The following is a 72089-nucleotide window of genomic DNA, read 5'->3' as shown; positions in this document are numbered from 1 at the left end:
GATTGGTCAGCTATTTGAGCCAGTAAAAGGGGATTTATTATTCTTGTGTAGAAGAATGACTTGTGCTACACTTTCTTGTAGGCTTAAATTGAAGATATGGCAAATAGGAGTGGAAATATTGTCCTCTATTATCCTCAGTAATTTTCCATCCAAGTTGTCAGACCATGGTGGCTTGTCATTGTTGATAGACAACAATCATTTTTTCACCTATTCCACACTCACTTTTCGGAATTAAAAACTACAACGCTTGTCTTTCATAATTTGGTCAGTTATACTTGGTTGTGTTGTGTTGGTGTTTGTTGCTGGCAGGTCATGCCTAAGTTTGTTAATCTTGCTGATGAAAAAATCTTTACAGTTGGCAATATCAGTGGGTTTTGTGATGAATGAGCCATCTGACTGAATGAATGATGGAGCTGAGTTTGATATTGTGCCCCTAATGTCAGTTAAGGTGCTCCAAAGCTTTTTGCTATCATTCTTTACATAATTTATCTTTGTTTCATAGTAGAGCTTCTTTTTCATTTTCTTCAGTTTAGTCACATGATTTGCAGTATGTTTGCCAATTGGTTGTGCTGTTACAACTTCTAACAATGGTGAGTGGAGGAGTCAAGCGCAGAGAGCAGGTAATTCAGTTCATGGATATTTTATTCCATAGACTGTGGAGCCATGACATGCAAAACACCAGGGTGCATGAAACAACCCGTCCCAAAATACAAAAATACTGATTACACTCATACACCAGATAACAGGAAACAAGCCCGTACAAATACCCAGCGGGCCTAGTGCCCTTAAATAGCCTACAAACAAACACAAACTCAAAACAGGTGTACCCAATTACCCAATAAACAGAAACAAATGGAAAGGGAATCAATGGCAGCTAATAGGCCTGCGACGATGACCGCCGAGCGCCGCCCGAACAGGAAGAGGCACCATTTTCGGCGAGATTCGTGACATGTGCAGCCAGTCTTATTTGCCATTCATTTCAACCATACAATTTTTTTATTCCTCATCATACCACAGTGATTTAACAGTTTTTACAGTCATTTTCTTAATGAGTGTGTGCTTATTAGTTATTTAAATAAGTCATTTCATAAATGTGTTAAGTGCAGCATCTGGTTGCTCTTCATTAAACACCACAGACCAGCAAATATTCTTTACATCATCAACATAGGAATCACTACAAAACTTATTGTATACACTATATTAGGCCCAGCCTTTGGAACTTTGGTTTTCTTAGATAAGGCTACCAGATTATGTTCACTACATCCAATGGATTTGGATACTGCTTTAAAGCAGATTTCTGCAGCATTAATAAAGATCTGATTAATACATGTTGATGATTTCATTCCTGTGCTGTTTGTAAATACCCTGGTAGATTGACTGATAACGTGAACCAGGTTGCAGGCTCAGGTTACAGTTTGAATATTTTTCTTGAGTGGGTAGCTTGATGAAAGCCAGTCAATATTGTAGCAACCCACATAGACAGCTGTGTGTTATGTGTTAGGCTATTAGGTGGTTGTGTTGTACTTACTAGTACACAGTGTTCCCGGGGTCCGTTGTGACAATCACGGCAATGCCTGGAATGTTCTTATGCCGGGCATCCTGGTGGTTTGCGGAGTGGCGTGGAGGGGGTTGGGCAGGGGTATGGAGCATTGGAAGTTAAGACCAGGTTTAGCCATTGTTCTTCCTCTTACATCTGGGCTTCACAAGAGAAGGTCACGGTTGGTTTGTAGAGTATCTTTCATTTATTTGGTGTGGGCTATGGCCAAACAGTAACCTGTGTAAAGTTGGGTTAATAAACCGTCAATTCGTTAACTCAATCCTCTGTCTGGACAATTGTTCCTTTATGATCTAGTCTGGTCATTACAATATTAAGGTCACCCAGAAAATGTACCTCTCTGTTGATATCACATTGATTATCAAGCAATTCACACATATTATCCAGATACTGTCTGTTGGCACTTGGAGACCTATAGCAGCTTCGCACAAGAATGGGCTTTAGGTGAGGCAGGTGAACCTGTAGCCATGTTACTTCAACATTATTTAACATGAGATCCTCTCTTAGCTTTACAGGAATGTGGCTTTGAATAAAGACCGCAACACTGCCCCCATTGGCATTTCTGGCTTTTCTGTAGATGTTATAAATGTATTGCTACCACTGTATCATAAAATGTATTATATGAGTGAGTTTCATAGTTCATTCCAGAATAGGAATGTCATCTGTTACTATCAAGTTATTGATATCCTGAACCTTGTTCCTTAGGCTACATATCTTAATGTGGGCTATTTTTAGCACTTTTCTGGGAAGCTATTCAGAAGTAGACATGACAATGTTATTTACGTTTGAGCTGATAGTGCAGGGTGAGCTGCACACAGTGGACTTCCTACTAGGGCACACTGCCTCAGTGCTATCAGTATAACGTTGGTTCAGAGAAACATAATTACTGTATATAATAGCCGTAGGATCGACAGAGGCATTCAGGGGAGTTAGAGGGACATGAATTAGGTTACTCACATTGTGACTGCCAACACCCTAGGAAAAATGTACATTTGCTGCAGCTCTACGATAACTCAGTAACACAATGGTAAGGATTATCTGATCTGGGCTTGGGCCATTGATAATTCATTGTCTCAAAGCAGTATTCAGGGGTCCAGGATCCAAGATGATTCCTCTAGAACATCTTCTGGTTCCAGAAGGTGTCAAAGTTATCTATAAAAGTTATATTCTAGCCAGCGTTCTAATGACAGTACTGGACCTGAAATAATTGGCCACTTTTTGGAATCTTTCAGAGCGAGAATCAATTCTTTAAAATACATTTTTAGCACTTCTGCGTTATCCCTCCTAATGTTGTTCGACCCCACATGGACTACAATAGCGTCAGCTCCCGGCAGCTGTCGTAGAACGGTCGGAAACAGCCTTGTAATATCCCGTCAGCTCCCAGCAGCTGTCGTAGAATGGTTGTAAGCAGCCTTGTAATGTCCAGGATAGCACAGGGTTCCAGCTCTGGGAATCGAGATGTTTCATACCATAGAGCTGCCGATAACGACAGCAGGTGAAATGGCTGAGGAGGTCCGGCCGATCTTCCACCTCGAGTGGTTTCGCAAACCCCTTGAGGACCGAAGGGCGGTGGGGCCTGATGGATCCGAGCCATCTGTAATATCCATTGTGGATGATGAACGGGCCGTAGTCTTAGACAGCCTCACGGTCTGATGAGGGGGAGCTCTGAGGATCTGAACCCAAGGTAGAAACCACCAGAGAGGGAAACAGAACAGAGGACAAAGGCGCAGTAACCTCCGGATCCGATCTTGAATCGGAAGCCCACAGGGAAGAAGAAGCAGGAACCTCTGGATCCAGGGCGGCAAAGCTGTTTTTAGTCTGTGTCTGGTCCGGGCAGAGTTTGCAGTTTTCGATTTCTGACATTTCTCGAAGACTGGTTGGTAGGATCGAGAACAGGAACATCCTACAAGTCAAACATGAGCATCCTACTAGCTCCATTCTACCAGGGATGTGGTTTACCACTTCGGAGAGTGATCCCTGCAGTGTACCGGCCAGTCGGCTGTGGAGAGCCCACACGTCGCCAGAGCGATGTCCGGCTACTAGGTGGAAGAGAAAGAAAAGTAGGCGGGTGTGGATTCCGCAGTAGCTTGTGTAAGTTCGCTACTTGTTTGCTAAGAGTAGCCACTTCGCCCCTGTAGTCCTCTGCAAGCAAACAGTTGCTCTGTTGAAAGTCCGGGTGGTTCAACATTTTCCCAAAATAAAACAAAATAAACACAGCTCCTTCAGCATTGAAAATGTTTGTTAGCATCCTCCATTTGAGGCTATAAGCTAGCTAGGCCAGCTAAGCTAGCTGGGCTTCTATGTATCTCTTCTTGACAGGGACTTGTTCAAGCGAGATTTACATAGGTATCAAAAATGTCAGGCCATGGAAAACCTGTACCAAACACGCAATTAATTTGATTTTTTATAAAATTCACAATGTGAGAAATTTATTGTAACTCAGGCTAGTAAATCACTTTTATTACACAACACACTCACATTGAGGGGCGTGTCTCTGGTGATGGCATTGTAAAATCCCAACCAATGTGATCCATATTGATTCGGAGAAGAATGTAAAATGACGTAAAATTGCATGAAATGCTGATAAAAGTATTTTTTTTTCTCAGACCTACAAATACTATGATATATTTATGCAATGTTTTCACTATAAAATACATCTTTGAACCCCTACTCTTGTCCACGGTGGTCCGCAAACCCACAACCTTCTGACCCACAGCCCTGTATACTATCAAATGTCTTGCATTGCCATATAATGCCTACAAGACGAAGAACAGTTTTTAAAACTGCATATCAAAGGCTCTGGTCTGTCCAAGTGAGGGTAAACGAAGACATGTTCTCTGCTATCCACTACATTTTGTAGAAGGGAAGGCCATTAATTTTCATTTCAGAGAAGTCGGATTTTCTCAACGTAACCCTTATTATAAATAACGTTCACTCCCGTACTGAAATAGACATGGTGGTGTAACAGGAATACCGGGTTCTGTGAACAGTGTGGTTGTGAGTTAAAATCCCAGATAAGGACATGTTGAATAATAATGACTGTATAAATAAACATACACAATGTACTCATATATGTCATAGTGTGTTACATATGTAAGTTGAGAACACTGAATATTAGAGGTGCTGTGTGTATCATAATGACACATTTTTGTTTGCAGGGCATCACCTGTGAAATCTCATGAGATATTTTGAATCCATATGTGAAAGGTTATGTGATCACATGAAAATCCACATGTGAAACTTCATGTGAAATATTATCACATGTGAAGTGATCCAAAAACAAATGTTTTCACATGATTTCACATGTGAAATTGTGTTGTTTTTCCATAATGGAGAACATTACATTATTCAAAGTGGTGGATGTATTAAGTCCACTGTCTAAACCAAAACATTTTCAATTACACATTGCACATCAAGTAATGTGGAGATTTCCTTGAGTGTTTGCGTTCGAATGATATCACGAAGAACCATTTCAAAGTCTGAAGTGTTTTGAAATGTTAGCCTCCAGGTAAGATAGCTAGCTTGTGTTGTTTTTAGAACTGTGACTGTACTTGTTTTATTTTAGCCTGTGCTCTTTCAGAGTGAAGCACTGACCCTCAAGGGGACTTTTGAATAGATGCTCTGATTGGTTGTTTTTCAGGGCAGGAAGATTTTCTTCTAAAAGTCTCCTCATTCCCTCCACAGAGCAAGTCATACAAATAATAATTTGACCTTTCTGTGACTCTTGAACTATGGATTCTGAGTAGTTGAGGCTCTAAACTGCAATATATTTGGGTTCTAGCTTTTAGAAATGTCTTCTATGTGTTCCCTCAAGACACCTAGACTATTTTAAAAAGGTGCTAAATAGAACCGTGCACGGTTCTTTGGTTTGTCCCCATAGGGGAACCCTTTTTGGTGCTGGGTAGAACCCTCTATGAAGGGTTCTACAAATAACCATTTTATCATCTAAAGATTCTTCCTAGAACCGTCTGTGAAGGGTTCTACCGAGAACCTGTGAGAGCAAAATTGCAAGATTATGTTATAATACTTTTATTGCATCATATGGTTGTTTTATGCAACAGAATAGAGGGTTCTTATACCTCTATTGTGTCTGTGTGAACTGAAAGTGGGCCTCTGAGAGATTTAACACTGACAGGAAAAGTTTGATGTCTTTGGGTGCTACCGCATTCAAGAGCACTGTCTGCTGTGAATTATAAGTATCGTTCATACAAATCTTAACTTTGTGACCCGTTCCATACATCTGTTGTGTGTCATGTAGACTGAAGGAGGATGGACTTTGCTATAAAATGCTGTGGCTCAAACCAGCTCATTGAGTTCTCAGTGATCACCTCCAGGAGTGATTACCGACCAGCTCCATTACTGCAGTAATTAAAGGTTTGAACGTTTTGAAGAAATGTAAAAGTCTCTCCTTTTGATTACACTAATTCCACCACAAACCCTTTTATCTTTGGAGGGTTCCTCCTCTATGAACAGTTCCACCAGCTTTATTAGCCTTTAAAATGTAATCATTTATGACAATACATTACATATTTCAGAAGTCTTGTGATGTTAGAAATCTCCTGGTTTTACAGGCCACATCAGGACTGCAAATTACATTATGCTGGCTTGCAAAGTAATTGGTAATGCCTATTGGAATCAAACCAGAGTTAGGCTAGCCAAGAAGTGGAATTGTTAATCACCTACAACCTGCATTCAGAATGATTTCCAAGACAAGGAAGATTGAATCTATCACAACCATCTCAGTAACAGGTGCAATAAATCCAATTACTAACAAATTGGATAAGTTTAGAAAGCTGTACATATATATATATATATATTGTTTTATGTAGCATAAAATGTATCAACCAAGCGGTGTACAGCCAAAACACAGATATAACAGTAAAACAAACAATTCTGAAAAGTTCCCTGCAATAGGGAATGCTAGGAAATATTATATATGGTTTTATGTAGAACCCTTCTTGCCTTCCAAATAATCATCAAAGAGCCCTTTCTCCAAAAACGGTTCTTATGATGTTAAAGGTTCTAGGTAGAACCCTTGGCTTTACAAAGAACCCTTGTCTTCCAAATATTATTCATCTGATCTAAACAGTTCTTGGTAGAACCCTATCCCTCTGCAAAGAACCCCTTTGGAACCATTTTTCTAAGAGTTTAATGGTCCAATGTGGCTCAGTTGGTAGAGCATGGCGCTGGCAACACCAGGGTTGTGCATTTGTTAATTAGTATATAATTTATTAATCATTACTCCCACATTTGAACATGTTAGTAAGTTAGTTATTCAACTTTTAAAGTATATAATAAGGATTCAGAAATTATTTATAAGAGGTTAAATATAGGTCCTTATAAACCATTTACTAATCATTAGTCAAATATTTTTGCGTGGCCTTATATAACTTGAGTGTTTGTACTTTATAAATACTTAATAAATGTGTTGTGTGACCAGTGTAATATTTCACATAAAAAAATGGACATGCCATTGGTAGACATTACAGCAGTACCGGATGCTCCTTAAGGTTTAACAATGTCCCCTAGAACAGATCAATGGTTAAACAATGAACACACAACACAGAGGATGTTTAAAACCTCTTAAAGCTAGGGGGCAGAATTTTCACTTTTGGATAAATAGCGCGCCCAATTTCAACTTCCTGCAACTCATGCCACACATATAAGATATGCATATTATTCATAGATTTGTATAGAGAACATTTTGAAGTTTCTAAAACTGTTTGAATCATGTCTGTGAGTATAACAGAACTTATGGAGCAGGCATAACCCGAGGACAAACTGTTCAGATTTTTTTCCCCCTCTCTGTTCACTATTTTGTCTTTGCCATTGGATATTTAATAGGAACCTATTTTCAGTTCCTACCGCTTCCACACGATGTCGACAGTCTTTGGAATACGGTTGAGGTTATTCCTTTGTGCTATGAAGTAGTAGGCCAACTCGGAACTGGGGACACTTTTGTGAGTTGCGCAAGACGTGAACAGCAGTGCTGGTTTGTTTTAGTTCCTGTATTGAAAACAGATTGCCCCGTCTACAATTTGATCGATTATTAACGTTTAAAAATACATAAAGTGGTATTACAAAAGCAGTTTAAAATATTTTTACAAAGTTTATAGGCAACTTTTGAAATATTTTGTAGTGACGTTGCGTTTTTGTAAGCTGTCTTTTCTGGATCAAACGCGCTTTATAAATGGCCATTTTCGATATATAAGGACGGAATTAATCGAACAAAAGGACCAATTATGATGTTTATGGGACATATTGGAGTGCCAACAAAAGAAGCTCTGTCACGCCCTGGTCGTAGTATATTGTGTTTGTCTTTATTTATTTGGTCAGGCCGGTGTGACATGGGTTTATTGTGGTGTGTTTTGTCTTGGGGTGTTGTTAGGTGTTAGGTGTGTGGCTTAGTGGGGGTATCTAGTATAGTCTATGGCTGTCTGGAGTGGTTCTCAATCAGAGGCAGGTGTTTATCGTTGTCTCTGATCGGGAACCATATTTAGGCAGCCATATTCTTTGAGTATTTCGTGGGTGATTGTTCCTGTCTCTGTTTTTGTTGTCACCAGATAGGCTGTATAGGTTTTCACGTTCCGTTTGTTGTTTTTTGGAGCAGCCGGAGCTGCCAGTCTGCATGGAGCAGCCAGAGATGCCAGTCTGCATGGAGCAGCCAGAGCTGTCAGTCTTCATGGAACAGCCAGAGCTGTCAGTCAGCATGGAGCAGCCAGAGCCGCCAGTCAGCAAGGAACAGCCAGAGCTGCCAGTCAGCATGGAGCAGCCAGAGCCGTCAGTCTGCCAGGATCCGCCAGTCAGCCAGACTTCCAGATCCGCCAGTCAGCCAGACTCTTCCAGATCCGCCAGTCAGCCAGACTCTTCCAGATCTGCCAGTCAGCCAGACTCTTCCAGATCTGCCAGTCAGCCAGACTCTTCCAGATCCGCCAGTCAGCCAGACTCATCCAGATCTGCCAGTCAGCCAGACTCTTCCAGATCCGCCAGTCAACCAGACTCTTCCAGATCCGCCAGTCAGCCAGACTCTTCCAGATCCGCCAGTCAGCCAGACTCTTCCAGATCCGCCAGTCAGCCAGGATCTGCCAGAACCGCCAGCCAGCCAGGATCTGCTGGATCCAACTACCGGCCTGAGCTTCCTCTCAGTGCTGGGCTTCCCCTCAGTGCTGGGCTTCCCCTCAGTGCCGAGCTTCCCCTCAGTCCCGAGCTTCCCTTCAGTCCCGAGCTTCCCCTCAGTCCCGAACTTCCCCTCAGTCCCGAGCTGCCTCAGTCCCGAGCTGCCCCTCAGTCCCGAGCTGCCCCTCAGTCCAGTGGGGTTCTGGGTGAGGACTACTAGGCCATGGTCGGCGGCGAGGGTGGACTATCCAAGGACGCGAGGAGGAGGGACTAAGACATTGATAGAGTGGGGTCCACGTCCTGCGCCGGAGCCGCCACCATGGACAGACGCCCACCCAGACCCTCCCCTATGGTTTTGGTGTGCGTCCGGGAGTCCGCACCTTAGGGGGGGGGTTCTGTCACGCCCTGGTCGTAGTATATTGTGTTTGTCTTTATTTATTTGGTCAGGCCGGGGTGTGAAATGGGTTTATTGTGGTGTGTTTTGTCTTGGGGTGTTGTTAGGTGTTAGGTGTGTGGCTTAGTGGGGGTATCTAGTATAGTCTATGGCTGTCTGGAGTGGTTCTCAATCAGAGGCAGGTGTTTATCGTTGTCTCTGATTGGGAACCATATTTAGGCAGCCATATTCTTTGAGTATTTCGTGGGTGATTGTTCCTGTCTCTGTGTTTGTTGTCACCAGATAGGCTGTATAGGTTTTCACGTTCCGTTTGTTGTTTTTGGAGCAGCCGGAGCTGCCAGTCTGCATGGAGCAGCCAGAGATGCCAGTCTGCATGGAGCATCCAGAGCTGTCAGTCTTCATGGAACAGCCAGAGCTGTCAGTCAGCATGGAGCAGCCAGAGCTGTCAGTCTGCATGGAGCAGCCAGAGCTGTCAGTCTGCATGGAGCAGCCAGAGCTGTCAGTCTGCATGGAGCAGCCAGAGCTGCCAGTCTGCATGGAGCAGCCAGAGCTACCAGTCTGCATGGAGCAGCCAGAGCTGCCAGTCTGCATGGAGCAGCCAGAGCTGCCAGTCTGCATGGAGCAGCCAGAGCTGCCAGTCTGCATGGAGCAGCCAGAGCCGCCAGTCTGCATGGAGCAGCCAGAGCCGCCAGTCTGCATGGAGCAGCCAGAGCCGCCAGTCAGCATGGAGCAGCCAGAGCTGCCAGTCAGCATGGAGCAGCCAGAGCCGTCAGTCTGCCAGGATCCGCCAGTCAGCCAGACTCTTCCAGATCCGCCAGTCAGCCAGACTCTTCCAGATCCGCCAGTCAGCCAGACTCTTCCAGATCCGCCAGTCAGCCAGACTCTTCCAGATCCGCCAGTCAGCCAGACTCTTCCAGATCCGCCAGTCAGCCAGACTCATCCAGATCTGCCAGTCAGCCAGGATCCGCCTGTCAGCCAGACTTTTCCAGATCCGCCAGTCAGCCAGACTCTTCCAGATCCGCCAGTCAACCAGACTCTTCCAGATCCGCCAGTCAGCCAGACTCTTCCAGATCCGCCAGTCAGCCAGACTCTTCCAGATCCGCCAGTCAGCCAGGATCTTCCAGATCCGCCAGTCAGCCAGGATCTGCCAGAACCGCCAGCCAGCCAGGATCTGCTCGATCCAACTACCTGCCTGAGCTTCCTCTCAGTGCTGGGCTTCCTCTCAGTGCTGAGCTTCCCCTCAGTCCCGAGCTTCCCCTCAGTCCCGAGCTGCCTCAGTCCCGAGCTGCTCCTCAGTCCCGAGCTGCCCCTCAGTCCAGTGGGGTTGTGGGTGAGGACTACTAGGCCATGGTCGGCGGCGAGGGTGGACTATCCAAGGACGCGAGGAGGAGGGACTAAGACATTGATAGAGTGGGGTCCACGTCCTGCGCCGGAGCCGCCACCATGGACAGACGCCCACCCAGGCCCTCCCCTATGGTTTTGGTGTGCATCCGGGAGTCCGCACCTTAGGGGGGGGGGGTTCTGTCACGCCCTGGTCGTAGTATATTGTGTTTGTCTTTATTTATTTGGTCAGGCCGGGGTGTGACATGGGTTTATTGTGGTGTGTTTTGTCTTGGGGTGTTGTTAGGTGTGTGGCTTAGTGGGGGTATCTAGTATAGTCTATGGCTGTCTGGAGTGGTTCTTAATCAGAGGCAGGTGTTTATCGTTGTCTCTGATTGGGAACCATATTTAGGCAGCCATATTCTTTGAGTATTTCGTGGGTGATTGTTCCTGTCTCTGTGTTTGTTGTCACCAGATAGGCTGTATAGGTTTTCACGGTCCATTTGTTGTTTTTGTATTGTTCGTTTTTTTTCATCGTCATTAAACATGTCTCAAAAATACCACGCTGCATTTTGGTTCGCTTCTCCTTCACCAGACGAGAACCGTTACAAGCTCGTCAAAGGTAATGCATATTTTATTTCAACATTTTGTGTAGCGCCTGCTATGCTAGCTCCTTTGTTTACTGCTGGTGCAGATGGGTGCAGGCTATCGGATAATAGCTTCTTATGCTTTCACCGAAAAGCATTTTTAAAATCTGACATGTTGGCTGGATTCACAACGAGTGTAGCTTTAATTGAGTATCTTACATTTGTGATTTAATGAAAGTTAGAATTCGCGCTCTGCATTTCCCCTGGCAATTGGCCAGTCAAGACGCTAGCGTCTCCCCTATCCATAAGAGGTTTTAAGAAAATATATTAAATATATAATAAACAGTCTCACTGCAATAGTGTGATGTGTAACTTCTGACACACTCTATGCCAGGGGTCCCCAACAGGTCGATTGCAAGCTACCAGTAGCTTACAGACCACCTATGAGTATCTCTCAAAACAATTCTGAAATTACATGCAATTTTCACGTGTTCCACCACAAACTGTCATAAACAAATCTCACAAGTATCGAACACTGCAAGCTCCCAGCTACTATCTAACCAATGCAATATTGACATTATCCCACCCCTGGTTAGCCACAATTGGCTTCAAAAGCCAAACCTAACACAATATCTGCCAACTAAATTCCAGCAATATTGCCCCTTTCTGTCTGTGTGGTGCGAGCGTTTGTCTATTACTCCGTGTGTAGCCAGTAGTGATGGGTCATTCGCGAACGAACGGCTCTTTTTGAACGGTTCATATGACTCCCTGATTTGCATACGTTTACTATTGTTTTTGGAGCTCCAGACATCAATTATCTGCAGATAAATTACAAACATATTCTCTGAGGTTGGTAATTCCCCAGTGCAGGAACAATATACTGAGGAGAGATTCAGTCTTCGTTTTATTTTGCAGGCCATCTAATAATTTGGTCAGATAAAGATACATTTGAACACACATTTAACAATCTGACATAATGTTTCACGATCTGACAACATTTTAGGCCTTAAATTAGAGATTGGAGATCAATATCCAAGCATTACTGAGCTAAGGGGCGTTTGGGAACCGAAGAACGGCTATTTTTGGTGAACAGAGCCAAATAATCCGGCTCACAGAAAAGACTTGGAATGCCCATCACTAGTTGCGAGTTGATGTGATAACCGTCTTGTGGGTTGACAGAAATAGTTTCCCCGAAACCCCAGTTAAATGATAACTGCAAAGTAGGCTTACTTGGCAGAAGTATATTATGAGGAAGTATATCATTTCAATCGAGTATTTGTTATTTTATTAACGATTATTTTACCGGTTATATAGACAAAACACAAAGTCCACTACTTTCTGTTTTATACAAATGACCCGGGGAAGAGTTGCAGAGGAGAGGAGAAGAGAAGAATGTACCTATTTGAAAGCTAGATTTTTTTTAAAGTAGCTCTCATGCTAGAAAAGGTTGGATACCTATGCTCTATGCTGAGTAAAGTAATGTTTTTAATCCGATACTGCTATCAGTCAATTTTCTACCAAAGCCAAAGTGTGGATTGTAGTCACTCCTTAGAGTGAGGCAACACATTCTGAACACATAATTTGTCTGAAATATCCCATTATGTTTAAAGAGCTACTACCTTAAAAGTGGCAATCTGCAGATGAAATAATAACAAAGTGTTTTCCCCGCCACTGTTTAAGTAAAAAGCTGAGCGATTGGGCTGGAGAAATGTAACCACTCTCAAATGCATAGACAGCTATGGATGCAAGGCCTGACCATTCATGACATCAAAATTATAGTTAAAACTTCTTATGGCTTGGGGGCAGTATTGAGTTGCTTGAATGAATAACGTGCTACTCAAGCCAAGTTGCTAATATATGCATATTAGTAGTAGATTTGGATAGAAAACACTCTGAAGTTTCTAAAACTGTTTGAATGATGTCTGTGAGCTTCACAGAACTCAAATGGCAGGCAAAAACCTGAGAAAAAAATCCAACCAGGAAGTTGGAAATCTGAGGATTGTAGTTTTTCAACTCTTTGCCTATCGAATATAAAGTGAAAATATGGTCCGATTGCACTTCCTAAGGCGTCCACTAGATGTCAACAGCCTTTAGAAACTTGTTTGGGGCTTCTACTGTGAAGGAGGAGGAATTTATTTGCAAATTATGGTGGAAAATAAGTATTTGGTCAATAACAAAAGTTTATCTCAATACTTTGTTATATACCCTTTGTTGGCAATGACAGAGGTCAAACGTTTTCTGTAAGTCTTCACAAGGTTTTCACACACTGTTGCTGGTATTTTGGCCCATTCCTCCATGCATATCTCCTCTAGAGCAGTGATGTTTTGGGGCTGTTGCTGGGCAACACGGACTTTCAACTCCCTCCATTTTCTATGGGGTTGAGATCTGGAGACTGGCTAGGCCACTCCAGGACCTTGAAATGCTTCTTACAAAGCCACTCCTTCATTGCCCGGGCGGTGTGTTTGGGATCATTGTCATGCTGAAACACCCAGCCACGTTTCATCTTCAATGCCCTTGCTGATGGAAGAAGGTTTTCACTCAAAATCTCATGATACATGGCCCCATTCATTCTTTCCTTTACACGGATCACTCGTCCTGGTCCCTTTGCAGAAAAACAGCCCCAAAGCATGATGTTTCCACCCCCATGCTTCACAGTAGGTATGGTGTTCTTTGGATGCAACTCAGCATTCTTTGTCCTCCAAACATGACGAGTTGAGTTTTGACCAAAAAGTCCTATTTTGGTTTCATCTGACCATATGACATTCTCCCAATCTTCTTCTGGATCATCCAAATGCTCTCTAGCAAACTTCAGACGGGCCTGGACATGTACTGGCTTAAGCAGGGGGACACGTCTGGCACTGCAGGATTTGAGACCCTGGCGGCGTAGTGTGTTTCTGATGGTAGGCTTTGTTGCTTTGATCCCAGCTCTCTGCAGGTCATCACTAGGTCATCACTAGGTCCCCCCGTGTTGTTCTGGGATTTTTGCTCACCGTTGACCCCACGGGGTGAGATCTTGCGTGGAGCCCCAGATCGAGGGAGATTATCAGTGGTCTTGTATTTCTTCCATTTCCTAATAATTGCTCCCCACAGTTGATTTCTTCAAACCACGGCACTGTAGAAACTATTACACTCAACTGAACGACTCGATTAGTGTAGTGTTAGCTAGCTACATAGTTGTCTTTGCTGTCTTCGTATCCAAGATAATTGTGTAGTTTAGAGTGTGTAGACTTAGAGTGATTATCTTAATTTACCGAGGTTAGCTAGCCAGCTATTTGTCGTCCTTAACGTAGGAGATACTGCTAGCTAGCTAGCCAACAGCTAGCCAACGTCTACCGAATAGAACTTCAACAACCCGGTCAACATTCCGCTTCGCTCCACAGGTAGTATCACATTTTCATTTCACTTCATTACAGTACAACGGTCTGATTTGTTTGATCGTAGCTAGCTAGCTACATAGCCGTCTTTGTATCTAAGACAATTGTGTAGTCTAGAGCGATTTTCTATGTTAGCTAGCCAGCTATTATCGTTCTTTTAACGTAACGTAATCAACACTGCTAGCTAGCCAGCTAGCCCCCGAATAGCAGCACTGTAGAAACTATTACACTCGACGGAACGACTTGATTAGTGTAGTGTCAACAACGCAGCCACTGCCAGCTAGCCTACAAAGTCAACAACGCAGCCACTGCCAGCTAGCCTACTCCAGCAGTACTGTATCATTTCAATCATTTTAGTCAATAAGATTCTTGCTACGTAAGCTTAACTTTCTGAACATTCGAGACGTGTAGTCCACTTGTCATTCCAATCTCCTTTGCATTAGCGTAGCCTCTTCTGTAGCCTGTCAACTATGTGTCTATCTATCCCTGTTCTCTCCTCTCTGCACAGACCATACAAACGCTCCACACCGCGTGGCCGCGGCCACCCTAATCTGGTGGTCCCAGGAGCACACGACCCACGTGGAGTTCCAGGTCTCCGGTAGCCTCTGGAACTGCCGATCTGCGGCCAACAAGGCAGAGTTCATCTCAGCCTATGCCTCCCTCCAGTCCCTCGACTTCTTGGCACTGACGGAAACATGGATCACCACAGATAACACTGCTACTCCTACTGCTCTCTCTTTGTCCGCCCACGTGTTCTCGCACACCCCGAGAGCTTCTGGTCAGCGGGGTGGTGGCACCGGGATCCTCATCTCTCCCAAGTGGTCATTCTCTCTTTCTCCCCGTACCCATCTGTCTATCGCCTCCTTTGAATTCCATGCTGTCACAGTTACCAGCCCTTTCAAGCTTAACATCCTTATCATTTATCGCCCTCCAGGTTCCTCGGAGAGTTCATCAATGAGCTTGATGCCTTGATAAGCTCCTTTCCTGAGGACGGCTCACCTCTCACAGTCCTGGGCGACTTTAACCTCCCCACGTCTACCTTTGACTCATTCCTCTCTGCCTCCTTCTTTCCACTCCTCTCCTCTTTTGACCTCACCCTCTCACCTTCCCCCCTACTCACAAGGCAGGCAATACACTCGACCTCATCTTTACTAGATGCTGTTCTTCCACTAACCTCATTGCAACTCCCCTCCAAGTCTCCGACCACTACCTTGTATCCTTTTCCCTCTCGCTCTCATCCAACACTTCCCACACTGCCCCTACTCGGATGGTATCGCGCCGTCCCAACCTTCGCTCTCTCTCCCCCGCTGCGGAATGGAGGAAAAACGGACCTGGCATCCTTTCACTCCTCCTCTCTACATTTTCCTCCTCTGTCTCTGCTGCTAAACTACCACTCTCCCCGCTTACTCTCTCCTTCCATCCTATCATCTCTTCCCTCTGCTCAAACCTTCTCCAACCTATCTCCTGATTCTGCCTCCTCAACCCTCCTCTCTTCCCTTTCTGCATCCTTTGACTCTCTATGTCCCCTATCCTCCAGGCCGGCTCGGTCCTCCCCTCCCGCTCCGTGGCTCGACGACTCATTGCGAGCTCACAGAACAGGGCTCCGGGCAGCCGAGCGGAAATGGAGGAAAACTCACCTGCCTGCGGACCTGGCATCCTTTCACTCCCTCCTCTCTACATTTTCCTCCTCTGTCTCTGCTGCTAAAGCCACTTTCTACCACTCTAAATTCCAAGCATCTGCCTCTAACCCTAGGAAGCTCTTTGCCACCTTCTCCTCCCTCCTGAATCCTCCTCCCCCTCCCCCCCCCTTCCTCCCTCTCTGCAGATGACTTCGTCAACCATTTTGAAAAGAAGGTCGACGACATCCGATCCTCGTTTGCTAAGTCAAACGACACCGCTGGTTCTGCTCACACTGCCCTACCCTGTGCTCTGACCTCTTTCTCCCCTCTCTCTCCAGATGAAATCTCGCTTCTTGTGACGGCCGGCCGCCCAACAACCTGCCCGCTTGACCCTATCCCCTCCTCTCTTCTCCAGACCATTTCCGGAGACCTTCTCCCTTACCTCACCTCGCTCATCAACTCATCCCTGACCGCTGGCTACGTCCCTTCCGTCTTCAAGAGAGCGAGAGTTGCACCCCTTCTGAAAAAACCTACACTCGATCCCTCCGATGTCAACAACTACAGACCAGTATCCCTTCTTTCTTTTCTCTCCAAAACTCTTGAACGTGCCGTCCTTGGCCAGCTCTCCCGCTATCTCTCTCAGAATGACCTTCTTGATCCAAATCAGTCAGGTTTCAAGACTAGTCATTCAACTGAGACTGCTCTTCTCTGTATCACGGAGGCGCTCCGCACTGCTAAAGCTAACTCTCTCTCCTCTGCTCTCATCCTTCTAGACCTATCGGCTGCCTTCGATACTGTGAACCATCAGATCCTCCTCTCCACCCTCTCCGAGTTGGGCATCTCCGGCGCGGCCCACGCTTGGATTGCGTCCTACCTGACAGGTCGCTCCTACCAGGTGGCGTGGCGAGAATCTGTCTCCTCGCCACGCGCTCTCACCACTGGTGTCCCCCAGGGCTCTGTTCTAGGCCCTCTCCTATTCTCGCTATACACCAAGTCACTTGGCTCTGTCATAACCTCACATGGTCTCTCCTATCATTGCTATGCAGACGACACACAATTAATCTTCTCCTTTCCCCTTCTGATGACCAGGTGGCGAATCGCATCTCTGCATGTCTGGCAGACATATCAGTGTGGATGACGGATCACCACCTCAAGCTGAACCTCGGCAAGACGGAGCTGCTCTTCCTCCCGGGGAAGGACTGCCCGTTCCATGATCTCGCCATCACGGTTGACAACTCCATTGTGTCCTCCTCCCAGAGCGCTAAGAACCTTGGCGTGATCCTGGACAACACCCTGTCGTTCTCAACTAACATCAAGGCGGTGGCCCGTTCCTGTAGGTTCATGCTCTACAACATCCGCAGAGTACGACCCTGCCTCACACAGGAAGCGGCGCAGGTCCTAATCCAGGCACTTGTCATCTCCCGTCTGGATTACTGCAACTCGCTGTTGGCTGGGCTCCCTGCCTGTGCCATTAAACCCCTACAACTCATCCAGAACACCGCAGCCCGTCTGGTGTTCAACCTTCCCAAGTTCTCTCACGTCACCCCGCTCCTCCGCTCTCTCCACTGGCTTCCAGTTGAAGCTCGCATCCGCTACAAGACCATGGTGCTTGCCTACGGAGCTGTGAGGGGAACGGCACCGCAGTACCTCCAGGCTCTGATCAGGCCCTACACCCAAACAAGGGCACTGCGTTCATCCACCTCTGGCCTGCTCGCCTCCCTACCACTGAGGAAGTACAGTTCCCGCTCAGCCCAGTCAAAACTGTTCGCTGCTCTGGCCCCCCAATGGTGGAACAAACTCCCTCACGACGCCAGGACAGCGGAGTCAATCACCACCTTCCGGAGACACCTGAAACCCCACCTCTTTAAGGAATACCTAGGATAGGATAAAGTAATCCTTCTCACCCCCCCTTAAATGATTTAGATGCACTATTGTAAAGTGGCTGTTCCACTGGATGTCATAAGGTGAATTCACCAATTTGTAAGTCGCTCTGGATAAGAGCGTCTGCCAAATGACTTAAATGTAATGTAAATGTAATCACCTGACTCTGATTAAGAACCGCCTCAGGCAGCCATAGACTAACGCTAGACATCCCACAAAACCCCAAGACAAAAACACACCACAATAACCCATGTCACACCCTGGCCTGACCGAATAAATGAAGAATAAACATAATATATTTCGACCAGGGCGTGACAACTATGTGATTTTCTGGATTTCTTTTTCTCATTTCGTCTGTCATAGTTGAAGTGTACCTATGATGAAAATTACAGGCCTCTCTCATATTTTTAAGTGGGAGAACTTGCACAATTGGTGGATGACTAAATACTTTTTTGCCCCACTGTACATTGACAGCTTAGGATAGAAAACACTATAAAGTTTCCAAAACTTTCAAAATATTGTCTGTGAGTATAACAGAACTAATATTGCAGGCAAAACCCGGAGGAAAATCCAATCAGGAAGTGCCTCTTACTTTGAAACCGTTGTGTTCCTATGCACCCCTATTGGCCATTGAAAGGGATATCAACCAGCCTTTATGTTGAAGAATGAGCGTAAACGACTACATTGCGTAAGTGGCCAGCTGAGGGCCCTCAGAGTGATTCTTGTGTAAAAGACAGAGGTAGTCATTTTTCCTCTCGCTCCTACTGAAGAGCCAATTGTTCCGATTGATATATTATCAAATAGATATTTGAAAAACACCTTGAGGATTGATTATATAAAATGTTGTCATCTTTCTGTCGATATTATGGATATAATTTGGATTTTTTTTTTTGCCGTTGTCGTGACCTCTATTTCCGTAGGATTTCTTAATCTTTATGGAACAAAAGGAACATTTGCTGTCTAACTGGGAGTCTCGTCAGTGAAAACATCCGAAGATCATCAAAGGTAAAAGGTTAATTTGATTGCTTTTCTGATTTTCGTGACCAAGCTTCCTGCTGCTCGCTGGACATAATGCTATGCTAGGCTATCAATAAACTTACACAAACACTTGTCTTGCTTTGGCTGTAAAGCATGATTTCGAAATCTGAGATGACAGGGTGATTAACAAAAGGCTAAGCTGTGTTTCACTATATTTCACTTGTGATTTCATGAATATGAATATTTTCTAGTAATATATTTTGACCGTTGCGCTATGCTAATTAGTGTAGTTGATGACAATTCTCCCGGATCCGGGATGGGTCGTTCCAAGAGTTAACAACATCCTAAAGATTGATTCTTTACATTGTTTGACATGTTTCTACGAACTGTAATGGAATTGTTTTACTTTTCATCTGGCCTGCATGTCGTGAATTTGGATTTGTGAACTAAAGGCGCCAACAAAGTATTTGGACATAAATGGACTTTATTGAGGAACAGTGATTCCTGGGAGTGCATTCTGATGAAGATTATCAAAGGTAAGTGAATATTTATAATACTATTTCTGACTTCTGTTGACTCCACAACATGGCGGATATCTGCATGGATGGTTTTTGTGTCTGAGCGCCGTACTCAGCATTGCATGGTGTGCTTTTTCGGTAAAGCTTTTTTGAAATCTGACACAGCGGTTGCATTAACTTCTTGAAACTCCCCATCCCGGATCCGGGTTTGTGACTAAAGCCTCAGGCTCATTAGCATAACGCAACGTTAACGATTTCTGAAAATCGCAAATAAAATGAAAATAATGCGTCTGCTCTCAAGCTTAGCCTTTTCTTAACAACACTGTCATCTCAGATTTTCAAAATATGCTTTTGAACCATAGAAATTGACTAATTTGTGTAAGAGTATGCAAAGCTAGCATAGCATTTTGAGTAGCATTTAGCACGCAACATTTTCACAAAAACCAGATAACCAAATAAATAAAATCATTTACCTTTGAAGAGCTTCTGATGTTTTCAATGAGGAGACTCTCAGTTACATACCAAATGCGCAGTTTTTCCTGAAAGCGTCTGTGTGTAGGAGAAATCGTTCCGTTTTCTACATTGCGTCTGGCTACCGAAACGAACCGAAAATTCAGTCACCTACAACGTAAAACTTTTTCCGGATTAACTACATAATATCGACCGAAACATGGCAAACGTTGTTTGGAATCAATCCTCAAGGTGTTTTTTCACATATCTCTTCATTGATATGCAGTTCGTGGAAGCTTGCTTTCCTCTCTGTATTGCATGGAAAAATACTGGCAGGTGACTTTTGCGCACCAATTTCGGCGCAGGACACCGGGCGGACACCTGGTAAATGTGGTCTCTTATGGTCAATCTTCCAATGATATGCCCACAAATACGTCACAATGCTGCAGACACCTTGGGGAAACGACAGAAAGGGTTGACTCACTCCTCTCGCATTCACAGCCATATAAGGAGACAATGGAAAACAGAGCCTCAAAAATCCTTGTCATTTCCTGGATGCCATCTCATCTTGGTTTTGCCTGAAGCTCACGTTCTAGGGCACGCACAGAGAATATCTTGGTATTTCTGGACACGTCAGAGTGTTTTCTTTCGAATGGTAGCAATTATATGCATAGTCGAGCATCTTTTTGTGACAAAATATCTTGTTTAAAACGGGAACGTTTTTCATCCAAAAATGAAATAGCGCCCCCATAGATGTAAGAGGTTAAGGAGAAGTTTATCTAAAGTTCCATGCATAACTCTTGTATCTTTTATCAATGTTTATTATGAGTATTTCTGTAAATTGATGTGGCTCTCTGCAAAATCACCGGATGTTTTGGAAGCAAAAGATTACTGAATGTAACGCGCTAATGTAAACTGAGATTTTTTGATATACATATGAACTTTATCGAACTTTGTCCTCTGAGTGTCATCTGATGAAGATCATCAAAGGTTAGTGATTAATTTGATCTATATTTCTGCTTTTTGTGACTCCTCTCTTTGGCTGGAAAAATGGCTGTGTTTTTCTGTGACTAGGTACTGACCTAACATAATCAGATGTTGTGCTTTCGTCGTAAAGCCTTTTTGAAATCGAACACTGTGTATGTTTGATAAATTTTAATTATGAGATTTCTGTTGTTTTGAATTTGGCGCCCTGCATTGTCACTGGCTGTTGTCATATCGATCCCATTAACGGGATCTCAGCCGTAAGACGTTTTAACCATGTTTTGAGGTTAAACATTGCTTGTTTACATTTTCTTTGTATACAAACATTGGAGAAAAACAAGGTTATATTTTGTGTTCTGATGAGGTACCGCAGTTGATTTAAACCTGTGAAGCATTTGTAAGTTATATTCTTCAAGAATCAATATGTTCATATCATTAATTGCAAAAATGGATGTAGCAACTGCAGATTTCCCCTTTAAACGCCCAGTAAAAGGCTCCCCAAGCAAAGCACAGTGTGAAAGTACTCTGCGGTTAAAAGACTGAAGCACTGGAAGCATTTAAAGCTGGATTCCGTATAAGGTGAAACAGAACATCTGTTCGTACCAGTGCCTTTGTTATTGTTTTGTTGATGAAATGGAGGAGAGAACTGTCCGGCTGCATGGTAAAAAAAATACAAAATCATCACATTACATATTCTGGTGTTCTATCGCGCATGTCTGAGGTAGATAAACAGTGTTTGTTATTTGAAGAAACTTCTTTGTTGTAATATCCCGAAAGAATGTGGCCAAGTATTGATTGCAGTTTTAAAAGTAAAAAACATATCAGTACTAATGAAGGAATACAAATCCACAAGAGAACAATTATCCGGTCTGACCAGCTGTTGTGTGTAGGCTACATCTCCCTGTTCTATGATAAGTTATATAGCCAAGATACCACCATTAAAACCAGCTGAGGAATGTGGTGAGATGTAATGTTAAGGGCAATAGGACATATGTAAGAAACAGTGAAAGAAGGGGTGCTGTTGTTGTTTTACAAGGCCAAGATGGATGTTTTATGAAATGAAAAATAACATATTGTACTAAAAGATATTTTCATTTTAAGGAACAGTGTGTTCTGCCCAAGGGCATCTTGGAAAATAAAAAATATACATAAAAGCCTTACAAAATAAACATAACTGAAAAGATTTATACAACACTGTTATATGCATGCTTCTGATCTGTCATAGTCTACCATTGTTATGGAAAAAACATATACATTTCATGTGATTACGTGTGATCTCATGTGAAGTTAATGTGATAACACGTGATAACATGTGGCAACATGTGCTCATGTGAATTCATGTGAAATAAATGTGACAACATGGGGATACAAAATGTCAACAGGTGAGAACATGAAACTACACATGACAACATGTGAGCACATGTAAAAGACGAGATGTTAAATGTAATTTAGAATACTTCACCTTAAAAGGCATCATTTACATTAATTAAATTTAAACAGTCATCGTCCCATACAAGTTTTTTCTCGTTCTCGGTTTGTTCCAGGGACTTTCTCAGAATGCTGCGTCATGGTCCCCTGGTGGTTTTTGTCTAGTTGCTGTGAAAATACAGTAAATCTACAACAAGCTACTGTATTTTTACAGCTAAACTAAGGTATTAATGATAAAGGACAGTATGCTGCTGTATGCTGATTACTTGTGACTCAACCTCACATGAGATTTAAACTCACAGCCTTGTGCTTGTTAGCAACCTGTAGTTCCTGCTGAGCCACCAAGTCTTTGGACAAATGGAGAATGGCTGTATATTTATTACCAAGAATACATTTCTGCACTTTGCCTAAATTTGCAGTAAAAATAAAGTAAATATATAAAACAACTTGAAGGTGTTAATTCTATAGGACAATATGCTGCTGTATTCTGGTTTTAATTACTGTTAAATCTTGTATAATTTTGTACTGTGAACACAATTGGGACTACCAACCTGTAATGCCCTGCTACAGTGTAGCTACACCACCAGATCTGTGAGCATAAAAAATAAAACAATGCATCTTTGCACTTTGCTAAAAGCAGCCCAGAATCAAGTAAATAATTGTACAGTTTTGTCCACCAACGTAAAACTAGCAAAAATCAAGAACAATTGACATAGCATATACCACAATTCTGTGGGGATTTGAACTTGCAACCTACATGTTGGGAGGGCATCAATGGTTCTGCAGTGCCACCAGGTTCATACTTACAATTTGGAGGATATATTAAACAATGGCTTTTTTATGGCCACTCTTCCGTAAAGCCCAGCTCTGTGGAATGTACGGCTTAAAGTGGTGCTATGGAGTGTTGAAGCTCCTTCAGGGTTATCTTTGGTGTCTTTGTTGTCTCTCTGATTAACCTCTCTAGGGGGTGTGGGACGATAACGTTCCACCTGGCCAATATCCAGTGAAGTTGCAGAGCGCCAAATTCAAAAACAGAAATACTCATTATAAAAATTCATAAAACATACAAGTGTAATACATCGGTTTAAAGATTAACATTAAAAATAAATGTAACACAGTGGTTGCATTAAGAAGCAGTGTATCTTTCTAACTATATGTAGAACATGTATATTTAGTCAAAGTTTATGATGTGTATTGCTGTTATCTGGCGTTATCTGGCGGAGCTTTCTATAATTTCTCCGTACATTTCTGTAGCATTTTTTGAACATGGCTCAATGTAAACGGAGATTTATGGATATAAATGACATATTATTGAAAAAAAAACAAATGTACTGTGTAACATGTCCTATTACTGTCATCTGATGAAGTTTTTCAAAAGGTTAGTGAATTATTTTTCTTTTAATCCTGCGTTTGTGATTGTGTCTTTGGCTTGACAAAATGGCTGGATATCGTCTGTGTCTGTGGTGGTTTGACATAAATATGTGCTATGTTTTCGCCGTAAAACATTTTAGAAATCTGACTCTCTGGGTAGATGAACAAGGTGTTTATCTTTCATTTGTGCTATTGGACTTGTTAATGTGTGGAGGTTAAATATTTCGAAGAATATTTTTGCATTCTGTGCGTCATGGTTTGAGTTGAGTGGGGGGCGTGGTTCCCCTTGGGGAACCTGTACCGTTAACAAGATATGAGAACAGCGGCCAGCAGAGGGCCAATCATTACAAACAGTTACCAGCCAAGTAGAGGAGTTACACAAGTCAGAAATAGAGATAAAATGAATCACTTACCTTTGATGATCTTCATATGGTTGCACTCACAAGACTCCCATTCACTCAATAAATGTTTGTTTTGTTCAATAAAGTCCCTCTTTATATCCAAAAACCTCCATTTTGTTTGCGTGTTTTGTTCAGTAATCCACAGGCCCAAAGGCAGTCACAACAGGCAGACGAAAAATCTGAAAAGTATCAGTAAAGTTCGTAGGCTTTTACCAAATAGGGCTATCATCTGTATACCCCTCTACTTTGTCAGAACACAACTGATTGGCTCAAACGCATTAAAAAGAAAAGAAATTCCACAAAATGCATTCCTGGTGACCACTGGTTGAGAGAAGCTGGTTGAGAGAATATCAGGAGTGTGCAATGCTGTCATCAAGGCAAAGGGTGGCTATTTGAAGAACCTAAAATATAAAATATATTTAGATTTGTTTAACACTTTTTTGGTTACTACATGATTCCATATGTGTTATTTCATACTTTTGACCTATTATTCTACAATGTAGAAAATAGTAAAAATAAAGAAATACCCTCCAGCACTCCAGCACTTTGGATTTGAAATTATACAATGACTATGAGGTGAAAGTGCAGACGGTCAGCATAAATATGAGGGTATTTTCATCAACATTGGGTGAACCGTATAGAAATTAGAGCACTTTTTGTAAATTTTTGTAGACCAAAGGTACCGGGACAAATTAACTTATGTGTATTAAGTGAAGTAGTTTGTCTAATATTCATAGCACATAATGCCTTCATCAACCTTGTGACTACCAATTTGTCGGAAGTATTGGTTGTTTGTCTTGGTTGTGACTCAGATTATTTTGTGCCCTGTGAATGGTTAATAATATATTGTCATTTTTTAAAACTTTTATTGTAAATAAGAATAAAAAATGTTTCTAAACACTTATACATTATTGTGGACGTGACCATCATCATGGATAATCCTGAATGATTCGTAAATAATGATGAGTGAACAAGTTACAGACACACAAATATCATACCCTCAAGACATGGTAATCTCTCACTATTACAATAACAGGGGAGGTTAGCATTGGGGGTGTATGATATGTGTGTGTCTGTTACTTTCTCACTCATCATTATTCACGATTCATTCAGGATTATCTGTCATCATGGTAGCGTCCAAATTAATATAGAAGTGTCCCAATACTTTTGGTCCCCTAAAATGGGTGGACTATGTGCAAAAAGTACTGTAATTTCAAAATGGTTCACCGTTATGGAAGAGAATATTTTCTAATTAAAGCTGACAGTCTGCACTTTTAAAAACCTCTTAAATGTAACTAAATGTAATTGAAAATGTAATCTACGTATCTAAGTCACTTTTGAGGACACAAGCTCAAGTACACAGTACAAATATGATAAATATGAAATGTGTTTTCTATTCAACAAACATTTATGAATAAGGCTTGAAAGTACTTATAGTGTAATCAATTCATAAAACGACTAACTGTAAGATTTCACCTTCGTTATAACTCTAAAAAACATATTTGTATATTTAATGTTAGAGAAAATGTACACATTTTCTAAAGGTCTCTCCTGATCAAAACATCAGCCCCATCGCTGTAAACATCTCACAGAGCTCTTCCTGAACTAGTCATGAACTCGCCTTTCATCTTGTATTACATTTGTCCAATTAGTTTTTTTGTTTAAAATCGATTTTAGATTACTGGCTATAAATGTATCGCAATATGCTACAGAGACGAAACCACTCTCTCCTGTTGCATTACGATGTGAGGATTCCAGGCATATGCATTAGTAGCTGTGACATATGGTTCTGCCAGGTGTTGATGGACAGTTGGAAGAGAGAATGAAATGGTAGGAGGAACCTCCCAGCTTCAAGTGGTGTCAAATTTCACATCCTGCTTCACACAGGCAGAATATACATACCCCTGCGCATGTGAGAATCAGGGCTACCACTCAATGCAAGCCATATTGATCTACAGTGTCCAAAGATCGATGTATAAGCAAAAATGACGGGTCAGAACCGGTGCTTTGATTCAGTGAATATCTGAAGGATTATAAGAATTCAAAACATTTGGAGTTTCTTCATCCATGTACCACCTGATGCATTTATTAGAATTGTTTATAAAACATGAAAAAAAAACGAATTTGGTCTGTTGCTAAAAGTAGCCATGACTTGATCATATTTGTCTGTAAATTAACTAGTCACAAGTAGTTGTTGCCCATGTGTAAAAATATCAATCTAGCTAACCAGCTGGTTCACGTAGCCATAGGCTCCGGAGTCTAGCTGCATCTAGCTAGCTATCGTTGTTGAAAACTACCACTTGCATAGGCTAGCTGAGTTGTTTTATCAGAAAATGTCTGAGGTTACGCAAATGTACATAGCTAACTAGAAAGTCCACCTCAGCGACAATGTTATTGGGGTGCAGGATGTTAGATTAGTCTTTTAATTTTAAGTTATCTTTCATTGAAGTTTGTAGTTCCTACTGGCTATGAATCTAAAGTGAAATAAATAGTTTTCTGTTTCGGCCTGGGCTCAGAGTTGGTATATGGAGATTTTGAAAACTGTCACCAAAGAAATACCAGATTTATGAACACGTTTTATAATTAACATTAATATGAATGAAATAAAATACTTATGATGCAATTCCTCTCTCTTGGTTGTTCTCGCTAACAGTTGACTAAACATGTATTCAATTAGACACAGGTTCTCTCTCACACAGCTTGTTTGCAAAGGTGACCTAATTTCAGTTGTTTCATATTCTGTCACTCTGCAGTGAACATATACTTTCCTTCTTGTCCTACGAACGCAGGGTTTGATGTGTTGTGGAAAGGTTTAAACAAAATAATGAATCACTGGTGTCTATGTGTCTCTCTCTCACTTATATCTAGTTAAGTGAAGGTTAAATAAAAAATAATAAATACCTGCACACAAACACGTGCTCACAGAATTCTATGTACCTAAGAAGGCGATAATGAAGGCTGTATAACAAAGGTTTCAGAAAAAAGTTGAGTTCAAGATATGACAAGTAAAACGTTTCACGATAGAGGGATTATTGCAGCATGTTGTTGCGGTTGTTTTTCTAACTTTTGCAATGCCCTATGTGGCAGACCAGGGGGTTTGGTCAAAACGTTTACACAGATCAGACATGGACAGAGTAGGATTAGCTCGGTTTCAAGGATGTTTATTTGAATAACAAACCAAAATAAATTACTAGGTCTCCCCCATGTGTCCCTCTCCGGGATACCGTCTTTTGGCCTCCGGGTCTTGCTGTATCCTGTGGGGAACATAAAACTGAAGTCCCTTCTTTTACCCTTTTACCTCTGGAACCGTCGCCAACTATAACCTTTCTTCCCTCAGTCCCTCTTCCCGTGTGCTGCCCTTCTAGCAGCTTTATGGGACCCGTCCAGCTGGTGAGCAATCAGCCCTTGATTACTCACAAACCACAATCAGCCCCAATTAGTCCTGTCCAGAGAGCCCGTCGAGACCTGGGACGTCCAGCAGAGGGAGCCATCACCTTGTGAGGTATACTCCGCCTGTCACCAGACCTCGACTAGTCTCCCCCTGGTGGCTGACATGCTGTTCACCACATAGCTTTGTCGGGGAGGGGACTGTCATCAGTGCGACGTATGTCTCCCTTCTCGATAGGGCATCCGCGTTTCCATGCTTCACCCCTGACCTGTGCACAACAGAAAAAGAGAAGCGTTGAAGGGACAAGAACCACCTGGTGACCCGATAGTTTGTGTCCCTTCCCCTGGCCATCCAGACCAGGGGAGCATGGTCAGTGACCAGGGTGAAGTGGGTACCTAACAATTAATACTTGAGAGTGTCTATCACCAACTTTACCGCTAGGCACTCTTTCTCAACAATAGAGTACTTTTTCTCTCTGGGTAACAGCTTTCAGTTTATGTACATGATGGGGTGCTCCTCTCCATTGTGTATCTGGGACAAAATGGCCCCTAGCCCCGTGTCACATGCATCCGTCTAGACCAACATCGATACCTGGAAATTGGACGTTACGAGAATCGGATGGGAGCACAGCGCTTCCTTCAGGCGCCTGAACGCCGCTTCTGTTTCGTCCGTCCAGTTCATTGTTTTCGGGATGCGGGCCCTGGATAGATCAGTGAGGGCGGAAGCTATAGTCACAAAGTTGGGAATAAACCGGCTATAGTATCCTGCCAGTCCCAGGAAGGACTTGACCTGTGTCTTGGTGCGTGGAACAGGCCAGTCCCGCGTGAACCTTCCTCTCCTGGTGCTTGACGTTCCCCCATCCGATCAATAACCCCAGGTACTCCATCTCCTTGAACACTAGTTTGCATTTCTTGGGGTTCGCTGTCAACGCGTCCAGCGCCGCCTGGAGGTGCGTCAGGTGCTCTTCCCAACCTTGGCTGTGAATGACGATATCATCCAAATAGGCCGCTGCGTACTGCTGGTAGGGTCGAAGTACTTTGTCCATCAGGTGCTGGAATGTGGGCTGGGCTCTGTGGAGACTGAACTGATATATTCTGTCTGGTGTCGAAAACGCCGTCTTCTCCCGGGTGGAGGATGCCAACGATACCTGCCAATATCCTTTAGTCAGGTCAAGGTTGCTGATGTACCGGGCCTTTCCCAATCGGTCAATGAGCTCGTCCACCCTTGGCATGGGGTAGGTGTCGAACAAGCTGATGTCGTTCACACCCCGGAAATCATTACAAAAGCACAGGCTATCATCTGGTTTGGGCACCAACACGATGGGGCTGCACCATGCACTGTGGGACTCTTCAATGATCCCCATCCTCAGCATAGCCTCCACTTCCTGATTCACGGCCTTCCTTCAGGCCTCAGGTATCCAATATGGCCTCTTTCATACCGTTTCCCTGGGCCGTGAACGAATGTGGTGTTCAATGAGAGTCATGCGGCCCGGCTTCTCGGAGAACACCGCCGTGTTCTGATCGACGAGCTCCTTGTGCTCTTGCTTCTGGACTGGGTCGAGGTCCTCATTGCTCGGGACCACCACTCGTACCGTTGGAGTCCTGGGTCCCGACCATAACACAGCCAAGGCTGTCCTCTAGTGTCACTTCTTCAACAGGTTCACATGGTAAATCGTTTGGAGTTTCCCCAGCTGCCCTATGTGGTGATTGACAGGTCCCAGATTCTCTATCACCTCGTATGGCCCGTGCCATGTTACCAGGAACTTCGGCCGTGGGGGTTAAGACCAATTCTGGTCCGCACAGGCAATGGGTCGTCCTCGCTCACGTCTTCGGCCGGCTCGTACCTTTTTCCTCAGCTCGTGCCTCCACAGGGCTGTGAACAGCGGACAATCTCATCCCACTAGGAGAGGTACCGGCAACTCTAGTACGTCACCCACCATCATCTGGCAGCTCCCTTGTGGTGTCACGATATTGGCCCATACGGTTGGATACCGCTTTGTGTCACCGTGAACATAGGAAATGGACATCTCCCTACCACGTTCGGTCCCCTGGTTCAGCAGGCTCATTGTTACGAGCATAACCATACTTCCGGAGTCTAATAGAGCTTCCGTGTCGTGTTCGTCACCGGGACCATGGAGTTGATTTGTGGTGCGCCCAACAGGAGGTGACGTAGTTCAATGCGTGACCCACCTCGCCTTCGGGGCTTGCTGATGGCATCGACTCCTCTCGAGCCAGGCAATGTGCCCCAGGGCGCCACACTCAAAACACCTCCTTTGGTCTCCATCTACCTGGGGTCATCAGTGATGGGTCGGCCCTACCCCAGCAGTCTCTCCATGGGTTTGCAGTCCTTTGGCCCTGCCAACTGTCGATTCGGGGTACAGAGAGGTGGGGCTGTCCTTCTGTCCCCTCGAACGGGTCGCCGATTCGGCCCAGCTCCCACTCAGCAGGGCCTGAGTATTCTGATGCGTCTCCACTGCTTCCAGGAGGCCCTCCAAGGTCTGGGGCGTGCATAGACTCGCTGCCCTCTTCATGTCGTGGGGTAGTGCCCGTAAGAAGCGATCCAGGACGACTTTGTCAAGGATGTAGAGTGTGAATACGTCAGTTTGGAGCCATGCCCTGGTGACACGCAGTAGGTCGCTCATCTGGGCTCGGGAGGGATGCGTTGGCTACGAACCTCCAGTTGTGGAACAGTTGAGCCCGATGGGCCATGCTGTACCCGTAGCGGCTGAGTATCTCCCGTTTGAGTCCGTAGTAATACTCCTTTTGGGCATTCCCAGAGAGGAACGGGGCCAACAGACTTGCCCACTTTGGCCTTCATTAGAATAAAGAGCCAACATGAAGAAACCAGCTGAAGCAGCACAAGACGTTTCTAATATACAGTAACTCTCAATGTCACATTTAGATGAACAAGCTAGCTAATTAGTTGTGAATACGAAAGGTTAACACTCCCAGAGAATGGATATCAAAACATTTCCAAGGTAACTGTATACCTAAACAAAGAAAGGTCCCTCAAAACAATTACATCAGCATCTAGTCTGAGATCACTTTCTGTTGTTAGGTATATACAGTGCCTTGCGAAAGTATTTGGCCCCCTTGAACTTTGCAACCTTTTGCCACATTTCAGGCTTCAAACATAAAGATATAAAACTGTATTTTTTTGGACTGGCCCCATCACCTTTACCCTCAGCTTCTTTAGCAAGGCAGTGGTCGTCTTGGAGGTGTGTTTGGGGTCGTTATGATGTTGGAATACTGCCCTGCGGCCCAGTCTCCGAAGGGAGGGGATCATGCTCTGCTTCAGTATGTCACAGTACATGTTGGCATTCATGGTTCCCTCAATGAACTGTAGCTCCCCAGTGCCGGCAGCACTCATGCAGCCCCAGACCATGACACTCCCATCACCATTCTTGACTGTAGGCAAGACACACTTGTCTTTGTACTCCTCACCTGGTTGCCGCCACACATGCTTGACACCATCTGAACCAAATAACTTTATCTTGGTCTCATCAGACCACAGGACATGGTTCCAGTAATCCGTGTCCTTAGTCTGCTTGTCTTTAGCAAACTGTTTACGGGCTTTCTTATGCATCATCTTTAGAAGAGGCTTCCTTCTGGGACGACAGCCATGCAGACCAATTTGATGCAGTGTACGGCATATGGTCTGAACACTGACAGGCTGACCCCCCACCGCTTCAACCTCTGCAGCAATGCTGGCAGCACTCATACGCCTATTTCTCAAAGACAACCTCTGGATATGACACTGAGCACGTGCATTCAACTTCTTCGGTCGACCATGGCGAGGCCTTTTCTGAGTGGAACCTGTCCAGTTAAACCGCTGTATGGTCTTGGCCACCGTGCTGCAGCTCAGTTTCAGGGTCTTGGCAATCTTCTTATAGCCCAGGCAATCTTTATGTAGAGCAACGATTATTTGTTTCAGATCCTCAGAGTTCTTTGCCATGAGGCGCCATGTTGAACTTCCAATGACCAGTCAGTATGAGGGAGTGTGAGAGCGATGGCACCAAATTTAACACACCTGCTCCCCATTCACACCTGAGACCTTGTATCACTAACGAGTCACATGACACCGGGGAGGGAAAATGGATAATTAGGCCCAATTTGGACAATTTCACTTAGGGGTGTACTCACTTTTGTTGCCAGCAGTTTAGACATTAATGGCTGTGTGTTGAGTTATTTTGAGGGGACAGCAAATTTACACTGTTATACAAGCTGTACACTCACTACTTTACATTGTAGCAAAGTGTAATTTCTTCAGCGTTTTCACATGAAAAGATATACTCAAATATTTTCAAAAATGTAAGGGGTGTACTCACTTTTGTGATATACTGTACCTCACACACATGCTTATGGTATTAACAAAATAAGAAACCTGTACCTTGTCAGATATAGAGTTGAAATGTATTCTGTTTTGAGTTTGCATCCCAATATTACACTAAATATACAGGACCAGTGAAAAGTTTAGACAAATCTAGTCATTCAAGGGTTTTTATTTTTGCTATTTTCAACATGGTAGAATAATAGTGAAGCCATCAAAACTATGAAATAACACATATGTAGTATCCAAAAAAGTAAAACAAAAATCTAAATATATTTTCTATTTGAGATTCTTCAAAGTAGCCACACTTTGCTTTGATGACAGCCTTTCAATAACTTCTAAAATTTCTTCAAGTGCAGTAGCAAAAAACATCAAGCACTATGATGAAACATCCTATACTGAAAATAATGAATGTTCTTAAATGGTTGTTTCTCAGTTCGTAAGGATCCTTGGAGAATTCTTAACCGATAAAGAACCTTTACTTTAAGCATTGGCTTTTTGAAATGGAATCTACAGTTCTTCAGAATTCTAAAAGGTTATTGAAATGTATGGAAGCCTGTCGCTTTCATAGCACACACCAAATGGACCAGTGTAAAAGCGGCAATATGTTACTTTTTGGGCAGCCCGAACAAATTCACATGGAAATGTGAGTTAGATATCTGTAATTCTAATTGAAAGCAAGTCTGAGAAGTGGTAGAACTGTTCTATAGGCGCTATTTCTATGATCCCCATCTTAAGTTTTATTTTGATGTCTTTTACAGAAACCGAATTTAGGTAAACTACTAGAGTTATAGCAACCAGGAAATGGCGGAGTGATTTCTGCATATTGCACCTTGAGCTAGTGTTGACTTTTCAGTGTAACATTTCTAGTGTTAATTCATGAGTGAAATTTACACTGTGAAGAGTTAAATTAACACTCAGTGGTCTTTAAGAAGCCACTTTTCATCTTTATTAACAGAGTTTAACCAAAACTACGCCCATCATTATCATATTTCCCAGCATGTTATTTTTGTTTCAATATCAATGTTAAATACCATTCTTCAGAATTCCAAAAGGTTCTTGAAATGTATTTAAGCCTGCAGATGTGTCCCTTTCATAGCACACATCAAATTGGCCAGTGTTAATTAACTGGTGGTGATTTTTCAGTGTAACATTTCTAGTTTTGATTAAATAGTTAAATTAACAATGTAAAGACAAAAGTCAGTGGTGCAAAATAGCCACAGTGTTGCAGTTAATAATGAGAGTTGAACCAAAACCACACCCATCATTATCACATTGTCCAGCATGCTCTATTGCAGGCTGATTTTTAGAATTGTTTGTTTTAATATCTGATTTTTAAATTAAATGGTTTTATTATGAGTGATGGATCAATTAATCTTATGCTATTCAAATTTAACTAACATATATTTTCCTAAACTTTTCCAATCAGTTACTTATTGCACCTGTTACTGAAATGGTTGTTCCAGTTTAGGGTAGTCTAACATCTCTGTCTCCCTAACCTTGGCAGTCATTCTGAATGTAGGTTGCAGGTCAATAAAAAATTATTGGATTGATTGGATTCCAATCAAAATTACACATCACTTTGCAAGCCAGCATAATGTGGCCTGTAAACTATGAGTTTCATGCCATTGTATTATAATAAAAGCAGGCCCTCAAAAGACAGCTGTATGAAATATATTTTGTATGTTAATTTTAATTACAACATACTTAATTACAATAACTTAATTTTAATTACAACATTTTCACTAAAGCACTCACCCCTGAACTGAAAATAATTGAATGCAATAACCATCTCTCTGTCACTAGCAAACAGTCATGGGTGGTACTAGAAACTCTTGAATGAGTAGGTGGGTTGTACTATGGGTGGTACTAAGGCCTCCTGGGAAATATGCAAATACGGCTCCAAATCCTAAAGCAGGGCTTTTCAATTTCGGATCCTGTAGGGCCGAATTTTTTTTATTTTGACATTTTTTGTATGTTTCTTCATACTAACCATCCCATCTAAGGTTCTTTAGAGACCCTAAAATGGTTCCCTTATGGCATCGCTCTCAAAAACCTTATTCATTTCCAAATTGTGCCTTTATTTTTAAGAGTGCACGGTACTCTGAATTGTGGAAGATGCTTCGAGAATCAAGCCACAATGAAAATGTACCCTTATTAATAATGATGGATGCCCTGTTAGTGTTTTTCGATGTTAAACTATTTAAGTATTACGTCAAGTCACAGAATTGACTCAGTGGATGCAAACTATTTGGAGGTGGCTAAAACATTGTTGTTGCCACATTATAAAGTTAATATTTAGCGCCTGTGCTTTTTCTGTTTTGGTTGGAATTTCCGGTCATGTAATGTAATGCCAGAGAATTAATGATCTTAACCAAATGCTCATGGGTTATGAAACACTTCGATCCTCATGTGTCACTTTTATGGATCTTTGAAATGTTTATGGTTTTTCGGACTCCCTACAGATATATTACAGTCATCGTCCACTTGCTGTCATATCACTTCACTGTTTGACATCAAGGATGTCTGTCTCTTGTCATTTGAAGTATTAATTTATTCCCTTTTACTCCTTCATTATTTGTCAGCCTCTTGGTTTCCATGGTAACTGATGCAGAGAAGAAGATGAGGACAAATTCAATGATTTGATTTCCTTAAGACTCATAGAAATGCAATTTGTGTTAAGAACAAGTCCTTCGCACTTAAAGGAAATATTCACCCATTTTGAATGTTATATCATATTTGTGCATCTCAGTAATGCTCTATCAATTCCCAGGTCAAATTTAATGTTTGTGTGTGTATTTGAGCAGTGCCTTCCAAGCAGTTAGAAATTGTAACTTGTACGCTAAGTTTCGGGAAGCAAGTACAGGGAGTGAATTTAATAAATAACGGAATATTGCCCAAAACAAGAGACTCATACAGCCTTGAATCCCAGAAACAGAGTCAATAACGCCCAGGAACACAACCAAAGAGAGTGACAGATATAGGGGAGGCAATCAGGAAGATGATGGAGTCCGGGTGAGTCTCATGAGGCGAGCGTAAAGATGGCGACAGGTGTGTGTAATAATGAGTAAACTGGCGAAGTCAAGCGCCGGACAGGGGGAGAGCTTTGTATCATATGATAACTTTGACATTGACAGTCATGTTATATGAACTTTGTCTGACAGCCTGACATGCACTGTAAACTGTAGGACCTTATATATTCTGAGAAGGGGTAGATCTGTTCAATGTGCGCTTTTCTATGCTTCCCTTCTTATGTGTCATTTTGGTGTCTTTTAATTTCGGTTTCGTACACCAGCTTCAAAAAGATGAAAAAACTATATTTGGGGTTATTTAAAAGATATTTCAAAGTGGTTCAGATTTTACAATGATTCTCTTCTGTTTTGTCACAAACTGAAATTAGGCGAACTATTAGAATTATAGCAAACAAGAAATGGGTCTGATTTCTGTGGAGTGGAGTGGAGTGATTTCTGCATATTGCACCTTTAACTAGTGTTGGCTTTTCATTGTGACATTTCTAGTGTTGATTCATGAGTGAAATTAACACTGTAAAGAGTTAAATTAACACTCAGTGGTCTTCAAGAAGCCACTTTTTCATCTTTATTAACAGAGTTGAACCAAAACTACACCCATCATTATCATATTTCCCAGCATGTTACATTGCAAGTAGATTTTCAGAATTGTTTGATGCAATATCTGTTTGTGCATGTAGATTGATTGATTGATTAATTAATTTAATCTTATGCTACTCAACTATAAATAACGAACAGTTTCTAAACTAATTCAAAATGTTACTTGGATTCATTGTACCTGTTACTGAAATGGTTGTTGTTGTAGTTTAGATGGTAAAATGTCAGTCATTAAAAATAGCATAAGTTGGATATCACCACAGTTGCTGGATACCAAAATGTTATACACGTCACCTTGCAAGCTAGCATAATGTGAATTGCAGACCTGGAAATGATGAGTTTCATGCCATCGCATTACACAAAGAAAAGGTTTAGATTTGTTCCTAAAAGGTACTTTTAGCCCCGGACAAGGCCAAACAGGAAGGATATAACCTCATCCACTTTGCCAAAGCACAGTCCCCACACCACAAGCGGGATATCTTCAACCGCCAACTTACCATCCTGAGACAAGGCCGAGTATAGCCCACAAAGATCTCCGCCACGGCACAACCCAAGGGGGGGTGCCAACCCAGACAGGAAGATCACATCAGTGACTCAACCCACTCAAGTGACGCACCCCTCCTATGGACGGCATGAAAGAGCACCAGTAAGCCAGTGACTCAGCCCCTGTAATAGGGTTAGAGGCAGAGAATCCCAGTGGAAAGAGGGGAACCAGCCAGGCAGAGACAGCAAGGGTGGTTCGTTGCTCAAAAGCCTTTCCATTCACCTTCACACTCCTGGGCCAGACTACACTCAATCATATGACCCACTGAAGAGATGAGTCTTCAGTAAAGACTTAAAGGTAGAGACCAAGTTTGCGTCTCTGACATGGGTAGGCAGACCGTTCCATAAAAATGGAGCTCTATAGGAGAAAGCCCTGCCTCTAGCTGTTTGCTTAGAAATTCTAGGGACAATTAGGAGGCCTGCGTCTTGTGACCATAGCGTACGTGTAGGTATGTACGGCAGGACCAAATCAGAGAGATAGGTAGTATCAAGCCCATGTAATGCTTTGTAGGTTAGCAGTAAATCCTTGAAATCAGCCCCTGCCTTGACAGGAAGCCAGTGTAGGGAGGCTAGCACTGGAGTAATATGATCACATTTTTTTGGTTCTAGTCAGGATTCTAGCAGCCGTATTTACCACTAACTGAAGATTATTTAGTGCTTTATCCAGGTAGCCGGAAAATAGAGCATTGCAGTAGTCTAACCTAGAAGTAACAAAAGCATGGATTCATTTTTCTGCATCATTTTTGGACAGAAAGTTTCTGAGGTCTGCAATGTTACTTAGATGGAAAAATGCTTGAAAGTCTTGGTATGTTCGTCAAAAGAGAGATCAGGGTCCAGAGTAATGCCAAGGTCCTTCAAAGTTTAATTGAGATGACTGTACAACCATTAAGATTAATTGTCAGACTCAACAGAAGATCTCTTTGTTTCTTGGGACCGAGAACCAGCATCTCTGTTTTGTCCGAGTTTAAAAGTAGAAAGTTTGCAGCCATCCACTTCCTTATGTCTGAAACACAGGCTTCTAGTGAGGGCAATTTTGGGGCTTCACCATGTTTCATTGAAATGTACAGCTGTGTGTCATCCGCATAGCAGTGAAAGTTAACATTATGATTTTGAATGACATCCCCAAGAGGTAAAATATATAGTGAAAACAATATTGGTCCTAAAACGGAACCTTGAGGAACACCGAATTGTACAGTTGATTTGTCAGAGGACAAACCATTCACAGAGACAAACTGATATCTTTCCGACAGATAAGATCTAAACCAGGCCAGAACTTGTCCGTGTAGACCAATTTGGGTTTCCAATCTCTCCAAAAGAATGTGGTGATCAATAGTATCAAAAGCAGCACTAAGGTCTAGGAGCACGGGGACAGATGCAGAGCCTCGGTCTGATGCCATTAAAAGGTAATTAACCACCTTCACAAGTGCAGTCTCAGTGCTATGATGGGGTCTAAAACCAGACTGAAGCATTTCGTATACATTGTTTGTCTTCAGGAAGGCAGTGAGTTGCTGCGCAATAGCCTTTTATAAAAATGTTGAGAGGAATGGAAGATTCCATATAGGCCGATTGTTTTTTAAATATTTTCTGGGTCAAGGTTTGGCTTTTTCAAGAGAGGCTTTATTACTGCCACTTTTAGTGAGTTTGGTACACATCCGGTGGATAGAGAGCCGTTTATTATGTTCAACATAGGAGGGCCAAGCACAGGAAGCAGCTCTTTCAGTAGTTTAGTTGGAATAGGGTCCAGTATGCAGCTTGAAGGTTTAGAGGCCATGATTATTTTCATCATTGTGTCAAGGGATATAGTACTAAAACACTTGAGTGTCTCTCTTGATCCTAGGTCCTGGCAGAGTTGTGCAGCATCAGGACAACTGCGCGTTGAAGGAATACGCAGATTTAAAGAGGAGTCCGTAATTTGCTTTCTAATAATCATGAATCATGAATGTATTAGTGCTGAGGTGAAAGCCATCCTCACTTGGGGAATGCTGCTTTTTAGTTAGCTTTGCGACAGTATCAAAAAGACATTTCGGATTGTTCTTATTTTCCACAATTAAGTTGGAAAAATAGGATGATCGAGCAGCAGTAAGGGCTCTTCGAAACTGCACGGTACTGTCTTTCCAAGCTAGTCGGAAGACTTCCAGTTTGGTGTGGCGCCATTTCCGTTCCAATTTTCTGGAAGCTTGCTTCAAAGCTCGGGTATTTTCTGTATACCAGGGAGCTAGTTTCTTCTTGTTGTGGCAACTACCGTTCTTCAGAATTCTAAAAGGTTCTTGAAATGTATTTAAGTCTGCAGATGTGTCCCTTTCATAGCACACATCAAATTGGCCAGTGTTAACTGGTGTTGATTTTTCAGTGATTTATCAGTGTTGCTTCTGGAATCTGAATGTGATTAACTTTGAATTAGCAGTTCTTACAACACTTACAAATTGTTGGTAATATCAGTGAAAATGGTCACAAGAATACTTTCCACTGCATAATTATCAACAGGTTCTCATAGAAAGTTGTAACACACCAATGATTCAACTGATAAAAAAACATATTGAAATGTAGATTTTCCTTGAAATGGTCCTGTGAATACTAACACAACTTCAAAAGGACCAATAACATAATAAAATATTTAAAAAACAAGGGAAATTGCATTTGAAAGCAGTTCCCCGATACACTTCTCAGAACATGTCAAATTGATTTTGGCTGTTGACACACTGATCTTGTCTGTGAGGCAGTCATGTTCAAAGTAAACCACAGGTGAAGGTTAGTTCATTAGACCGATGTGGTCTCTATTGTCTGTCATGGGGGCGGATAAGGTCTACCTGCTCTTTTTCTCCTACCCATAATTGACTTCAAAGAGAGTTTAAAAAGTGCTTAAAAGCTCAACCGAATCCTTAACTTTGCGTCTTCCAAATACAACTTTGTTACTTAAAGGGATAGTTCACCCAAATTACAAAATTATATATTGGTTTCCTTTCCCTGTAAGCAGGCTATGGACAAGGTATGAAAGCAATCCATGCTTTGGTTCATTTTCCCTAGCACTGTTTCCAAATGCTATCAATTTAGCATTTCTATATTATTATATATTATTAGCATTTTTCGCACATCATGTCCAAATCATCTATAGGGAACTTAGTTGAGCTACACAATCAATTTGAGATACTTTAGGTTGAATTGGACATGTGCAAAAAATTATAATATATGTATGATGACTTGCATTGGATTTTTGTTACAGCTTGAATTCAAATGGATTAAAAAAAAAAAATTCACCCATCTACACACAATACCCCATAATGCTAAAGTGATTTATTTTATTGAAAAGGAAATACAGAAATATCACATTTACATACAGTAAGTATTCACACTCCTTTGCTATAACGCTCTAATTTGAGCTCAGGTGCATCCAATTTCCTTTGATCATCCTTGAGCAGTCGCTACAACTTGATTGGAGTCCACCTGTGGCCAATTCGATTGTTTGGGACAAAAGTAAACACACCTGTCTATATAAGGTCCCACAGTTGACAGTGCATGTTCAAGCTATGCCTTTTGGCTGATCCATCTGTGGGTTCAGGTAGGGTGGAGAAGATTCTGGGTGTTGTTGAGTTGGTAAAAGTAATCCACAGTGGACTTGTGATGTTTGTTTGTGTTGCTTCAGATCAAAGGGAGCAGGTGCTCCATGCAATGCAACTTGGGGAAATACCTGCTTTGTGCTCAGGTACAGGACACCATTGAATATAGCAGTGGTGGAAAAAGGACCGAAATGTTATCATTAATAGAAAATTACTCAAGTAACAGTGAAAGTCACCCAGTAAAATACTACTTGGCTAAAAGTCTAAAAGTATTTGGTTTAAATGTACTTAACCCTCCTGTTGTGTTCGTCCCGTGTTAATTAATTCTGTGTTCCCGGGTTTAAAATGACCGCTCCATTTTAGCTGATTATAAATTCATAATAATAAATATATTATCACCTAATGTTGTGTTTTACCAACTTAAGTTCTTGTGAACATTACATGTTTTGAACTTCTATTTGCTTTTTTGGCCTGTAGGTCTCATTGCCTGAGCTCACACAACTCATTTTTGAGTAAAAAAAGCATATGGATTATTTTGACTTTCACAAATGCTCAGATGAAACATATTGTGCTATTTATCACAGACTACTTTCTCCTCTAATGCATCTTCACTGTCAGTTTTCTGGCCTCTCTCCTCACCAGTGTCATAATCAAAGATATGATCAAGCGCCTCACATAGAGTATATTGTTTGGTCATTGCGCTGCCACAGAATGAACTCAAAAAAGCTTTATATACCAGAGCTGCTAGAAAAGTTATACATATTATTGAAACAATGTTGCGATTGTAAGTGAGAATGCCAACAGGTGTGGTTCCCATGGGGGAAAGATTCTATTGGGGAAAGGTTCCTGTGTGGGTTGCCATGGAAGCCAAGAAGGGAAGTGAGGTGTGTGTGGTGTGTGTGTGTGTGTACCTCAAACACACATGCATGTGGGGGACTAGGAGATGAAGTGTCCATCTGATAAATGGGCATGTCAACCACTCTTTCGTGTCGTCTAAGATTCACCAAAGATTGGAAAGCAGATGCGGATATCCTCCTCTTCAAAGGGGGAGACACTCTTGACCCTAACTGCTACAGACCTATATCTATCCTACCCTGTCTTTCTAAGGTCTTTGAAAGACAAGTCAACGAACAGATTACCGAACATTTAAAATCTCACCATAACCTTCTCTGCTCTACAATATGGTTTCAGAGCTGGTCATGGGTGCACCTCAGCCACGCTCAAGGTCCTAAACGATATCTTAACCGCCATTGATAAGAAACATTACTGTGCAGCCGTATTCATTGATCTGGCCAAGGCTTTCGACTCTGTCAATCACCACATCCTCATCGGCAGACTCGACAGCCTTGGTTTCTCAAATGATTGCCTTGCCTGGTTCACCAACTACTTCTCTGATAGAGTTCAGTGTGTCAAATCGGAGGGTCTGCTGTCCGGACCTCTGGCAGTCTCTATGGGGGTGCCACAGGGTTAAATTCTTGGAACGACTCTCTGCTCTGTATACATCAATGATGTCGCTCTTGCTGCTGGTGAGTCTCTGATCCATCTCTACTCAGACGACACCATTCTGTATACTTCTGGCCCTTCTTTGGACACTGTGTTAACTACCCTCCAGGCAAGCTTCAATGCCATACAACTCTCCTTCCGTGGCCTCCAATTGCTCTTAACTACAAGTAAAACTAAATGCATGCTCTTCAACCGATCGCTGCCTGCACCTGCCCTCTTGTCCAACATTACTACTCTGGACGGCTCTGACTTTGAATACGTGGACAACTACAAATACCTAGGTGTCTGGTTAGACTGTAAACTCTCCTTCCAGACCCACATCAAACATCTCCAATCCAAAGTTAAATCTAGAATTGGCTTCCTATTTCGCAACAAAGCATCCTTCACTCATGCTGCCAAACATACCCTTGTAAAACTGACCATCCTACCAATCCTCGACTTCGGCGATGTCATTTACAAAATAGCCTCAAATACCCTACTCAACAAATTGGATGCAGTGTATCACAGTGCAATCCGTCATACTCGTCGCCAAACCCACTGGCTCCATGTCATCTACAAGACCCTGCTAGGTAAAATCCCCCCCTATCTCTGCTCGCTGGTCACCATAGCATCACCCACCTGTAGCACGCGCTCCAGCAGGTATATCTCTCTGGTCACCCCCGAAAACAATTCTTTCTTTGGCCGCCTCTCCTTCCAGTTCTCTGCTGCCAATTACTGGAACGAACTACAAACATCTCTGAAACTGGAAACACTTATCTCCCTCACTAGCTTTAAGCACCAGCTGTCAGAGCAGCTCCCAGATTACTGCACCTGTACATAGCCCACCTATAATTTAGCCCAAACAACTACCTCTTTCCCTACTGTATTTATTTTATTTATTTATTTTGCTCCTTTGCTCCCCATTATTTTTATTTCTACTATGCACATTCTTCCACTGCAAATCTACCATTCCAGTGTTTTACTTGCTATATTGTATTTACTTTGCCACCATGGCCTTTTTTTGCCTTTTCCTCCCTTATCTCACCTCATCTGCTCACATCGTATATAGACTTGTTTATACTGTATTATTGACTGTATGTTTGTTTTACTCCATGTGTAACTCTGTGTCGTTGTATGTGTCCAACTGCTTTGCTTTATCTTGGCCAGGTTGCAATTGTAAATGAGAACTTGTTCTCAACTTGCCTACCTGGTTAAATAAAGGTGAAATAAATAAAATAAATAAATAAATAAAAATGTGCCTGAACTCAATTTTATACACTAACTCACCCATTCATTTCTAATGACCGGTCATGTTTGACCGGGAACATTACAGGTGTACAAAAGTTGAATAAAACACCCAAAATGTCATGAAAATCATCAAACTGTATTTGTGTGTTCAGATTCCCTGTGTGGGCAAAGTCATGGAACCATATGACAATCAGACGCAGAGATCAGAGAACTTGTAAATCGGTCCAATTTGACCAGAACACAGCAGGAGGGTTAAGTATCAAAAGAAAATGTAATTGCTAAAATATACTTAAATATCAAAAGTAAAAGTGTAAATAATAATCAAATTCCGTATATTTAGCAAACCAGAAAGCACAATTTCCATGTTTTTTAAGTTGACAGATAGCCATGGGCACACTCCAACACTCAGACATCATTTACAAATGAAGCATTTGATTTTAGGACAACCACCAGATCAAAGGCAGTAGAGATGACCAGGGATGTTCTCTTGATAAGTGTGTGAATTGGACCATTTTCCTGTCCTGCTAAGCATTCAGAATTTAACGAGTACTTCTGGATGTCAGGGAAAATGTATGGAGTAAAAAGTAAATAATATTCTTTAGGAACGTAGTGAACTAAAAGTAGTCAAAAAAAGTAAAGTAAAGCACAAATTTTCAAAAAGGACTTAAGTTGTACTTTACACCACTGGAATGAAGGTAGCATGGAGTTGAAGATTCCTGGTGTTTGTGATGCCACACAGATCTGATTGGGAGCTTAGGGAATAATGTGACATGGTCTGTTCTTTTGAGCTTTGATTCAGAGTCTTTACCTGACAAAGTAATGTTAGGATATATGAGTTTGGCTGTAAGAGCATTTGTGCTGAATACACTGTGGTGCAATTCTTTTATTTATTTTACCTTTATTTAACCAGGGAGGTCAGTTAAGAACAAATTCTTATTTTCAATGATGGCCTAGGAACAGTGGGTTAACTGCCTGTTCAGGGGCAGAATGACAGATTTGTACCTTGTCAGCTTGGGGTTTTGAACTTGCAACCTTCTGGTTGCTAGTCCAACGCTCTTACCACTAGGCTACCCTGCCACCCCACCTTGCAATAGTGGTCACATTTATGGGCATGTCGCAGCAGTGTGTAGGAGAGAGATTCCATGACGTGTGGAGGAGGACATGGGACAGAGGAATGTATAGTTTCAGTTGAAAAACCTGTAGGTGTTAACTGTTGGGGTGCGCATGTTGCTGGGAGGTTTCCGGTGCAAGAAAGCCAGGTTGAGGTGGCCAGGATCAGAGTAGTGCATAAAATGTTGTGTGCTGAGGCAGTAAAGAAAGTAGAGGAGGGTGACTCAAGGGTGGGGGATTCTGAGAGGATCCCTATGAATGGTAGATCTGTGCCAGAACAGAGGGATAGGTCAATGAGTGATATATGTTTTAGTAAAGATGGCTTCTTTGCATTCCTAGCAGTGGTTAACAACTGTGCAGCAGAGATGCAACGTACGTCACAGAAAATAGATGCTGTGGTGGTAGCTGTAGAGAAGCACTTGGGGGTACGAGATTTAACTTCAGAAGAGTTACATGGTGTGTTGAGTGGTAGTGTCCCGTTCTCTCGGGTCATTGGCCTGGGGTAGGATCATTTTTTCTCAGTTCCCCTTTTCCCAGTGTAATGGATTTATACTATAATTCAGTTGGGGGTGGTAATGCATCATATTGGATGCTAACCGCTGTTAACTCCACCAAAGAAGAAGTGCATATCCGAGCAGAAACCAAACCGTGAAGTCCAAGGAACTGTCTGTAGATCTCTAAGACAGAATTGTGATGAGGCATATATCTGAGTGTTGAAAGTTTCCAAAGGCACAAAGGTCTCCATCATAGTAAAATTGAAATAAAAAATATAACTACCCCGACTCTGCCTAGAGCTGGCTGTCCAACCAAACTGAGCAACCAGGCCTGAACGTCCTTGGTCAGCAAGGTGACCAAGAACACAATGACCACTCTAACAGAACTACAGAGTTCCTTGGCTGAGGTGGGAGAACCTGCCAGGAGGACAATGGTGTCTACAGCACTTCACCAATGTGGGCTTAGTGGAAGAGTGGCCAAATGGAAGTACTCCTGATAAAAAAGGCACATGACAGCACTCCTGGAGTTCGCAAAAAAAGTTATGTGAATGACAGAGCGTTTTGTAAAAGATTCTGTGGTCTGATGCTGTGGTCTTGGCATTCTCTCAACCAACTTCGCCTGGAATGCTTTGCCAAAAGTCTTGAAGGAGTTCCACATATGCTGAGCACTTGTTGGCTGACTTTCCTTCACTCTGCGGTTCGACTCATTCCAAACCATCTAAATTTGGTTGAGGTCAGGGGATTGTGGAGGCCAGGTCATCTGATGCAGCACTCCATCACCCTCCTTGGTAAAATAGCCCTTAAACACCCTGGAGGCGTGGTGGGTCATTGTCCTGTTGAAAAACAAATGATAGTCCCATTAAACCCAAACCAGATGGGATGGCGTATCACTGCAGAATGCTGTGGTAGCCATGCTGGTTAAGTGTGCCTTTAATTCTAAATGAATCACAAACGGTGTCACCAGCAAAGCAGCCCCACACCATCACACCACCTCCTCCATGCTTTACGGTGGGAAATACACATGCAGAGATCATCCGTTCACCCACATGAGTCTCACAAAGACACGGCGGTTGGAAACAAAAGTCTCTCATGTGGACTCCACACCAAAGGACAAATTTCCACTGGTCTAATGTCCGTTGCTCATGTTTCTTGGCACCGGCTAGTCTCTTCTTCTTATTGGTGTCCTTTAGTAGTGATTCCTTTGCAGCAATTCAACCATGAAGGCTTGATTCACAAGGTCTCCTTTGAACAGTTGATGTTGGGATGTGTGGAAATTGTCCCTCTACGGCCTCTAGGTCACTGGGCTGCTCATTAAGGCGCACACCTGGCACCATAGTTACGCACATTAGCGCAATATGACACTCACCTGGACTCCATCACCTCCTTGATTACCTGCCCTATATATGTCACTCCCCTTGGTTCCTTCCCTAGGCGTCGTTGTTTCTGTATCAGTTTCATGTCTGTGCATTGCTTGTGTTTCTTGTTTTGGATTATGTTGCGTTTTTCCATTAAAACACTAACTCCCTGAACTTCCTGACTGTCAGCGTACAATGTTATAGCTGTCCTCATAAGAGCCAGTTAAATCATAGCGCTTGATGTTTTTTGAGACGGCATTTGAAGAAACTGTGTTATTGTGTTATGTCATAGTTTATGTCTAAAATGTAGAAAATAGTAAAAAGGAAAAACCCTTGAATGAGTAGGTGTTCTAAAACCTTTGACTGGTAGTATATATACAGTCGTAGCCAAAGGTTTTGAGAATGACACAAATATTAATTTTCACAACGTATGCTGCCTCAGTTTGCATGATGGCAATTTGCATATACTCCGGAATTTTATTAAGAGTGATCAGGTGAATTGCAATTAATTGCAAAGTCCCTCTTTGCTATGCAAATTAACTGAATCCCCAAAATGCATTTCCACTGAATTTCAGCCCTGTCACACAAGGACCAGCTGACATCATGTCAGTGATTCTCTCGTTTACACAGGTGTGAGCATTGACTAGGACAAGGCTGGAGATCACTTTGTCATGTTGATTGAGTTCGAATAACAGACTGGAAGCTTCAAAAGAAGGGTGGTGCTTGTAATCATTGTTCTTTCTCTGTCAACCATGGTTACCTGGATATCTCAAAGTGATGTACAGAAACCCAGCCTAAAACCCGAAACAGCAAGCAATGCAGGTGTAGAAGCACGTTGGCTAGGAAAAACTCCCTGGGAAAGCCAAAACCTAGGAAGAAACCTAGAGAGGAACCAGGCTATGAGGGGTGGCCAGTCCTCTTCTGGCTGTGCTGGGTGGAGATTATAACAGAACATGGCCATCATTCAGTTATAAATGACCCTAGGAATAAGATCCTCTGAGAGAGTGCAGCAAGACAGCACCTCAAGTAAATGTCAGTTGGAGAGCATACATAAATTCACACAGGACACCGGATAAGACAGGATTAGTACTCCAGATATAACAAACTGACCCTAGTCCGGTGAACCCCGACACAAACTGAAACTGCAGCATAAATACTGGAGGCTGAGACAGGAGGGGTCATCATGCCACTGTGGCCCCATCCGATGATAGGTCCTCTGGACAGGGCCAAACAGGAAGGATATAAATTCCCCACCCCACTTTGCCAGATATAACAAACAGCCCCCACACCACTAGAGGGATATCTTCACCATAACTTACCATCCTGAGACAAGGCTGAGTATGTGGCCCACAAAGATCTCGCCACGGACAACCCAAGGGGGTGCCAACCCAGACAGGAAGATCACATCAGTGACTCAACCCACTCAAGTGATACACCACTCCTAGGGACGGCATGAAAGAGCACCAGTAAGCCAGTGACTCAGCCCCTGTAATAGGGTTAGAGGCAGAGAATCTGAGTGCAAAGAGGGGAACTGGCCAGGCAGATAGAACAAGGGCGGTTCGTTGCTCCAGTGCTTTTCCGTTCACCTTCACACTCCTGGGCCAGACTACACTCAATCACATGACCCAATGAAGAGATGAGTCTTCAGTAAAGACTTAAAGGTTGAGACCGAGACTGCGTCTCTCATATGGGTAGGCAGACCATTCCATAAAAATTGAGCTCTATAGGAGAAAGCCCTACCTCCAGCTGTTTGCTTAGGAATTTTAGGGACAATTAGGAGTGTGACCGTAGCGTACGTGTAGGTATGTACGGCAGGACCAAATCAGAGAGATAGGTAGGAGCAAGCTCATGTAATGCTTTGTAGGTTAGCAGTAAAATGTTGAAATCAGCCCTTTTTGCTTTGCACAAAAAGGGCTTCACAGGCAAGGATATTGCTGCCAGTAAAGATTGCACCTAAATCAACCATTTATCAGAACATCAAGAACTTCAAGGAGAGCGGTTCAATTATTGCGAAGAAAGCTTCAGGGCACCCAAGAAAGTCCAGCAAGCGCCAGGACCGTCTCCTAAAGTTGATTCAGCTGCTGGATCGGGGCACCACCAGTACAGAGCTTGCTCAGGAATGGCAGCAGGCAGGTGTGAGTGCATCTACACGCACAGTGTGGCGAAGTCTTTTGAAGGATGGCCTGGGGTCAAGAAGGGCAGCAAAGAAACCACTTCTCTCCATGAAAAACATCAGGGACAGAATGATATTCTGAAAAAGGTACAGGGATTGGACTGCTGAGGACTGGTGTAGTCTTTTTTATCTGACGAATCCCCTTTCCGATTGTTTGGGGCATCCGGAAAAAAGCTTGTCCGGAGAAGACAAGGTGAGCACTACCATCAGTCCTGTGTCATGCCAATAGTAAAGCATCCTGAGACCATTCATGTGTGGGGTTGCTTCTTAGCCAAGGGTGTGGGCTCACTGACAATGTTGCCTAAGAACACAGCCATGAATTAAGAATGGTACCAACACATTCTCTGAGAGCAACTTCTCCCTACCATCCAAAAACAGATTGGTGATGAACAATGCCTTTTCCAGCATGACGGAGCACCTTGCCATAAGGCAAAAATTATACCTAAGTGGCTCGGGGAACAACGCATCGATATTTTGGGTCCATTGTCAGGAAACTCCCCAGACCTTAATCCCATTGAGAACTTGTGGTCAATCCTCAAGTGGCGGGTGGACAAACAATAACCCATAAATTCTAACAAACTCCAAGCATTGATTACGCAAGAATGGGTTGCCAGTCAGGATGTGTGGCTCAGAAGTTAATTGACAGCATGCCAGGGCGGATTGCAGAGGTCTTGAAAAAGAGGGGTCAGCATTGCAAAAATTGACTCTTTGCATCAACTTCATGTAATTGTCAATAAAAGCCCTTTGGCACTTATGAAATGCTTGTTTTATACTTCAGTATTCCATAGTCGTATCTGACAAAAATATCTAAAGACACTGAAGCAGCAAACTTTGTGGAAATTAATGTTAGTGTCATTATCAAAACTTTTGGCCACAACTGTATACAGTTGAAGTCGGAAGTTTACATACACCTTAGCCAAATACATTTCAATCACATCCCTTCAACTTTGTAACTGTTATAACGTCATCATTGATGAAATCCCTCAGCGGTTTCCTTCCTCTCTGGCAACTGAGATAGCAAGGACGCCTGTATCTTTGTAGTGACTGGGTGGGTTGATACACCATCCAAAGTGTAATTCATAACTTCACCATGCTCAAATAGGTATTCAGTGTTTGCTTTTTTTACCCATCTATCAATAAGTGCCTTTCTTTGTGAGGCATTGAAAAACATCCCTGGTCTTTGTGGTTGAATCTGTGTTTGAAATTCACTGCTCGACTGAGGGATCTTAAAGATAATATATTTGAAGTCGGAAGTTTACATACACCTTAGCCAAGTAAAAAGTCCCTGTTTTAGATCAGTTAGGATTACCACTTTATTTTAAGAATGTGAAATGTCAGAATAATAGTAGAGAGAAGGATTTATCTAAACTTTTATTTCTTTCATCACATTCCCAGTGGGTCAGAAGTTCACTCAATTAGTATTGGGTAGCATTGCCCTTAAATTGTTTAACTTGGGTTTAGTTTTCTAGGCCTCCTTGCTCGCACACGCTTTTTCAGTTCTGCCCACAAATGTTCTGTAGGATTGAGGTCGAGGCTTTGTGATGGCCACTCCAATACCTTTCAATACTCCAATTGACTTTGTTGTCCTTAAGTCATTTTGACACAACTTTGGAAGTATGCTTGGGGTCATTGTCCTTTTGGAATACCCATTTGTGACCAAGTTTTAACTTCCTGACTGATCTCTTGAGATGTTGCTTCAACATCCACATAATTTTCCTTCCTCGTGAAGCCATCTATTTTGTGAAGTGTACCAGTCCCTCCTGCAGCAAAGCACCCCCACAACATGATGCTGCCACCCCTGTGCGTCACGATTGGAATGGTGTTTTTCGGCTTGCAAGTCTCCCCCTTTTTCCTCCAAACATAACGATGGCCATTATGGCCAAACAGTTCTATTTTTGTTTCATCATACCAGAGGACATTTTTCCAAGAAGTACAATCTTTGTCCCCATGTGCAGTTGCAGACAATAGTCTGGCTTTTCTTATGCCAGTTTTGGAGCTGTGACTTCTTCCTTGCTGAGCCGCCTTTCAGGTTATGTCGATATAGGACTCATTTTACTGTGGATATAGATACTTTTTGTAGCTGTTTCCTCTAGCATCTTCATCATCTGGGATTGATTTGCACTTTTTGCACCAAAGTATGTTCATCTTTAGGAGACAGAACGCGTCTCCTTCCTGAGCGGTATGATGGCTGCGTGGTCCCGTGGTGTTTATACTTGCGTACTATTGTTTGTACAGATGAATGTGGTACCTTCAGGCATTTGGAAATTGCTCCCAAGGATGAACCAGACTTGTGGAGGTCTACAATTTTTGGCTGATATCTTTTGATTTTCCCATGATGTCAAGCAAAAAGGCAGTGAGTTGGAAGGTAGACCTTGAAATACATCCACAGGTACTCCTTCAATTGACTCAAATTATGTCAATTAGCCTATCAGAAGCTTCTAAAGCCATGACATCATTTTCTGGAATTTTCCGAGCTGTTTAAAGGCACAGTCAACTTGGTGTATGTAAACGTCTGACCGACTGGAATTGTGATACAGTGAATTAGAAGTGAAATAATCTGTCTGTAAACAATTGTTGGAAAAATTGTGTCATGCACAAAGTAGAGGTCCTAACCGACTTGCAAAAACTATAGTTTGTTTAACAAGAAATTTGTGGAGTGGTTGAAAAATGAGTTTTAATGTCTCCAACCTAAGTGGATGAAAACTTCCGACTTCAACTGTATATACAATGATTATAAATATAAACACAACATGCAACAAATTCAAAGATATTACTGAGTTTCTGTTCATATAAGAAAATCAGTCAATTGAAATAAATTCATTGGGCACTTATCTATGGATTTCATAGGACTGAGTAGGGGTGCAGCCATGGATGGGTCTAGGAGGGCTAAGGCCTACCCACTTGGTAGATAGACCCACTCACTGGGGCATAAGGCCCAGCCAATCAGAATGAGTCTTTCCGCATAAAAGGGCTTTATTACAGAAATAATCCTCAGCACCCCCCCATCAGCTGATACCGCAGGTGATGAAGAAGCCAGACGTGGAGGTCCTGGGCTGGCATGGTTACGATTGGTCTGCGTTTGTGTTGTTGGTTGGATGTACTGCCAAATCCTCTAAAACGGCATCGGAGGCTGGTTATGGCAGAGAAATGAACATTGTTGCATGTTGCGTTTTATTTTTGTTCAGGGTAAATGGCATGTTATAGAAGTACCCAGACACTTTTTTTGCGATCTCACTTGTTTGCGGGAAACCTAACCCTCCATTAATATACTTCTTAATGTTCATTGAGAAGTTATAGAGACACAGAAAAACATGAACAAAAGTCTTTCAATGTTTTACACATGCAAGTATGTCTTTACATGGTGTACACATGAAATAGTGTCATTCTGAAATATATCCAGAATATTATATTCCATTTTGTGCGACTCAAGCAATACTTCTCTGTGTATCCCCACAATACTTTTCCATGTGTGTATACGCAGGCTACACGGAGAAGCAGCACAGCTGGATAGAGGAAACTTCTCAAGTCCCAGAAAATGGAATATAATGTTGCGGATTTTTCTGTGCTCCTACATTTGCTGAACGAGTATGAGGAAGTATATCGCTGGTGAGGTTTCTCAAAAACAAGTGAGATCGCAAAAAAAGTGTCTGCACACTTCTATAACATGCCATTCATATTGAAAATAGAGATTTGGTTGAAAGAAAGTGAACTTCTATTTTAACTCTTGTATTTTCTCTGGTTTCAGCATTCTTAACTTTCTCTCACGCACACACAGAACATGCACATATGCAATCTATTTCTCCGTCTCCGTTGGCCTCAATCCCCACTGTGTCTGACTTGTTCCTCCAACCATGATGAAAGGCACATGCTGTTCTCAGCAGAACGCCTCCTCTACTCTGTGCCATTGAGATCCTGTTAGCGTTAGCGTTGAAGGCTTTGGGAATTCTGTCACCCTGGCGGAGAAGGTTCAGCTTGTGGCTCAGGGGTGGAAGGGACTAAAGTCATCTCTTGGAGGCAAGGCTAATGAAGCCAAGCTCTCTTGATCACAAGCCCACCTACAACGACTTGGAGAGTAGGATGAGGCAGAGCAAAGCGGCTTACGTCCAAGTTTTATTTAGTAGTGTAGTTGAAATGAAGTAAACATGTCTTTGTCTTACAGAGTCTATGGGCGTGTTTCTCTGCCCATGCGAGGCAACACAACAACCAATGGTTAATCCTGCCAGTTCAGGCTGGGTAAGGGATAATAGCCTGAAATTGTCCTAATTGTCAACATAAATGTAGCTGCGAAGTAAGTGGAGTCACCGCCTGCGTCAGCAACGCTAGTTAATCTCCACCGCCTAGCTCACGCAGCAACGGTGCTCATTGAACAAAGGAATGTTTAGCGGGAAAGAGTTATGCTAAATATCACCATCTACAAGGGAGGTGTGAATTTTAAGCTATTACTATGTGCCATCTGCTTAGGCAGAAAGGAAGAGGTGTGAGATCTATGGAGGTCTATGAGAAAGTGTCGCATTACGTGAAGGTTATTTGATCTAACAGAAGTTTCTTAATGTTTAGGCTGCTACAAATGTACTGGGATTCCTGCAACTTTGAAAAACATATTACTTGTGACTGTTGTTCACGTGCTTATCTGCCCTCTCATTGGTTAGAATGGTCCTACCTGATCTTGCCTCCTCCCGCCTGCCTTCAATCTTTGAGGACATGCATTTGCATTGTTAGAGAGGTCACTCGACTTTCTTTCAATATAATATATAATATTTGGCTCAGGAAGACACTGTTAGCTTAGTCATTAACCCAAACAAAGAAAACCAGGTTAAAAATGTTATGCATTTCAGAAAGGAAGAGGCAAGCGATAGGGATAACATGGCCTAAAATCTGTCTTCTCCAGCAGGTGGCGTTTTTTTTTTTGCTAACCAAGCAAGGAGTTTTTGTATGGAGGTCAATGAGTGTCAAATTTGGTTAACAAAAATATAATTTTCATAATGAATGTTATTACGAGTGTAAGTAGGATATGTGATATCCCGGCAACTTTGAGAAAAAACACTTTCTGATTTGTCACTAGTTACCCCAGCCCAAAAGTCATGAACCCTGCCTATTTCTACAATTTCTCTTCGTAAAATGTGGTTTTAAACCTAACCCTAACATTAACCACTTAACCATGCTAACCTTATGCCGAAACCTATCCTTAAATTAAGACCAACATGTTTGTTTTCATTCATTTTACAATACATCCAAATGTGCTAATTTATTAAAAATAAAAAAAACTGAAAGATCTTATGTAAATAAGTATTCAGAAACACTGCTATGAGACTCAAAATTGAGCTCAGGTGCATCCTGTTTCCATTGATCATCCTTGAGTTGTTTTTACAAATTAATTGGAGTCCACCTGTGGTAAATTCCATTGATTGGGCATGATTTGGAAAGGCACACACCTGTCTTAGGTCCCACAGTTAACAGTGCATGTCAGAGCAAAAACCAATCCATGAGGTCAAAGAAATTGTCCATAGATTTCCTAGACAGGATTGTGTTAAGGTACAGATCCGGGGAAAAGTACCAAAAAAACACCAACACTTCCTAGAGCTGTCTGCCTGGCCAAACTGAGCAATTAGGGGAGAAGGGCCTTGGTCAGGGAGGTGACCAAGAACCCGATGATCACTGTGACAGAGCTCCATAGTTCCTCTGTGGAGATGGGAGAAACTTCCCGAAGGACAATCATCCCTGCAGCACTCCACCAATCAGGCCTTTATGGTGGAGTGGCCAGACGGAAACCTAGCACCATCCCTACGGAAACCTAGCACCATCCCTACGGTGAAGCATGGTGGTGGCAGCATCATGATGTGGGTATGTTTTTCAGCAGCAAGGACTGGGAGACAAGTCGGGCCCAAGGAAAAAATGAACAGAGCAAAGTACAGAGAGATCCTTGATGAAAACCTGCTCCAGAGTGCTCAGGACCTCAGACTGGGGGCAAAGGTTCACCTTCCAACAGGACAAACACCCTAAGCACACAACCAAGACAATGCAGGAGTTGCTTCAGAACATGTCTCTGGCCCAGCCAGAGCACGGACTGGAACCCGATCTGACATCTCTGAGGAAACCTGAAAATAGCTGTGCAGCGATGCTCCCCATCCAACCTGACAGAGCTTGAGAGGATCTTCATAGAACAATGGGAGAAACTCCCCAAATACAGGTGTGCCAAACTTGTAGCGTAATACCCTCTGCCAAAGGTGCTTCAACAAAGTACTGCGTAAAGTGTCTGAATAATTTGAAAACATTTGCAAACATTTCTAAAAAACAGTTTTTGCTTTGTCATTATGGTGTGTTGTGTGTAGATTGATGAGGGAAAAAAACAATTGAATCCATTGTAGAATAAGGTGGTAACGTAACAAAATGTGGAAAAGGTCTAGGGGTCTAAACACTTTCCGAATGCACTGTATACTTATGTGGGCGAGTGAACTTATTTCAAGGGTATTTTTTCAGATTATTTAATACATGTTATTAACAAACAAATAAACAAGTAAATGTGTTCCATTTGAGGTAGAAATTGAAAATAAAAATGATTCATCATTTTAAGTCTACAGGAAACAGGTTGACTGCTATGCTGAACAACAGCAGTAATGGCTGCTTTGGTTGTTAACAGCCTTGAGGCTCTTGTAGTCTTTTGACTGTAGAAAAACAGGAAACCTCAGAAGTTGTCCCAGGTGAGGCAAGCACATGAAAGAGGGGCAACCGCAAATGCGTAATAAACTGTCTCAGCAAAGGAACAGGGCAAATAAATTAAGCAACCTGATGTAGAGATCAAAAGTGGTGCGTTAAAGTGGTGCATTGATTTGAAAAAATAGACATGCCTGTGATAACAGGGAACATGCTTGCAGCATGCTCATTGCCCCTTGAGTGTTGGACATTTACACATTTTTTAAATATCGTTTTCATGTACGATGCAAAGACCCTAAATCAGTCAAAAGTTTGTTTTCCATCGAGTTGACAGGGATGGAATCCACATAATTGATATCTTTTGAAAATGCTGTCTCCCCTTTTCCTCCCATCACATCAGATGTTCAATGCAGCATTGTTCAGTAATGCCCCCATGAAAACAAGAGAAAAAATGCATACAGATGTCTATTTTTTAATCCAAACCTCTCAGCCTTACTTGAACATTTTAATCCATATCCCTGCTGTTGGTCGTTTTTTTAAATATATTTTCATAATTCATGTTATATTAATTAAGTGGTGACATTTATATTAATTAAGTGATGACTTTTTTATTTTACCTTTAGTCTGCTGTCTTTTCAACCATTAATTTTAGATTTAGAACCTTGGAAAATATACCATGCAGAATTGACATATTTCCTGCAACGTAGGTATCATTCTGGTTATGTGTGTTATTTAAGTGATTGTGTGTTATTTAAGTGATAATGCTGGGAAGCCGGTGTTTGGAAGATATATTGGCACGGGTGTTGTTAGGCGGAGATGAAGTCTAGGGCCGGCAAACCGTGCCAATATATCCTCCAAAGACCGACTTCAAGGGCATTACCATTTTTATACGGGTTACCAACATATTCAAATAATGATTAATGACATATTTTCATCCCAAACTTTATTTTGATCAATTTATTCATACTATTTCATCCTTCCACAAGATATAGTCCCGACACAAATAACCAGCCAGATTGTATCTCTGGATTCGACCCAGTCGTTCGTTCTAAATGTTTCCATTGCCATAATGGCTGGCAACATTCTTATCGCTTGCTTGCTAGCTAGCCAACTGCGGCTAATTTACTGTCACGTCAAACAGTGCAGACAGAATAACAACAGTACCTGTATTTGCATTTGTTTAAGCTGTTTTCCAGTGACATTTATTTGAATACATCCATAAGAATGAGCTAATCAGGCACAATTTCACCTGGCATAGAGCATGTGCTCTAGTGCTCTCATCAGGACACTGTTGTTCAGAAGAGATAGCCAACAACACAGCTAACACAATCACTTCAAACGGAAGCTGAAAAGACTGCAAACTAGCCGCACTTCATTTCACCTTTTTTCAATTGACGTTTATGTATATATATATATATATATCACAAAAAATTATGCCAGCTGATTCATTATTTCGATAATGTTGCAAATGGCGGAGATACAGACAGCAAGGTTTATGTAAATCTCTGCTGTTGAAAAATAAATGTTAGATAATGTCTAGATGCTTTTGATAGTGGAGATCAAGCTCATAACTTGCCTGGCTGGATTGTGCAGTCAGATGGAACAGATTAAATAAGCATTTTAACTCATAGATTTAGCCGGTGGTGGAATAGACACCAGCTGGAATGCGCTTTTAACCAATCAGCATACAGGGTTCCAAAATAACTCAGACCCCTCAAAAGAGCCCCCGAAGTGAAGAGGTGGTCTGAGTTCGATTGGCTTGAATTCCACAGTCCGGTTCCCTTTTTTTAGGGCAGTGTGAACACAAAGCTCCCCAGGTTTGTTTGTTATTATTCCTGCACCATGCACTAGACTACTGCAACACCGAATCCCCTTACATAACTCCTCACATTGGTGTCACAAGAGAGAGAAGATGATGATGTGTAGGTTCGTGGACAAAACGTCAAATTTTTGGATATTGATTAGCGATTTTTCAAGGATGCACACAAATTCCTTAAGATGTGTGGAGTTTTGTAATGACACAATGTTCAGATTATTTGTTTGCAATATGTGATTTATAGGCTTCATAAACTGTTTATTAGATTGTGGGCTTTGAATAGTGTGAGAAGACAACAACATATTTGGTGAGAATCACAACTTAGGGTACAAAATCAAGGGCTCTGGGGTCCTTCGGACTCTCCAACTCTGACTTTAGCACATTTAAAATGGTTATGGTAAGGTTTATGGTTAGGGGTATGTAAAGGTTATGGTTACGGTTAGGATTTAGGGTAGGGACGCCCAAAGGACCCCAGATAGTAAAAAACACCAAATCAACGCCCTCTTTTAAAGGGGCAGCAGCCTACATTGGATGTACAATTTTCAGATACAGCATTGTTTAATCTACAGTATTCTTTTATTTAGTCTGTTACCAATAATATTTACATGTTATTATTATCTTCTGATTATTATTATTGTGTCATCTTTTTTACTAAATGCAATATATTAGCTTCCAAAATGTAAATAGGTATATCTAGCTGTCTGACAACATGAACTGATGGAATGGCTTGTCCTACACTTTATAAAAACCCAGGGTGCAATGAGTGAATGTTGGAAAAAGATCTTGATCCTTTCTAAAACGTAGCAATGTGATTGCAAGGAGGACTCAGATCAGAAAATAGTTGAGCTGAACTGGTAAAAGACTTGAGTCCTTATTCGAATGCAAGGGCAGTATGAATATAAAGGGGAGTGAGTGCTTTCACTTTTTTTTACTCAAGAGTTCAGTTTATTAACCTCTCTGGGATATGTGGGACGCTTAGCGTCCCACCTGGCCAAAAGCCAGAGAAAATGCAGAGCGCCAAAATTCAAATAAATTGCTATAAAAATCAAACTTTCATGAAATCACACATGTACGATACCAAACAAAAGAGAGAAAACATATTTCAACCCTGCAGGCGCGACAGAAAACGCAGAAATAAAAATATAAATCATGCCTTACCTTTGACAAGCTTCTTTTGTTGGCACTACAATATGTCCCATAAACATCACAAATGGTCCTTTTGTTTGATTAATTCCGTCGATATATCTCCAAAATGTCAATTTATTTGGCGCGTTTGATCCAGGAAAACACTGGTTCCAACTTGCGCAACGTGACTACAGAATATCTCAAAAGTTACCTGTAAAATTTGCCAAAACATTTCAAACTACTTTTGTAATACAACTTTAGGTATTATTTAAAGTAAATAATTGATCAAATTGAAGACAGGGTGATCTGTGTTCAATACAGGAAGAAAATAAACTGACGCTAACTTTCTGGTCACACGTCTCTAACAAACAGTGCACTTGAAGTTACCCTCGCTTCGAACAGGGCTACTTCTTAAGTACACAAAGGAAAAACCTCAACGAATTTATAAAGACTGGTGACATCCAGTGGAAGCGGTAGGAACTGAAAGAAGGTCCCTTAGAAATCTGGATTCCCAATGAAATCCCATTGAAAAGAGAGTGACCTCAAAAAATAATCTGAATAGTTATTCCTCTGGGTTTCGCCTGCTACATAAATTCTGTTCTACTCACAGACATGATTCAAACAGTTTTAGAGTGTTTTCTATCCAAATCTACTAATTATATGCATATCTTATCTTCTGGGGATGAGTAGCAGGCAGTTGAATTCGGGCATGCATTTCATCCGGACATGAAAATACTGCCCCCTGTCACCAAGAAGTTTATTAAAGAGGACTGAGATTGGTTATTTTAAAGAGGACTAATATGTGAAATCACCCTGAGAGTGTTAAGTCAACTGTTGTGACATGACTTTATTAACATTAACCTGAAGACTGTTCTTTATTTAATCAACTAACTATTGTAACGGTTGTCTGTAGGCGAAGGAGAGTCGGACCAAAATGCAGCGTGTAAATTGCGATCCATGTTTAATCAAGAAACGTGAACACGAATCAATTCAAAATACTACAAAAAACAAGAACGTAATGAACGTAACCAAAACTGAAACAGCCTATACTTATGAAAACTAACACAGCAACAGGAACAAGGACACTAAGGACAATCACCCACGAAACAAACAAAGAATATGGCTGCCTAAATATGGTTCCCAATCAGAGACAACGATAATCACCTGACTCTGATTGAGAACCGCCTCAGGCAGCCATAGACTATGCTATACACCCCACACAACCCCAAGACGAAACACACCACAAATAAACCCATGTCACACCCTGGCCTGACCCAATAAATGAAGATAGAATAGATAGAATAGAATAAATATAGACCAGGGCGTGACAGAACCCCCCTCCCCAAAGGTGCGGACTCCAGGACGCACATCAAAACAATAGGGAGGGTCCGGGTGGGCGTCTGTCCATGGTGGCGGCTCCGGCGCGGGACGTGGAACCCACTCTATAAATGTCTTTGTCCCCCCTCTTCGCGTCCTAGGATAGTCCACCTTCGCCGCCGACCATGGCCTAGTAGTCCTCACCCAGAATCCCACTGGACTGAGGGGCAGCTCGGGACAGAGGGGCAGCTCGGGACAGAGGGGCAGCTCGGGTCAGAGGGGCAGCTCGGGTCAGAGACAGCTCGGGACTGAGGGCAAGCTCGGCACTGAGAGGAAGCCCGGCACTGAGAGGAAGCCCAGCACTGAGAGGAAGCCCAGCACTGAGAGGAAGCCCAGCCAGGTATTTGGATCCGGCAGATCCTGGCTGGTTGACAGTTCTGGCAGATCCAGGCTGACTGGCAGATCTGGAAGAGTCTGGCTGACTGGCAGATCTGGAAGAGTCTGGCTAACTGGCAGATCTGGAAGAGTCTGCAGATCTGGAAGAGTCTGTTGACTGGCAGATCTGGAAGAGTCTGGTTGACTGGCAGATCTGGAAGAGTCTGGCTGACTGGTGGATCTGGAAGAGTCGGGCTGACTGGCGGACCTGGAAGAGTCTGGCTGACTGGCGGACCTGGAAGAGTCTGGCTGACTGGCGGATCTGGAAGAGTCTGGCTGACTGGCGGACCTGGAAGAGTCTGGCTGACTGGCGGATCTGGAAGAGTCTGGCTGACTGGCGGATCTGGAAGAGTCTGGCTGACTGGCGGATCTGGCTGAGTCATGCTGACTGGCGGATCTGAAGAGTCCTGGCTGACAGCTCTGGCTGCTCCATGCAGACTGGCAGCTCCTTGCAGACTGACAGCTCCTTGCAGACTGACAGCTCCTTGTAGACTGGCAGTTCCCTGCAGACTGACAGCTCCAAGCGGACTGGCAGCTCTGGCTGCTCCATGCAGACTGACAGCTCCATGCAGACTGGCAGCTCCGGCTGTTCCATGAAGACTGACAGCTCTGGCTGCTCCATGTAGACTGACAGCTCTGGCTGCTCCATGTAGACGGACAGCTCTGGCTGCTCCATGCAGACTGACAGCTCTGGCTGCTCCATGTAGACTGACAGCTCTGGCTGCTCCATGCAGACTGACAGCTCGGGCTGCGCTAAACAGGCGGGAGACTCCAGCAGCGCTGTAGAGGAGGAAGGCTCTGGCTGCGCTAAACAGGCGGAAGACTCCAGCAGCGCAGGATAGGAGAAAGGCTCCGACAGCGCTGAACAGGTGGGAGGCTCCGGCAGCGCAGGACAGGAGGAAGGCTCTGGCTGCGCTAAACATGCGGGAGACTCCGGCAGCGCTGGAGAGAAGAAAGGCTCCGGTAGCGCTGAACAGGCGGGATGCTCCGGCAGCCCAGGAGAGGAGGAAGGCTCTGGCTGCACTAAACAGACGGGAGACTCTGGCAGCGCAGGAGAGGAGAAAGGCTCCGGTAGCACTGAAGAGGCGAGGCGCACTGTAGGCCTGATGCGTGGTGCTGGCACTGGTGCTACTGGGCCGAGGACACGCACAGGAAGCCTGGTGTGGGGAGCTGCCACCGGAGGGCTGGTGGTGGAGGTGGCACAGGATGGGCTAGACCGTGAAGGCGTACTGGAATCTTGAGAGCATTGTTGGCACAGGACGTGCAAGGCTAGGGATGTGCACAGGAGGCCTGGTGCGTGAGGCTGGCACCAACTTCACCAGCCGACTAACACGCACCTCAGGACGAGTATGGAGCGCGACCCAGGTGCCATCAAATCCCTGACACGTTCCGTCGGGCGAATTCCATGCAAAAAGCACCAACACAGCAACTCCCTCATTTCTCTCTCCTCCAATTTCCCCATTAACTCCTTCACAGTCTCTGCTTCGCTCACCTCCAACACCGGTTCTGGTCTCCTCCTTGGCTCCTCACAATAAACAGGGAGAGTGGGCTCAGGTCTGACTCCTGACTCTGCCACACTCTCCCTGAGCCCCCCCCAATAAATTTTTGGGCTGACTCTCGGGTTTCTATCCGCGTCGCCGCGCTGCCTCCTCATACCAGCGCCTCTCAGCTCTCTCCGCCTCCAGTTATTCTTTGGGGCGGCGATATTCTCCAGGCTGATCCCAGGGTCCTTCTCCGAACAATTCGTCCTCCCATGTCCATTCCTCTCTTTGCTGCACCTGCCCGTTGACACGCTGCTTGGTCCGTTTGTGGTGGGTGATTCAGTAACGGGTTTCTGTAGGCGAAGGAGAGTCGGACCAAAATGCAGCGTGTAGATTGCGATCCATGTTTAATCAAAAAACATAAACATGAATCAATACAAAATACTACAAAAAACAAGAACGTAATGAACGTAACGAAAACCGAAACAGCCTATACTTATGAAAACTAACACAGCGACAGGAACAAGGACACTAAGGACAATCACCCACGAAACACACAAAGAATATGGCTACCTAAATATGGTTCCCAATCAGAGACAACGATAATCACCTGACTCTGATTGAGAACCGCCTCAGGCAGCCATAGACTATGCTATACACCCCACACAACCCCAAGACGAAATACACCACAAATAAACCCATGTCACACCCTGGTCTGACCCAATAAATGAAGATAAACATAATAAATATAGACCAGGGCGTGACAACTATGTTTAATTGTTACTGGTTAAATGAATCATGTAACAATGAACTTATTAGGATTTGGGGTTTGCTTGTTAAAGAAGAGATGGAGAGAGAGACACTTAACATTGGCACTTTCAGAAACTACTCTCACTTACAGTAACCATATACATTGCACACCAACCGCTGCATGCTTTGAGTAAAAACCATGAATGTATTTACTTGTAATGCCTGGGTTCGCCGTGGATCTCTCTCAGTGGACAGGGCCGCCTTGGAAAGGAGGTTGTGCCTTTTCGCGCCACGCTTGTAAGGCTCTGATTGTCCAAAATGGTTCCGACAAGTCTTATACTGCTGTACTTCTTTGTAGTTGTCCGGTATCCGCTGACTTGTTGTGTAGTCCTGAACAGAACTACAGAGTTTATTTTTCTTCTATTCACTCTGGTGAATGGTTCTTTGAAGATAGTCTAGCTAGCCGTGTTGATGGTTCTCAGTGCTGTGATGAGAGTAGCATAATACCATGATTTGAGCAGAGTAGCTGACTGGTCATTCTTGAATTCACTTTTGAAGATACTTTACTTAGGACAGCTAATCAGTCTTACCCGTGATTGTCCGGGAGGTGAGTTTGTCTCTATGTCGTGTTGAGATTCAAAGTTCAAACCACTTAAAACGTGCAGCTTCACATCATTCTGGTCTAATATGTTAATTTCTTAACCCATCATTTATACAGTTTGTTCGAAAGGGGCGGTTCTGTCAGGCTGACACGCTCTCTGACTTCACTCAGGGGCGTGGCTTGTCACTGTGCAAAGTTATGTAAAACAACTATCTCTTATAGCTTGTCACCTCCCTATCTTAACAAAAATACTTTAATCATTTTTCATATTACATGCACAATGAATGGTGTGATAAGTTCGTACATGTAGTGGGTATACGTTCCAAGTTACAGTATTTCCTTTATAACATTTTTAATGATATCACAATAATGAACAAAATTATATTAGTGTTCTGTAGATCGTTCTGACCAATCCCAACGTTCTATGCTAGAAATATTGTTCCAGTATTTGCTTTTGAACGTGTTCAAGTTTCAAGGGGAAAAGTCTATTGCAATAAAGAGCATCCTTTTGTGAATCTTGGTCGAAGGAAACCTGAATCTTCTCCCCTTGATTTACATAAGGATGTGAGTTGTTAATCCCCACTAGTTATTTCCTCCCCTCTGCAGGTGAGAGGGGGTCTGATTGAAGTTATTCATTGCAAACCTGATCGGACCTATTTGGATTCTCATAGACAGTCCTGACACAACACTGAAAGTGTTGAGTCTGTGGAACTATAAAGACAATGGAACAGTGTTAAATTAACACACTGAGTAAAAGGCAAAAGTGTGAGAACTCTTGCCAAAACATGTCCTTAGATAGCCCAATGCATTTCTATGGGAATATTTTGGACCTGCACTTGTAGCCTGCCTTCCCGCATTTGGGACAAGACCCATTTTGAAGCATTTGACAATTTTATTTAAATATTTCCCAGAGTGCCTTGCCTTTTGAGTTAATTGTAGAGTTACCATCCAAGTCTATATTTGTTGCATTCCTCCAATGTCAGTCCTATGGCCTTCACCAAGTGAGATCCTGAATTAGTATGTTAAATTAACAAGCCCACAAAAAATTATTAACACAATACCATACATATTTCATAAGGCATCATTTTGAAGGCCTAGTTTAACCCTAAAACAGGGGCCTAAAACTCATACACATCCCTTTGATCTAAAACCACACCCATCATTAGAATATTTCACTGCATGCTCTATTAAAGGTAATTGTTTGTATTAACTAATTCTTTTTGGTCTATTAACTAATGGGTGACAGGGTTGGAGCGTTATGCCCAGTTTGACTACAAAACACTTTTAAAAACAGGGCAAATTAAGTGACAGAAACAGCATGTTTAAGTGACAGAAACAGCATGTTTTGGCAGCAGAGGTGAGAGGTCAGTATGACATCATGTCCTGATGACAGCCCAGCATTCATCTGTATTCTTATTTTTCATGTTTTGAATGTGCAAACCTACAATGTCCATCACAGAATATTGAACAAAAAGGTTCACTTATGGCGCTTTCAAGAGACCTGGGAACTCTGTATAAACATCAATGGTCTTCAGGTTGGAAAGTAGGAGCCCGAGTCAGATGCCCGAGATTCCGACATGGAATTCCGAGTTGGATGATGTTCAACTTTTTTCAAGTTCCCATTTCTCTTGAACGCACTCAAGTCAGAAGTCAGAGATTTCCAAGTTCCGAGGTTGCAGTTAGTTTGAACGCGCCATACATTTTTCATGAGATCATTGACAATTTTGAAGACAATTTTGAAGGTAACCAGGAAGTGACATCCCACTGACCTTTTACACTCTCCTCTGCTGCCAAAACATGCTGTTTTTGTTTAAGTTTGTCTTGTTTTTAAAAAGTTCATAATGTGCAAAAGTACAATGTGAGCCTCAAAGTAGTTAAATAACATTGTTAACTAAATGTGTCATGAGTTTTATGATAATTTTGTAATGGTTATTGACTGAATTTTGTAAAATGTTGCCATAGATAGCTAGTTATACTGAACAAAAATATAAACTCAACATGCAACATTTTCAATGATTTTACTGAGTTGCAGTTCATATAAGGAAATCAGTAAATGTAAATGAATAAATTAGGCCCAAATCTATGGATTTCACATCACTGGGAATGCAGATATGCATCTGTTGGTCAGAGATACCTTAAAATAAATTGGTAGGGGCGTGGATCAGAAAACTAGTCAGCATCTTGTGTGACCACGATTTGCCTCATGCAGTGCAACACATCTGCTTCACATAGAGTTGACCAGATTGTTGATTGTGGCATGTGGAATGTTTTCCCACTCCTCTTCAATGGCTGTGCAAGGGTGATTGATATTGGCAGGAACTGGAACACGGTGTCATACCCCTCGATCCAGAGCATCCCACACATGCTCAATGGGTAACATGTCTGGTGAGTATGCAGGTCATGGAAGAACTGGGACATTTTCAGCTTCCAGAAATTTTGAAAAGATCCTTGCGACATGGGGCATTGCATTACCATGCTGAAACATGAGTTGATGGTGGTGGATGAATGGCATGACAATGAGCCTCAGTATCTCGTCACGGTGCATTCAAATTGTCATGGATAAAATGCAATAGTGTTCATTGTCCGTAGCTTATGTCTGCCCATTCCATAACAACATCGGCATCATCTGTTCACAATGTTGACATCAGCAGACCGCTCTCCAACATGATGCCATACACGTATCTGCGGTTGTGAGGCTGGTTGGATGTACTGCCATATTCTCTAAAACGACATTGGAGGCGGTTTATAGGAGAGAAATTAACCATTAATTCACTGGCAACAGCTCTGGTGGACAATCCTATAGTCAGTATGCTAGTTGCACACTCTCTCAATACTTGAGACATCTGTGGCATTGTGTTGTGTGACAAAACTACACATTTTAGGGTGGCATTTGATTGTCCCTAGCACAAGGCGCACCTGTGTCATGATCATGTTGTTTAATCAGCTTCTTCAATATGCCACACCTGTCAAATGGATGGATTATATTGGCAAAGGATAAATGCTCACTAACAGGGCTGTAAACACATTTGTGCACAACATGTGTGAGAAATACGCTATTTCTGCTGATGTAACATTTCTGTAACATTTCTCTTTTATTTCAGCTCATGAAACATGGGACAAACACATTACATGTTGTGTTTATTTTTTTGCTCAGGAGTTAGCCAGCTACATCAAAATCAAAAAAAATAATATTTGTCACATGCGTCGAATACAACGGGTGTAGACTTTACCCTGAAATGCTTGTTTACTTGCCCTTCCCAACAATGCAGAGTTAGAAATAAGAAAATAAGAAAAATACAAAAAGTAACACGAGTTATAAAATACACAAAGATGAAGCTATATACAGGGAGTAGGAGTACCATATCACTGTGCATGTTACGGCAAATGAGTTAGGAGGTGTGGAGTCAGGCGCAGAGAGCAAAAGATGTGGGAAAAAACACGCTTTAATGTCCCGGAAAAATAACATGAACAAAAGTAGGAAAACAAATGATCAGAAATATTAACGGACAGCGTGAAACCCAAAATACAAACAAATACACTCAAACATAGAACAGACGAACAAGCCCGCACGAAACAGAAACGGGCTGAACAAACTATATCTAACCCTACCCTAACAACCAAACAAGAAACAGGTGATACCAATCAGACAAAACCAAAGGAACACAGAACAACGGATCGGTGATAGCTAGTAGACCGGCGACGACGACCGCCGAGCGCCACCCGAACAAGAAGGGGAGTCACCTCCGGAAATATTCGTGACAGTGCAGGGGTAAGAGATATGTGAGGGAGATATGTACTGTACATACAAGCAGGGTAAAAGGGACATGAAATGAATAAATGCATGGGTAAATGCTTGCTAGCGTTACCAACCTGTGTTACTATGTTTTACTCACTAAATCGTTATTGCTACGAGTATGCAATGGGGAACTGAATTTGAATGATGATGCTTTGTTAAATCCATTAAAGAAAAGTCCCAACATCTCCTATTTTCTCCTGGTTAGCCTATTGTGTGCAAAGGTTGTTACATTGTAACTAAATAGATGTAACAATCAGCTTGGATCTCAAACCATGCTACAATATGAACTTTTTCACTGTTCCAAAATGTGATTATTACGCAACAGAACAGATAACATGGACTGCCTGCTAATTATTGATAGGCTATGTTTCAACTTGTCAATTTCAAATTATTTTCTAACAAGTTGTATTTTCTAACAACAGTTTGAATTGAGGTGTGTTCCGCCTCCTCATTAATTCACATAGAAGTAGCCGATTTCAGCATTGCGGACAATTTATGTTTGAGGCTTTATTGAACCAGAAAAACGTCTCTCTTTGAGGAGAGCCCACCACACTTCACTCATGTTTGCACAGATCATGTATTTGCACAGTCTTGCAAGAATAAGAACATTTTCTTGCTGGCGCTCGCTTTGGCTTCCTTGTTGTTTTCCTTACAAATAATAACTTTGGACATGTGTGCGTCACTTTGATAGCGAGTTCCTTATTTTCTGTATATCGTGTTGTCATTTCTACTGTAGGCGCATACGGTATATATGGAGCATAATGTATTTACAGTTTTATTCCGATTTCTTTCAAATACTTGTGACAAATAATGCATTCCGATTATTGCATCTATTGTAATGGACACCTATGATGTGTGTAAAATACTTTTTTGAAGATTGTACTGATTATGATGAGCTAAGCTATTTCCCAGCTATGTGTGTTTGTTGACATTATACATTATACAATGCATTCTGGGTGTCACCAAAGATGTTATAATGAGGGGAAGGAATGGTTCACTCATCTTTTGGGTGAACTTCAGGAAGTGAATGAAGGGAAGTGGATGATCGTAGGTGACACACCCCCTTCAACATGCATACAATAAACAGACCAAACTCATCTAATCTCCTCTTATTATCTTTGGTTGATGCGGAAAAAAATAAACATTCAGGCTTTCTATAAAGTGCTTTACTCAATTATTTAGATCAATGATGAGCTCATCTGTGACGTGATTAATTATAAATAGTAACTGCTTTCAGCTAATTCATATTGCAGTTTCTGTCAGCTGAGAGTTATAAAAATATGACTGCTTGTGTTACGTCAATCTTTCCTCAGTTAGCGCTAGGACAAATGTATCCTACATTTTCCTGTTTGGAGGATTGTGTTATGCTGTAGCGACTTCTGTGAATGTCTGAACATGGCATCCAAAAATAAACTGGTCACATTCTGGACATAACTTTGTAAGGACTGTGTGTGTTTCTGCAAAATGTTTCTGTGAAAAAAAAGTGTGGCCGGCTCAAATGCTGATTGTTGCGTCAATCGAAAATGAATGTTCTTAATAAGTGTTCTAATCACACCGGTTTGATCGCATGCAACAAAGACCACTATAGAACGATCACACCCGTTTGTTGGTACGTGTGAAAAGGTTAAAGTTCAAAGAAATACTGTGTTCATATGAGAGTGACCCAAACAAGACAGAAAAACTTAATCAAGTGAGCAAAATAAGTATATACTGTCATAAAATTAGTTTGAATTCAAATAACCAATTCACTTTCTTTCAAATAGACCAAAAATAATAAAGTTCAGAAAGCCCAAATTCTAAATAGAATTCCTCCCCAAAATTGTCCCGAAGTCAATCAAAAAGTAATGAGATGAGATGAGCAATCTCTCTTCAAAACGCCAAAAGATAGGTAATCCAATAAAGTAAGTCACAAAAAATACAGTTAACAGGATAGATATCACCAGTTTGTGGTAGGAGAGGGAAATCCACCCTGGTGGAGATTTCCTTACAATAGATCAATTATTCATGGGATCCTCCGAAACCAACAACATAGGAATTGTTTGTAGTTGCAGTAACAATTCACAATAATGTGCAAAAAGTATTCACTTGAATGGTTAATTTTAGGACACTTAAAAGGTTTTTCATGACACCTTTTCTTAAGGACATGTCCTATTAAAGCTATAGTTCACCAAATAACGCAGTCAGAATTGGAAGATACATACCACAACAGCATGAAAATGTATATGTGTACTGTATGTGCCTATCACCTCACACTTGTGTCAAAGTCACAGATCTGCCCGAAGTAGGGTTTCAGGTTCACTACATTCACTGCATCTTCTTTGTCACTGTAACTTAGCCATCCAACTCAGTAGTTCACTGGTGCTAGTCTTTTCATCACTAGCTTCAGAGGCTTTGGACTGGGGGTGAGCCCTGACTCAGACCAAATGTCCCACCTGAAACTATGCTGGTCTCCGGTGGGCATTGTAGTATCTGATTTGTCTGTTTTGGGCCACTTCCACATTTCTTCTCAACCTCCTCTTCAATGTGATGTTGGTGTTCCAGTAGAGTGTATTGTGGTTGAGCAGGAGCTGGTGCTTGATGTATGAGTATCTCCAGTGGCTCTTCGAGATTCCTGCCAATGGCAAGTTGTTCAAGGGTGTGACCAGTAGAATCATGTTTGGAGTTGTTTATGGTAAACTGGAATTCAAGCAACCTCTTATCCCACTCTCTGTGATGCTCAACTACGAAAAATGTCCTATTTACCCTTTCAGTGAGGTTTGTCTGAGGGTGGCAGCTTGTGGTCAGCTTTTGTATCATTCCCTACTTTGCAGAGCTCTTGGGAAATGGTCCAATAAAGTCCATACCCATCATGTGGCCTGTATCCTCTTCCTCTGTAGATTACGGGAAACCAGCAGGTTTGCTGTTGGCAGCTTTGTGTTGCTGACAGATGCTGCACTCTTTGACATGTTGCCAGATGTCTCTCCTGACAATCGGCAAACAAGCCACTTTCTTTCTGTTGTGGAAGTAATGAAGGAAGATAGTGACAAGTTGCTTAGGCACAAGCAGTTTATACTTTTTCCTTCTCCTTTGACAAGAACAGTCCTGTACAAAACATTCTGTTGTGCTTCCCATCCAATCCTGTGAGACCGCTCATCATCAGTCTCTCCTTTAGCTTTAAATTCCTTCATGCAGTCATCATTGTTTTGAGAACATGCAATCTCTGCGAGGGATGTCTGCAGATCAGAGGCACAGGTTGCTTGTTTGCTAGCCACATGAGGAGCCATCCCTGGATTGTCTGAAGGTTCTGCAGCCCTTGAGAGAGTGCCTGTGACGACATTGATGGGTAGACATCGAGAGGCATCTTGGCATTCAAGCCTATAAAATCAACGCAAAACCGATAGGAGCCAACAGGCTTGCCAACAAACACCACAGGGGCTGCCTATAAACATTGAGATAGTTTTAAAATGTTCTCAATTTTTTTCAGATGATCTCTTTCTTAACACCCGATGGGGTCTGGACCAAATCTTGATGTCATCTGAGGTAAGTATGGCATACTTGGTCACATTGGTTCTTCCCATCTTCTCTGAACAACAGATAGCCAAGATTGGAAAAGAGGGTCTCCGTAGGTTGGCTACTGAGCAGGTCAATTAAATATGTGAATGGATCTGAGAGGGTATGACCTCTAGTGGAGAGAACAGTGGTCATGGCAACATGAAGGCAGGCTAAGGCCTTGTGCTGTAGTCTTATTTGGGTCTGAACCAGGACAATTGATGGGAAAAGGACAATTTTCCATTTATGTTCAGTCCATAGTTGCGTTCTCCAAAGTTAATTTGAATTCCTGTTTAGGTCAAGAAATTAGAGGAAAGGCCAAGTGGTTTTCAGCCATTACACAGATTTTAAGGGTCCTCAGTCCCATGCCACACATAAGTGAGTTGAGATTTTCCTACAGCTGTGTGTGACTTTCCATCAGCGAGTACAAATGCTCTGGAGCACAATATAATGAGCTGATCACCTGGTTTGGCCAACTGCTACCATAGCTGCTTCTGCATTAAATATGCACACAGAATCAAACACAGCCTCCCCTTGGGTGCTCTGCATTTTGATGGGGATCACCAAAAAGCAGGAAATTCAGCTTGTGCTGTGTTGAGTAGGTGTACCATCTGTGGAGTTTTTTGACCTTGGTGTTTGTTTTTTCTTATTTCTCTCTTGTGATTATCATTGTCACAAATTGCTTTAAATTTGCAGCAAAATATTTACAGTTAGCTGCTTTAACTATATTACAATATAGGACTGTAAAGAGCAATGCATTATTGGTGGCTCAATGGCATTCTGCTAATTTTACAATGCAATTCTACAGTAAAGTACTGTATTACCTGTTTTGCTGTTTATTTACTGCAGCATTCTGTAAATTATGGTCCATTGTGAAAACATTTTGTGGGAGGACAGTAATTGTTGGCTCATTAACATATTTTGAGGTGTGCCTTGTATGGGGCCATATGTTGCACCTGTCAGTGAGAATGCTGTACCAATTGAACAGATATGTTTTAGTAATGCCCTAATAACTGAATGTGTATAAGGGACAGATCAGACTGACAGCAATTCTTAAACCTTTACTGGTTGCAGTCTTTTTGGTTTGGTTATTCCTGTAATCACGGCCAGTTTAGAAGCTTTTGTTTAAGCCTCTAGAAGTACAAGTGATATAGTTTAATACACTGACTGCAAATCACTCTGTACCAACACTTCTGCTAAATTGCTTAAATGTCCAAATGAACACTTGCAAAGCAAATATTATTCTCATGAGCTGCGCCCTCAAACTATTTGTATTTTTATCAAATGTGGCCTTGTTCGGTGTGGTTCATTAGAATAATACCCAGTAATACCAACTTGCTTTGCAATTGTTCATTTTCTTTTTGTACTTTTAGAACATAGATACATTTTACTTCAGGCCACTGACATACAAAATATGTTGTGAAACTATTGTAATACCTACAGTACCAGTCAACAATTTGGACACACCTACTCCTTTTTTACATTGTAGAATAACAGTGAAGACATCAAAACATTGAAATAACACATACAGTTGAAGTCAGAAGTTTACATTCACCTTAGCCAAATATATTTAAACTCAGTTTTTCACAATTCCTGACATATAATCCTAGTAAAAACCCCTTGTCTTAGGCCAGTTAGGGTGCAGCGTGGTGGGCGTACATTTTCCTTTCATTTGAAATGTTCCACCAAGAAACAACTCAACGAACGTAAAGCTAGTAGTGCAAACACATGCAAAACAAAAAGACAAGATCCCTACAACAGAAAGTGGGAAAAAGGGCTGCCTAAGTATGATCCCCAATCAGAGACAACAATAGACAGCTGCCTCTGATTGGGAACCATACGTGGCCAAAAACAAAGAAATATACATCATAGAATGCCCACCCCAAGTCTCACCCTGACCTCACCAAATAGAGAATTAAAAAGGCTCTAACGTCAGGGCGTGACAGAGAGAATGATTTATTTCAGCTTTTATTTATTTCATCACATTCCTAGTGGATCAGAAGTGTACATACACTCAAGTAGTATTTAGTAGCATTGCCTTTAAATTGTTTAACTTGGGTCAAATGTTTCGGGTAGCCTTCCACAAGCTTCCCACAATACGTTGGGTGAATTTTGGCCCATTCCTCCTGACAGAGCAGGTGTAACTGAATCAGGTTTTTAGGCCTCCTTGCTCGCACACACTTTTTTCAGTTCTGCCCACAAATGTTCTATAGGATTGAGGTCAGGGCTTTGTGATGACCACTCCAATACCTTGACTTTGTTGTCCTTAACTTCTTGGATATAGGGGGCGCTATTTTAATTTTTGGATGAAAAACGTTCCCGTTTTAAATAAGATATTATGTCACGAAAAAATGCTCGACTATGCATATAATTGACAGCTTTGGAAAGAAAACACTCTGACGTTTCCAAAACTGCAAAGATATTGTCTGTGAGTGCCACAGAACTGATGTTACAGAAAAAACCCAGGTAAAAATCCAATCAGAAAGTGCCGCATTTTTTGAAACCGCCTCATGGCAATAACTCTTTATATGGCTGTGAAGGAGCTAGGGGTCAGCTTACATTTTCCATGTTTTCCTCAAGGTGTCTGCAGCATTGTGACGTATTTGTAGGCATATCATAGGAAGATTGACCATAAGAGACTACATCTACCAGGTGGTCGATTGGTGTCCTCCGTCGCAATCATTGCGTAATCTCCAGCTGCAGTATTTTTCCGTTTGCTTCTGATGAGAAGCCAACTGCCACCACTGATAGATTATCGAATAGATATGTGAATAACACCTTGAGGATTGATTATAAACAACGTTTTCCATGTTTCTGTCGATATTATGGAGCTAATTTGAAAAAAAGTTTGGCGTTGTAAGTGACTGCATTTTCCGGTCTTTTTCTTAGCCAAAAGTGATGAACAAAACGGAGCTATTTCGTCTACACAAATAATCTTTTTGGAAAAAATTTACATTTGCTATCTAACTATGAGTCTCGTCATTGAAAACATCTGAAGTTCTTCAAAGGTAAATGATTTTATTTGAATGCTTTTCTTGTTTTTGTGAAAATGTTGCCTGCTGAATGCTAGGCTTAATGCTATGCTAGCTATCAATACTTACACAAAAGCTTGTGTAGCTTTGGTTGAAAAGCATATTTTGAAAATCTGAGATGACAGTGTTGTTAACAAAAGGCTAAGCTTGTGTTTGAATATATTTATTTAGTTTAATTTGCGATTTTCATGAATAGGAAACGTTGCGTTATGGTAATGAGCTTGAGGCTATGATTACGCTCCCGGATACGGGATTGCACGTCGCTAGAGGTTAACTTTG

This window comes from Oncorhynchus masou, chromosome 28 (genome assembly GCF_036934945.1).
Source record: "Oncorhynchus masou masou isolate Uvic2021 chromosome 28, UVic_Omas_1.1, whole genome shotgun sequence".
Classification (NCBI taxonomy): domain Eukaryota; kingdom Metazoa; phylum Chordata; class Actinopteri; order Salmoniformes; family Salmonidae; genus Oncorhynchus; species Oncorhynchus masou.
Note: the sequence above shows the minus strand (reverse complement) of the source record.